The sequence below is a fragment of the Lissotriton helveticus genome, chromosome 7 (assembly GCF_964261635.1).
Source record: "Lissotriton helveticus chromosome 7, aLisHel1.1, whole genome shotgun sequence".
NCBI lineage: Eukaryota > Metazoa > Chordata > Amphibia > Caudata > Salamandridae > Lissotriton > Lissotriton helveticus.
Genome location: NC_136068.1, coordinates 25,838,458 through 25,910,546, shown reverse-complemented (window position 1 = coordinate 25,910,546; position 72,089 = coordinate 25,838,458). Strand labels below are relative to the sequence as shown.

The 72,089-nt window shown below is 45.9% G+C and overlaps 1 protein-coding gene across 1 annotated transcript; it reads right to left on the bottom strand.

Moving 5' to 3' along the window:
• Positions 1–13,270: 13,270 nt before the first annotated feature.
• LOC144768898 (cell adhesion molecule CEACAM6-like) lies at positions 13,271–58,971 on the bottom strand. Its single transcript, XM_078652911.1, has 7 exons — positions 58,644–58,971; positions 42,461–42,733; positions 42,110–42,374; positions 18,514–18,650; positions 18,331–18,419; positions 14,909–14,941; positions 13,271–13,318 (listed from the first exon to the last, which is right to left on the bottom strand). The coding sequence occupies exons 1-7, from the start codon at positions 58,969–58,971 to the stop codon at positions 13,271–13,273; spliced, it is 1,173 nt and encodes a 390-aa protein (XP_078509037.1).
• Between the last annotated feature and the right edge of the window lie 13,118 nt (positions 58,972–72,089).

The following is a 72,089-nucleotide window of genomic DNA, read 5'->3' as shown; positions in this document are numbered from 1 at the left end:
TTGTCATCCCAAGTGGGAGGGGTATGCCCCGAAGTGGGTCCCATATGATCCATGCCACTTGAGTTAAGCTATCCTGGCTGATATGGGGCGAAACCCCGAAACCTGTCCCAGGATGCTTTTTTCCGGTTCAGGAAGAAACTGGTCTGGCAGTTCGGGCTGGACTGTTCCCATAGGGAGCAGGGTCAAGACTGATTTGCATATGGCTGGTTTTAAACTGGGATGACACGGGGAGCACAAAATGATGGATGTAGGCCCAGATCTCTGTACTGGGTGAATGACATTGGTCAATATTCTGTCCAACAATTGTTCTTCTTCCTTCTTCATTACAGAGGCCACATGCCGTTAAACTAGTTTTTGTTGTTTTAGGATCATGCCCCTTTTGACCCCCTTTACCTGTTCCATCCCACCTAAAACATTGTTAAGAAGACAAGTGAAGACCACACCTTATTGCCTTCTGTTGGCTCTCCACTGGAGCTACTCCTGCCCCAATTAGAGGTTGCATGATTAATAGAGGATTGGCGGGCCCTGTTTAATTACTCATCCATTGCAGTGGTATGAACTAGCATTTACTAAAATGAGTATACCAGGAGGTAACCACAAGCATTTATTAGGATCTCTCCATGGTATACTGTGGAGAAGTGTGGCTCAATGGTTAGAGTGGCAGACCTTGAAGCAGAGCTCTGGCCCGGGACCAGGGTTCGATTACCGCCTCGGCGGATCTCGGGCTAAAATTCCTCTGACCGGATATTCTCGCCTCAGTGCCTATTCTAATCATGGGTCTCACTCTGCAACTCTGAGCAATAGCTTGCGTAATCTCCACAACGGCCTCAACAGCACGAGGATGCCTGGTTTCACCATGGGGGTGCCCAGGAGTGGACACTTCACAAGGAAAGCCAGGAAGGGTTCCTTAGCGGTATGAGTACAAGCGCCGGGAGACCCGGTCCGGGTAGCTGCGCGATATACAAGTACAAAAACATTTACATTTACATTTACATGCTTAACATAAGACACAAGCATCAAGGTCTCTGTAGGGTGAACTAGGGAGAAATGACCACCCAATGCGATTGTACTATTAGCATGGGTTCCCTTGCACGTTGCTGACATCAGATTTTAACACAGAGGTCATATTAGGTGAAGTCAGTGGGAACCGTCCAACAGCCAGTAGATGTGCAGTACAATCACTCTTTTTGCTTTCCTAATCAAATTGGATAAACAGGGCTCCCAGCATGTATATGGAGCCAAAGCCCCTCTCCTGGCAATTCTCAGATATCTCTCTGTCAAGCCAGACCATAAAAAGCTGGCAGTAAAGACCCCGATGGTCTTGCTGCTGGACATGAGGCTTTTTGAAACTGCCCCAGTGAGTTAAAAGATGGATCCAGGAAGATGGGTCTATTCCTTATCAACAGGACGGTTGTAGGGCGGGATGCAACACTATGGACCAGGTATTATAGTAAGTGGCACTTGGCATGTAATGTAATGTAATATTGCATTTATACCGCGCAGCTGTCGCTCCAAGGAGCATCTAGGCGCCACTGTTGACCAAAAGATCTATACCACGGTCAAATTACTTATGGTAGTTTGTCCGGCTCTCACACTAGTGCTCTAGCGCGGATGTCCTGTAAGTTAAAGATCCAAGTTTTCAAAGCCTTTCGGAATTCTACTTCCCGCTCTAGTGCCCGAAGGTGAGGGGGAAGAGTGTTCCAGGCTTTTGACCCTAGAACTGGTAGTGATTTACCTCCTCTCGTGCTAAGTCTGAAGGCTGGAACAGACAGCTGATTAGCATTTGAGGACCGCAAGGTACGCGTAGCATAATACCTAGATATATTTCCCCTTAGGTACTTCGGCCCTTGGGAGTGGATGGCTCGAAAGGTGATAATCAGGATCTTAAACACGACCCTTTTGATTATCGATAGCCAGTGCAAGGTATTTAATGCGGCAGATGCTGATGATCTCTTAGGCCATTTCAACACCAGCCTAGCTGCTGCGTATTGCACCATCTGAAGTTTGTGAGTGACAAGTTTATTGATCCCTGCATATAGGCTGTTACAGTAGTCTATCCTTGATGTTACAAGGGCGACCGTAACCGATTTCCTAGCCGCCAAAGGAAGTAGATCAAAAAACTTCCTTAGTCCCTTGATGATACAGAAGCAGGTCCCTGCTACTGTCAGTGCCTGTTGCTTGTAAGACAGGGCGGTATCAAAATTGATCCCCAAATTACGGGCCGAATTGGTGGTATGGGGTGGTATCTCTGCCTTCTCTGGCCACCACAGTTTGGGGACAAAATCGTTTTGTGGACCCATTGGCATGATCTCCGTCTTGCCCGTGTTACATTTCAAATGGTTCTTCCCCATCCACTCGAATGTAGCCGTCAGGCAACATTTCAGGTTTTCTTCCCAGTCCTGATTATCTTTATCAAGGACCAGGATCAGTTGAGTATCATCGGCATATGCGACTACGTCAATACCGAATGATGATATCAACCTGATCAGAGGGGTGGTATACACATTGAACAATGTCGGGCTCAGACTAGACCCTTGTGGTACTCAAGTCGTAAGTGATTTTTCCTTTGAACAGAAATCACCCAGGGTGACCACTTGTCTCCTGCCACTCAAAAAGTTCTTGATGCATTCCAGGACCTTACCAGTAATGCCAGATGTTGCTAGCCGGTCAATCAAGATGGCATGTGAGACCGTGTCGAAGGCTGCCGACAGATCTAATAAGATTAGGACAGCCTTCTTACCCTGGTCAAGGGCCATACGAATGGTATCGGTGGTAAACAGGACCGCTGACTCAGTAGAGTGCTGTGCTCTAAAGCCTGATTGATTAGGGTGCCAGGCCTCGCTATCCTCAAGGAACTTGGTAATTTGTTTATTTACGAAAGACTCCGCAATCTTACAAAATACGGGGAGTAGTGAGATTGGTCGGAGATTTGATAAAGTGGTGGGGTCCGACAACTGTTTTTTCTGCAGCGGTTTAACCACTGCTAATTTCCATTCTGAGGGGATTTTGGCTGTAGCCAGTGATGTATTTACAATTTCATTAATCGCAGGGTTGACAACATCAACGATCAAGTGTAGGAGCGCAGGGAGGCATGGATCAAATGGTGACCCTGATTTGGCCGCTAGTATTGCCCGATGAGACTCCTCCAAACTGATTGGCCGAAAAATCGCCAACTGGTTCACAGGACAGTTCTCCATACAGCTACCTCCTCCAGACTCTATGACAGGGATGGCAAAATCCTTCGTGAGGCCCTGTACTTTTTCCTCAAAGAAGTCTGCAATGATGTTACAGTGATTCTCAGGGGGCGGGATTTCTTGCACTAATGTCTTGGGGTATTAAAGCTATTTACAATCTTAAAAATAGCTTTTTGTTTGTTGCTTGCAGTTTCTATAGCTGCAGTATAAAATTTGATTTTTGCTTGTTTGATAAGTGCATGATATGAACTCCTTGCTGTTTTGTAGTTACAGCGCTCCTCTTCTCGGTACTCTTTCCGCCACCTACGTTCGGCTCTCTGTACCTCCCCTTGTTTTACTTTGTGTGACTGATCAAACCAAGGTGCTGATAGTCTCTTATGGCCTGAAGGTCATTAACCGAATGGCTGTTGTTTTCTTGATTTCTGTGCTGTTTTTGATAAGGTGGAGATGGCAACACTTATGTCCAGTATGAAGAGAGGAGGAGGCTGTTGACATTTACTCCACTCAGAGAAGGGGGGTACAGTTGGACATTGAAAGGCACTGCCCGGTAAGCAAACTAATCTAGTTACACTCTGTACAATGTTACTGCTAGCTAATGTCTTTTAAAATACTGTTTCTACTTTCTCCCTCTTCTTATAATGCTTACGTCCCCATTATTTAATATTCTCCTTCCTTTGTACTGGTTTCTTTATAGGATGAATCACCATTTGTTGAAATTATTGCAATTTTAGTTCAATATACCAATATTTTTGTTTGTATATATTTTTACATACTAACTAAACATGTTATTTCCAGTCTTAATAGTTAATAATCAGTTGATGTTTAATTACAAAATATAATTGTTTCTGAACAAAATTCATAAGAGGTGATCTTCTGGTTCTTAATAGCATCAACGTTTCTTCTCCAGCGTATAGAGTCCTCTCAGCCAAAGCATCAGGGCCTAAAATGAGGAAACAATGATAGATTAACATTTTCAAATGGAACTCTTGTTTTCTTCAATCCTGACTCTGTGGTATATGGTTTCTTTCATTTTTTAGGTAGGCATAAAATGCAGTTTTACAGGTCACCTAAATACTGCTGCTACTACTACTTCTAATAATAATAATAATACTCATAACAATTATTTTAATCATGTTCATAAAATACCAAGATAAGGTTGGTTGCCTGAAGGGCCATTCACATTCTGAATCAACTTGTAATTAGCATATATAGAGTGTTCAAGGGGTCGGCCTCCTTCAGCCATTAGCCTTGGTGCCAATGTCATTCACAATTTGCATCAGTCTTTTGGAGTGTAAGAATGCGTGTGTAAATGAACATTTTACTGCTTACGGCAGCACAGAGTTTAACTGTCCTGCAGTTTTGTGAGCTCTCCCAGAGAGTCACCTGAATTACACCTCCTTTGTAAACCATTGATGCCTCCATTGTAAACTATTTTGTAAACCATTCATGCCTCCTTTGTAAACCATTGATGCCTCTTTTGTAAACCATTGATGCCTCCTGTGTAAACCATTGGTGCTTCCCGTGTAAACATTTGATTCCTCCTTTGTAAACCATTGATGCCTCCTTTGTAAACCATTGATGCATCCTTTGTAAACCATTGAAGCCTTCTTTCTAAACCATTGATGCCTCTTGTGTAAACCATTGATGCCTCTTGTGTAAACCATTGATGCCTCCTGTGCAAACCATTGATGCATTTGGTGTAAACAATTGATGCTGTATGTGTAAACTATTGATGCCTCGGGGGCAAACCATTGATGCCTCCTTTGTAATCTAATAGTATACATGGTGGTACAAATACATCATGTCTCATGAGCAATTCTCCTTCAATGGTCAATTCATGAGCAATTAGTTTATAATCTTTTATTTTATTATTCAAATTCCTAATTGGTGTCCAAGCATTAACCACTTATCTGATTCAAAACAATATCCTTTTTTATAGCTTCCATCCATTTATTATTACGGATAAACCCCTCACACCCATCAATGGCATTGACCACACACACAACACACTCCTGGACTGACATATTAATTTTTTCATCCACTTCTTCAATTGGTGATCTAGACAACTAATTACCCCTTCTGTTTAATCCTCCAGATATATGTCTAACAGCAAAATGACCTTCCTGTAATCAAGACATCAACCTGATCAACCTTGAAGTAGCAGTTGTAGTTCCTCTACTACAACCGTCAAACATAAACAAAATTGGTTTATGATCTGTTACTATTTCAAAACTTTTCCCCCATAAATAGCTTTCCAGTTTGTTTTATAGCCCACACACTTACCAAGACTTCTTCCCCAATAGTACTGTACTTTTTCTGCACCTTTTAGCCCCCTTCGAAAGAAAGTCCACAGTGTATTCTTTGCCACCCACTACCTGGCTAAAACCAGCTCCTAAGCCTATGCCACTGGCATCTACTGTGATGATATTCCTATCATTGGATCAAATGATTTAAGAGCAGGTGCGATTAAATGGCCTGTTTGATGCCCTGGTAAGCTTTCTTTTACTCTGGTTCAACAAAAATTATGTAACCTTCAATAAAACGTACATGATATTCACTCATTCTAAGAAATTACTTTAACAAACTTTGTCTTTGAAGGTCCCTTCCTTACAGCCTTTATTAAATAAGGTTTTGTAAATTTACATTTAGATTTAGTGAGAATAATACCTCTATTTTCAATTATCTTCAAAACCTTGTTCGAAATGTTGGTCTGTTCTGGTACACTCTTTGCATGAATCATAATGTCATCTTGGAAGGTGTGAAAAACTTGCATGCCCTCAAAAAAGATATTAACAGTCAATAACCTGAGCAAAAAACACACAAGTAAGAAGCAAAAATACAGACCAAGTCTCAGTCCTCAATCTTTTCTTCTTGCTTTATTGCAAGGTTCTGATACATCCATGTTATAATATTCTTAACACTTGTTGTCCAAGCCACAACCCATGCCAACACGTGTTTCGTCTATACGGCTGTAAGCCATAGACTTCATCAGGGCACTAGAAAAGTTATACAGTCATACAATCAGGATGGAATCATAATAGTCCAAGACAATTCTTAAGTTAATCCAGCGAAGAAGGTCATTTCACGCATTAGATCAATCATTAACAGGACCATAAGTTCAGAGGAAGGTCACGTAAGACCACAAATCCTTAATACGGCATCACGGTTGAGAAGAAAATCCCTCCTGTCTTCAGTGGCGTGTAGCCCGATAAAGGATTTGTGGGTTTACGTGACCTTCGCTGGACTTTAATTTAAGGATTGTATTGGACTATTAGGATTCTATCCTGATTGTATGACTGTATTCGTTTGATTAACTTTTCTAGTGCCCTGATGAAGTCTATGGCTTACAGCCATATTGACGAAACAAGTGTTGGCATGGGTTGTGGCTTTGACAACAAGTGTTAAGAAGATTATAATATGGATGTATGAGAACCTTGGCATAAAGCAAGAAGAAAAGATTGAGGACGGAGACTTGAACTGTATTTCTGCTTCTTACTTTTGTGTTTTTTGCTCAGGTTGTCGACTGTTAATATTTATACTACTTGTGGACCTAGGCCTGCATATTTACAGCGCAGGGTGGTCACTGTACGATAACCTTAGTGCATCTGTATACATAGGAATATTTGAATTGCACAAACGTGTGTACTACTTTGCGCGGACTTCCCCTTCTGCATTTCCTTCTTAAGTTTCCCTCAAAAAAGATAGTCTGTTCATTTTTGGAACACACTGGAGCTAATGCTAGACCAAAAGGTAGAAATACACCTTGATACACTCCAAATGATGTAATAAAAGTGGTTAAATCTTTTAAACTTCCAGCCAACTTCGCTCAATGATCAGTAGATAATAAATCAATAATTGAAAAGTATTTTGTACCACTGACTGAATTACACATCTATTTTTTCGGAAGTGGATGACAATCCACTATGATGTTTTTATTTAATGATCTAAATTTGCACAAACTCTAAATGCACGATTTTTTAGGTTTGGCCTGCACAGCGCATTTGGTGTACTTGAGAAATCTATTGTTTTTATATAAACTTAAAAGGGCCTCCTCTCCTCCCACTCCTAGCTTCTCATTGGTTCCTGTGCATGCCACTTATCTTTCCTCCATTTCTATTGGCTGTAGCATATGTTCCTGCATTTACCAATGCTTGTTCTTGTCTGCTTCTTTTATCAGTTTTCCCATTGCCGAAATAATGTTAATATCCGCTTTGGCGGAACTGTATTTCCATAAACTTTTGCCCCTTTTTGCTTTAATATAACAATTTAATACCCGGGGAGATTAAGTGATTTGCATAGAATCAAAGGATGTTGTGAGGCGCTGCCGAGACTCAGAGCGGGATCCCCAGCTCTCATCGTCGAGTTCCTTCTCCTGGACGATGACTGATAAAAACACTCTTTATTCATTACATAGGTGAAACCGATGCATTACGAATGCTTGTCTTTATAGTAATCACTATTGTCGAAACCCACTCTGATAAGTCATTTGGTTCTATTATACCATCTTTTCACATTGTACTTCATAGTTCTTTCTGACTGAAAGTGGTACTTTATGAGTCACTGGTATGGCACTTTCTTATGACTTGATATGATGGGCAAATGCTTTTACGCAACTAATATGTGTGAAACATACCTTATCATGTTGTTCCAACACCTCTTCAAGTAGCAAATCCTGTTCTTTTTGCTCTACACTGAGAATAAGCATATCTCTTACGGGACACCCCGTTGGGGTAGCCGTGCGCTATATAAAATACACTAAATAAATAAATAAAATAAATAAAAGTATGGGATCCTCAGAGACAGGTTTTAGCAAAATACCTAGTTTACCAATATCCTGCTATCCTATTGTATCTCTTCCCCTTACTGTCCCAAACATTTTTATGGAACGTCCTTTGAATTCAAATGTCAATAAAGTATTCTAGCATTTCAATGTCAAATTCTCCAAATGCTTTTGGATTGTCATCTGACTCTATCAATTTCACATTCTTCCACAATCTATAAAATGTATGATCAGCCAAAACTGAAATTGGAGAACCTGAATCAGCCATTATAGATAATTCTACTTTACCTATATGCACTATTACTAATGGACCTTTACATTTTCTTAATTTTGAGTCAACAGTAAGATCAATGTTGGAACACATTTCATCATCTAAATCATCTACTGAATTCACTTTTACTGTGCGATCTGGCCTGGTATTTCTACAAACAACCCCAAAATACCCCGCTTTTTGGCACTTTATATATATTTTTCCAATAGTTGGACACCCTGAATGATTTCCTAAGTGATTTTTTAAGCCACATCTATAACAATTAAAATACTTTTATTGTTATGGGTTAAGGCATGGTTTATCCTGAGGCTTCTTTGGTGCATGCATGCGTATCAGAGTGCTTGGGTCTATCAAGGATGGCTGACTTCCGCTGGCTGCTTTACGTAAAGAAGTCTTTTGAATACTTAGGCACAAAAGAGTTGTATGACAATCCGTCCCTATTATGGCAACCACAAAAGATATAGTAAAATGTACATTGCACTAATAATGGGATAACAGAAGCACAAAGCATTCTATCAATAGCAAGATATGAGCCACTCTGGGAGACGAACCATGTCCATAGGCGGTATCGATCTCTTTTTAGATTTTACACAATACACTTTCTTGTAGCCTTTCCCTATTAAAAACTGCTAGTCCCAGGAGCTACCAAAGTGTTGGTAGGATCAATCATCTGCACAAAATTACTTGCCATTTGCTCCTGTTTTGTCCTTTATATGAGGCCCCATGGCGAGACTTTTTAATACCTATTTTACGGAAATTTAATTTTGTACTGTATCTAGAAGGTCTATGGTACTTACAGCGCCTGGAAAATGAAGATGTTTGTTCGGAAGTTATTAAAGAAAAGTTTAGCACTTTGAAAGAGATATGAACAGGTTTCATAGGGATAATACCCCAGGTGACCACAGTACTATCTAAGCTACATCCCTGAGATGAAGTAAACTGGGATATTATAAATTAGCCTGTTTTATAAGTCACAGCATCGAGCATGAAATCTTAAAACTACAGATTAGAATGTTTAATATCTCAAACAATGATGTCACTAGTAATTTCTGCATATGCATCTTTGAAAAATTATAGTACATATCCAGCGTTGTTTCAAATGCAATGTGAAATTCTGGTTTGTGATGTAATGTTCTTAAATTTCATGCTTTTATGGATTCATGTAAATCCGAATAAAGATTTTATGACTATGATAATGAATTAGAAGATATTTTTACAAAGAATTTGTCTGACTTTTGTTTCCCCTGTACAGTCGTAAAAGTTCCTCCACTTTTTTTGATTCTGTTTTCTTTTTATGAACAACACAAACCGATTGATGTTGTGTATTTACTAATGATAACATTTTTGTAGATAATAAAGATCTTTCAATGACTTTGGTTATGTCTAAGATGTCAATAAGTATTGGATTTCGACATGCCAAAAGTCTTTCATGTATTTTTTTAGAATTAGAGTGAAATCCATAAGACCTCTCAAATACATATCCATCATGTCTTCAAATTCACATGAAGCTGCTAAAAAAAAATACGCAAACCCCCAATGTACTCTTCAATAAGTGCTTGCTCCTGTTGTCTTCACATATTAATAGCTTGCCTTTCCACCATACCATTTGGTGCTTCAATAAACTGTTTTTCCATTCTTTTTCCTACTTCCTCATATTCATTTAAAGGTACCTGCTTCTATGTTTGGTAGGTTATCAAAAAACCCTTTACCTGCCGTACCTAACAAACCAGACATACATGCTTTTTTCTGTTCAGGATCAAACGTTTTGCCATCAATAGCAATTAAATAATTTTCAAATGAATTGTGCCTGTTTTTCCATCTCATTACTGGTTTCCCTGGTGACTGAAGAAATAGTGGTGGTTGATTGAATATATTGGTATTAGCCATGCTGATTAATAACTTGTAGAGGAATGCTATAATAACAATAATAATAGAACGCCCTCTACTCTATAGATTTCCGCAAAATACACTGTAACAATAGCGTGTAGATCGCTGTTGTTGACTGCACTGAATTAAAGCATGCCAATTGCCGTTTTAATTGGCACTATAAATCATGCAGTACAGTTAAACCTTTGTGACACTTTGTGACACTTTCTTTAAATAAAAGCGTGCCAATTGCTGTTACAATTGACACATTAGTAAATGTAGTTTGAGCAGTAAAGACTGGATGGCAGTGTCTGCTCGAAAGTTGATATTTCAATAACTTTCAGTTTAAAACACCATTAGAAGTATTCACATTAGGTGTGCAAATCACCATTGTAAACATGAAATGGCTAGTAATAAAGTTTGTAAAATGGTGTGCATATCACAGTGAAGGTACCAGCTGCAATGTAAATATTCCGGTATTCTAAGTTGGCCGCCGGTGCTTTCAGCCGTACACATGGATTTCTCGCTTACAGGCCGGTACTAGAATATTTTTACAGTGGCTCCCGCATACGTCAAACGTTAGGTTCTAGACAACAACGGGCTATCTCATGTGCTGTGCCCGCATTTCAAAAGAGCGTGACAGTTTCCGGAAATGCCTGCCAAGAGCCAACCATGCCAATTGCCACACATACAATGCCGATCTCATTGGTAAGTCCGAAACTGCAACAAGCGCCCATCCCTGCGCTTCGGCGCAAATAGAAACAAGCATTGGCATAGCCAATAGGTCTCGCGTTTGGGACCTTCTAAGTATTTAGTTATGCAGCACAATTTCCTTTGTGCAACCACATCAACTGTTGCATGGCTAAACACTTATAAGGTCCCATAGGTGAGACCTATTGGCTATGCCAATGCTTGGTATGGTTGTGTGTGTGGTTGTGTGTGTGTGTGTGTGGTTGTGGTTGTGTTTGTGTGTGTGGTTGTGTGTGTGTGCTTGTGTGTGTGGTTGCGTGTGGTTGTGTGTGTGTGTGGTTGAGTGTGTGTCTGTGGTTATATGTGTGTGGTTGTGTGTGGTTGTGTGTGTGGCTGTGTTTGTGTGTTTGGTTGTGTGTGTGTGGTTGTATATGTGGTTGTGTGTGTGGTTGTATGTGTGGTTGTGTGTGTGGTTGTGGTGGCATGTGTGGTTGTATGTGTGTGTGGTTGTGTGTGTGCTAGTGTGTGTGTGGTTGTGTGTGTGGTTGTGTGTGTGTGTGGTTGTGTGTGGTTGTACGTGTTGTGTGTGTGTGTGGTTGTGTGTGTGGTTGTGTGTGTGGTTCTGTGTGTGTGGTTGTAGTTGTGTGTGTGTGGTTGCGTGTTATTATGTGTGTGTGGTTGTGTGGTTGGTTGTAGTTGTGTGTGGTTGTGAGTTATAACTGCTGCACCCGCCATAGCGCTATGAGATCTAAAGCGCTACATAGGTGCAATCGACGAACCAGTCGCCAACATGCTGTGCTTTTAACGCCTCAACCGCTGTGGTTTTTCTGCTGTGGTGCGGGCGTTCTAAAGGGTGGGTGGGGCTGCGTCGGCAGTTGGTCGTGTGCAGCACTGGTGAGGGAGTGGCCGACGGGAGCATGGAAGGGGTTAAAGAGAATGTGCCAAAGGTTTCTAGCTTCCTCATCATGTCCTCATGAAAGCGTCAACAAAAGGACTCCCTGAATGGTGCAACGGACATGAAGCAGCCGCTGCGATCAGAAATAAACACTGTGAACATTGTCCAGTTTCACGTAACATTTCCTTAATGTTCCTTAAGTCACAAAACAGTAATACTAAAAGCATCTCGAAATAAACTATGTTGAGATGTTTCATAAATCACAGCTTTAAGGTTGCTGAAAACCCTGCCATAACACATAAAGTTCCAAATGGAACTTGTGCCCGTAATAAAAGTCAGCCTTGGCCAAGCTTAAACATAGTTTGCAAACAAATACAGAAAGCTGACAAAGACAAGAAGGGAGTGCAAATAATGAAAGTAAAACGGCTACAAGTTAGCGCGTGCCATACAAAGGCAGGAAGCTGGCAAGGAGGGAGTGATAGAAGGGAGGGGGTAAGGGAGGGCCTTAAAACACTCAATAAAAGAAGCTAAATGGCAGCTGTGCACGTCACACGTGCGCGTGAGAGCAAGCTGGTGGCCGGCAAAGTAGCACTTTTCTAAGCAGCTACTAAATGTCTCGCAAGTCAGCGCATGCGCTGGCTCAGGCGAGACCTAAAAAGTACATACATTTTGTCATTCAAGCACTTTGTAAACGCCAAAAGTTGACCTTGTTAAAATGCTAGAAAATACTTGCTTTTCTGAAAGAAGTGTTTCTTGGTGGGCCTTGGAATCCTTCTTCTCGGTTAGTGCACAGATCATTGCCAAATTGAGGCGTTTAAAAGATACCGCAGCTCCTTTTAATATTTATAAATTATTAATTTATTTATATCACATAATTACAAAAAATCCCACAAGACGAAAGCATCAAGCAGTAGGGGTGAGTCCTCTTGAACAATACTCCTTCTGTCACCACACATTATAAATACCCCCCAACAATATTCCAAACCCCGTATGACATAAAAACATTTTACACTTTACTCACCGATACAACAGCAAATAAAATGTGAAGAGAGGCTCAGAGCGTGGCCCACATCCTGTGGGATATATGCACAATATTGTCTGACACAATGTTGTTCTGACAAATTATCATATTATAATGAATAATCTGATGGACAATATTTTAGCACACAATATGCCTTAAGACTTCTCTGTCAGAGACCCCACTCAGAGGTGTGGCAGAGAAGTGAATAAATTACCAATCGGAAGAGTGAAGGGTCCCTGAATCTTTGTTTTCAAAACAAAATCCTGCTGTGGAAGTTTATCATAGAAAATATAACAAATTTAGCTAGTTAACCCAAAAATGACATTGTCTCTTGTTCAACAAAGCTTCACTACAACCACATCACCGACAGATGCATTGAAGGCCATAAGATCCCCGCTGGCAGGCAGGGTAGGCAGTGATCTTCTAACAGGACAGCAGCTAAACTGTCCGGTCTAAGGGTTTAAATGACCCCCAAAGACCTCCTTCAATATATTAACCAGACCTTGCTTAAGATAAAGAAACAATAATAAATTGAAATGGAATATTTCATCTTTTACCTTTTGATCTGCTCGTAGGTTGCTCGGTCTCCATGTTTCAACTCCTGGAAATCAAAGAATCAAGTATTAGAAATATAAAATATTTTAGTAGATTCCCTTTGCTCTAGGCCAGCATCAGATGTTTATATGCTTCATTTATAATAGAGGGTACAGTCTGGGAATAGTATGGCACAGTTTGGATAGGAATGTATACACCAGCAATTGGTGTATAGCTCGCCCACCTTCTTCATGATTCCCTGTGTCATGCAACGGTGATGGATTAAACCCAGATCTGTTGACTGGGTGTGAGTGTTTGATTGGTTCAGATGCTCCATCCATCACCACCCCCTTTTGTACCGCTTTGGCCGCCATAAGTGTGGCAGGGTATGCTCAGACGTGAGTCACTTGCTCACCTTGCCACTGGATTCAAGCAAGCCGGGCTGAAGACGGCTGTAATGCCAGAAACCGGTCCTCGGATGCTTGTTTCCGGTCCAGGGAAGGCATGGCTTGGCAGATTGGGCTGGACTGTTCCCATGAGGCACCGGGTCAGACTCATTTGCATACGGCCGTGTCTGAACTGGGGTGGCAGAGTGGGCTAAAGAACGGTAATGGGTCAAACCCAGATCTTTTGACTGGGTGTGAGTGTTTGATTGGTTCAGATGCTCCGTCCATCACCACCCCCTTTTGTACCACTGTGTCATGCAGAGGCGTGAATGCAAAAAGGACAATAGGCTCAGCTGTCATAACTCAGAGAGACACAGACTCCATGGATCTGGAACAAACAATGCCCCCTATGCCAGGAGCACAGCTGGGATGCCTGGGGCCCTGGTGCAAGCATGGAAAATGCCTCCTTAGGCTGCTGTTAGGGTTGTAAAACACATCATTGTCAGGGATCAGGATCAATGAACTTCTTTGGGCCTTTGGTCCCTGGTGCCACTGTACCTGATGCATCAATGGTAGCTTCATCTCCTGCCCTATACACTTGTGTGAAACCCCCCAGTGTGTCAGGAACATTCAAGCTTTTGTTTTACAAAACTTAGAAAGAAACACCTGACACGATGACCGGACAGACAACTCCTCATTGAGCGGAGACTAGCGTTCTCACAAGCCTTCTGTTAGGTGAACACACACTCAATCATTGCTCAGTTAATCTGAGGACTATGATTTGTTGGGATTTATTGTTTTATCTGCTGACGTTGCCAGATCATGAGTTGGAATTCAGCCATTTATCCTTCCGACACATAATTAAGAGCAAATACTGGTACTAACATCTGCTATGACATGGAGAAGTGCGCTATTAAGAATTCTATTAACACAAATATTAATAATAGTTAGTATTGTTGTTATTGCATATTGTTTCTCCTGTCGGTTAGTTTGCATCAGTTCTTGATTTATGCTCTGCTGATGTTCTCCTCCCTGAGACTCCTCATCTCCCTCTGTAACCTTCAAAGTTGAGGACCAAGAACATCTGCCCTGCCTCTGTTTCCTGTTTCTCTGTCCCTCAGGCAGACAGACTCCTCCCCACAGTAACGGCACCACCACTTCCTGTGCCAGGGATATGCTTCCTGTCTCCAAGGTGGAATACAATAATGACTGTAATTTAAAAGTCATGTGATGTCAGAAGGTCTGATCCTTGTACTGTTTTATGTACTTACCATGTACGCTGGGTCTGCAGCGGAGCCGGGATTCTGTAGGAGAGAGAAGGAAAAGACTTAGTGCATGTAACAAATATAAAACAGGAAGAGAGCATCTGACATCAATAGAGCATCCTGTCCTAGCGGCCCTATGGCTGGAAGGATAGTACAAGAATAAACTGACTTTCACCTCTATAGCACCAATTATACTTCACAAAGCAAGACCTCTCCCAAGTTCCCTGATGTGGAAGTCAAGCCTATCAATAAGGAATTAAGGACAACACTACATCACAAATCAACCGATAGGAACCCGATCCTACATCAAAAAGATCTACACCCTTGGTCTTTGCGTGATCATCTGCCGTATGGCCAGCTGCTGGGGATCAAAGGGAACTGCTCAAGGAATGAGGACTTCAAAGTCCCAGCAACATCTCTGTGTGAGCAACTAAGGGAAAGAGGTTACCCCAAAGAACTCCTGAAAATGCCAAATTGAGGGCTTGATTTACACCAAGGGAATGCGTCTTATCGAAGAAATTCAAGGAACCCATGACCAAATTGGTGTGTGTCTCTACCTGTGGACAATATACAAACCAATTCCGCCAAATTATCCTGGAAAATTGGCACTTGCTCCAAAATTTGAAATGCCCGTTTGAAAGACAACTCTTTGCCAAGAAAAGAGAGAATTGCGCATTGGCCAAAAACTGGTGAGGGTCGACTGTACCTCAAGACCAAAGAAAAAGGACCTATGAGTCCATTGGAATCTGAAACCTATTGAGGGCCACAACATATGTGGGAACTGTGTATCATGTGAAACAACATGCGAAGGATCTTTGTTTGAGCATAATACCATCAAATAGACTCACAAGATGTTTTCGAATTGCAAAACAGAAAATTTCTTTTATGGGATTACATGCCCTTGTGAAAACTGTATATTGGAAAGACTAACCAAGAGATCCGGTTGAGAATAGTCCAACATCAATCAAGAATTTGCATTAAAGTTGCAAATGCTCCAATGGTGAGCCCCTTCATACAAGCAAACTATAGGAAAAAGGTCATAAAATGGACAGTCCTCTGAGTAGTCAAACAAACACCAAGAGGCGGAGATATTGAAAGAATCTTGCCATACAAAGAAGCTTACCTCATCATGAGATTCAACAGCGCTATGTTTGGCCTTAATGAAATATCAGAAATGTATAGAACCTAAAAGAGACCATTTTGGAATGATCATCACAGGAACGTGTTTGTGCCCCTAATAAGATGTTTCACTGCTTCACTAATAAAGGACAAATCACAGGAAAGCCATGGTCATGCAAGAAACTGAGGAAAAATTCAAAGTGCTCAAAAATTCCAATAAAATATGATGGACGACAATTCAACTGAATATGTGCGCTCATGCTTTCAAAAATTATTTGGAGCAACCTCCATTGTTAAAAGACTTTAGTGTCAAGGAATATGTAATGAGCCCAGATGTCTGGACATCGTTCCTGAATGCTCACTCAGCATGATGAAATAAATCAATTGGTGCACTGATAATATTGATACAAAAGGTGTGCACAAGCTTTTGAGTTGAAACAAAACAAATTAATGTTTTGTAAAATGCTCACACGCTGAAAAAACACAACATGAACCATCATGTGCACATGTTTCCAAAAATGATTATGTTAAAAGACTTTATTGATAAGGAAAATGTAATGACCATAGACCCGTGATTACCCTATGGTAGCTTGGCTCAGAGCTCTCAGGCTTATCTAAAGAGGCAATGTGTAAAGTACTTGTGCAATACATACATACACCCAGCAATACAATGAAAATGCCACAAAAAGACTCCACACAGGATTAGGAAAATATAATTTATTTTTATAAATAAAACAGGCCAAAACGACAAAAATCTGATTAGTGGAGCTGAACTTATGCATTTTCAAAGAATCATTCAAAAAGTAGTGCTTAGAAGCATATGGGCCAAATGGGTTACTTGAGGTTTCTCTGGATCGGGGAAAATCCTAAGTTCAGGTTGACTGCGATGGAGGGCAGGCCAGATACAGGACTCACATAGGTCCCACTCAAAAAATACCTTGGATGGAGCAAGCGTCGACTTCGATGACTTGGTGTGTCTGTTCAGATCCACGAAGGTAATGAAGACTACATTGACAAACCCCTTTATGATGCCGGCACTGCATAGTTGTCAAGGCGCACTGTCTGTTGTCATACAGCCGCATACTCAATCGAAGTGGTGTTGTTGATCGGCTCCTGCGTTGAAGAGCAAAACATCATTTTTTGATCAGCACGAAGTCGTCGCTACATGGTTTTGATGGTTCTGCACATAAGAAGCTCACTTTTAAGGAGCCAGGACTGGATTGGCACCACTGGGCAGAGCCGGACTCACAGATGGCAGAGTTAAGGTACTGTTGCAGATTTGTAGGAAATCTTTGATGGCTCTAACATTTCAAAATAGGAGGCAAACCAGCAATTCTTTGTAGCCATACTGATTTACGTGAGATGGGTCCAGCCCTTGTCCTCAGCAGGAAATGACAGCAAAGCAGAAAATCAGTTATTCCAAAGGAGTAGTCAAGCAGAGTGGAAATTCTTGTACTACAGCAGTCTTTGCTCCAGGCAGAGGTCTTCACAGGTCCAGTAGTATACAGTCATGGTAGAGTCAGAGGCCCAGTACTTCTACCCAGTTTTGCCTTTACAGTAGGAGTAACTTCGAAGAAGGCCTCTGAATGCACTGGTCCCCCTTTTTCCCCAGCCCTGGAAGAGCTATCAGAATTCTGATGAATACAGATGAGTTCTCTGTCACACCCGCCCTTCCTGTCTAGAGAGAAATGCAAAAAAGTGTAGCTGTTATCCACCCCAGACATGCATTGAAGACAGGCTGTAAGGCACACACAGCTTTAAAAGAAGAGAAAGGTCCACTTTCTAAAAGTGGTACAAAAGGGGGTGGTAATGGACGGAGCATCTGAACCAATCAAACACTCACACCCAGTCAACAGATCTGAGTTTAATCAATTACTGTTCTTTAGCCCACTCTGCCACCCCAGTTCAGACATGGCCATATGCAAATCAGTCTGACCCTGTGCCTCATGGGAACAGTCCAGCCGAACTGCCAAGCCCTGCCTTCCCTGGACCGGAAACAAGCTTCCGAGGACCGGTTTCTGGCATTTCAGCCGTCTTCAGCCCGGCTTGCTTGAATCCAGTGGCAAAGTGAGCAAGGGACTCAGACGCGAGTCCCTTGCTCACTTTGCCACTGGATTTAAGCAAGCCCGTGTATCTGCCAGACATAGGCTAAACCAACCTCCCTAATCTATGCTCTTCCTGCACAGAGAGAAAGGCCTATGCACTTTGTTCCATACAGTATCAACATTAAAAACAATAAAAATATGAGTACAATGGATTTGCTATTATGAAGCATTATTTACAGGACTTCATCACTGCCTGCTACTCACCACTGACTGTTCCTCACGATCTTTTCGCTCATTCTCATATTGGGTATCAGCATTTTTGATAATGCTGGGATTCTGGTACACATTTTCATCTGAGACAAAGAAAGATGGAATCATTACTTTTGTGTCACATATGCAGAGTATATAGTATATAATATACAGAAGATAAATTAAGGATAATTTTACCTTTGTTTGTGTCCTTTTGTTTCAGATGTCTCTCATAATGAACCACAATCACTGCCACAATGATTGCAGCACCTAGGAGAACTCCACAGGCCACGCCCAGGGTGGTCTGCCAACAGGTGCAAGGGGCGGGGCAAGGTCTGCCTGTGGGAGGAAGCAGAATGAAAGCAGCCAGTGAGTGTCTTGATTATCTACACTGGATCGGAGCACCTGCAGTGGAGCTGTGGCAATGTTTAGAGTGGGTTGCTGGCCATAACGCCATCTCACTAAAGATTTAGGGATGGTGAAAGAACATTGGCTGTACTAAATGGACATACATGAGCAAGAGCATATGGGCACTGAGAAGAGAAATACATTTTCATAAGTATATGGCTAAATTGTGTGGTAAGGTAATGTCAGTCTTTGTACATCTAAATGATCATCATCAAATTCAACTACTTGGCATGGGAAGCGTTGGGCGTTAATCTCAACCTCATAAATGTTTTGCAACCATCTTGTAGTCAACTTTGTACAAGCTGGTCCATTTCAAATAATCTCAAAAGGGGATTTAACCATGACACTAGTAATTGTAGTATGGTGTTCCCACAACATGTCTCAACTGCCCTCTCAACTGCCTGAGTTAAACTGCCATTTCCATGGTGCCTTACCGAATGAGATTATCCTTCCCACCTACCCTGGGAAATGTACCCAGAGGTGTGCATACATACTTCCAAAACGTTCTTCTTTTCCAAAGTCCAAACAAGACAGAATCCCTTCCTAACTATCAGTTGCCCTCAATGCCCCAATGGTAGAGTGTATGGTCATAGTATTCATGAATAAGAGCTCTTATGACTTAGAATGCAGATCAACAACCCACTGCTACATATCTTGCAAGATCTTCTTAGGACTAGAAGGATTAGAATGCTGCTAATGCCTCTCTTTTAATTACCAAGTAATTCCTAACCCTGCTAGACAAAAGGCAGCTAGCAAAAGTGACGGCTTTCTCTCCTCCTTCACATACCTGCAAGAGAGCATCCCCGTAGGGTCATGTCACTGGCATTCACTGTGACAATGGTTTTTAAACCAACATTGAACATAGGCCCTACACCTGGTCCAGCAATAGCTTCTTTTACATCATCACATACGCTTTGTTCATCTTCACTCCATACATATGGATTGTCCGGCATTGACAGAAGTCTCAAATGTTCAGTTTTTTCTGGGTAATCCAACACAAACCATGACCCATGAAAGCTAATCTTTTCAATTGGATTTGCTGCATTGACAATGATTTACTAACTCAGATATCAGCCTCACCCCTTTTGCTGAAATGATATATTCCAGAGAGTCTATTTCCTGCTCTAATAATTTGGATTTGTTTTTTGAAGAGTTAATACTGAGGTAGCTTACTTGTATAAAACTTGCTCAAAGAGCTCCTTATGCTGTTTACTCACTCTCCAAAAGCTAGCATTCACTGCTTTTTGAAGCCAGATGTAATCTGATCTGTTGGTAATTACTGCTTAAATATAACATTGAGAAGTACTTGCCACCAATCAACATCAAGACCATTTTGTTCAAGCTAAGAAGAGGAACACAGTCTGTTGCAATATCATTGTCAGACTCCCACTGGATTCTCTTGTGATGACTACAGCATCCTCCATAACCAATCCAGACACTTGGATCATTATGATGATGACAATGTGACAAAAAGCAAATCTATAACACGCCTCCTTTAGAAGTGAGCCGATGTGGCGCGTAACGGCTGGTTGGACTACACTTCCCGGCATCTCCCATAGCCAGGCATTAGTGGCCAATCCACATCCATGAATGATAATTACAGGACGCAGATAAAACCCCTAACTCACCCTCAAGCACATCAAGCGGCGTTAATCCTATGGAAAGTATGTTATCTCATGAAATATCAATATCTGTCCCCTCGATTTATAAGTTCTAGATGACAACGAAGAGACACGTATTGAGATCCATTTCAACTTAGTATGAGATATGCTGACAAACTACATATTCCAGCAGTCAATGATGCCATCAGCGAATAATTGAATATTTAAGGAGAGCCAATCACCAATGGTGAATAAGGACAACTGAAGGGAGCAGGGATGCGGCCACCGAATGGAAGAGGGAGACATCGAACATGGACTAAGCAACTTGACCGGTGTCTTTAGACGGCAGGTGGATGTATGAGACCAAGCTTCAAAAAAGCACTCCCCACGCTCTCCAAAAACCCGGTTTCATGGAGAGCGGGTCAAGACCTGAATTCAGCGAGACACTTCTACCTAAGAGTGGACCCTTGAACTAGGAAGATTAAAAACAAAGTCATATTCTAAACAGGCCTTTATATTCAAGGGTGATATCACTTTGTATTAAAAATCAATGATGCGATGAGGGGAATTGCAAGACCATGGCATTCTTCAGGACAGAAACATAGGATTCAGGTGTGGCAGCTGCACATGCTTGTACCACTAATCACAGTAAGGTTGATCTTTGTCAACCCTTAGGGTACCAGGCCTCTAAGTGCTTGTAATAGAACTATAATATATATTTAGGATCTCTCAAATAATCAAACTAGGTAGATCAGGGATATATAGAGTTGACCATCAGCATGCAACACTTGAATGCTTGGTGAGAAAGTGACACTGCACACGTGAAAAAACATTGTTTTCATATACATCAGGTTGTGAGACCAGCTCACAATCTTACCCCTTGTTGGGTCATCCCGGCCCCATGGAGGAAGGGCTCACAAACCCCTGCAGTCACACCCTGAAATAGCACTGCACAGGGGGGAGGGAGGGTGGGGGAGGAGAGAAGAGTTGTTTTGTTTTGAGTAAATCAAATACCTGTCCTCATCATCAATAATACAAAGTGGGATCAATATCCCTATACAAATACTCCCTCTTACTTCATCAAGGTGTGTTCCTGTCTGTAAACCTGACTGTGTCCACTACTTCCTCCCGATGTGCAAGGGAATGGGGGCGAAGTCGGTAATTTATCGCACGGTCCAGTTACCATTTCATCACCATATGCAGCTGTAGCCTCTTTAACTCAAGGATGTTGACCCCTCGAGATTTCTGACACATTGGAAGCCCTCGGCCAAGGGTGATGTCCTCCCTGCATGCCACAGAAGCCTCATGTGACACCATCAAGGCAATCCCTGACTGGCGCCTGTGAATCCGGTTTATTGTGGCTGAGGTCTCCTTTTTAAAGGAGCTTTACTTCCATACATAGCAGAGGAGCATTGGGTGACATCATCAGAGCATCCCATTTGGGAGGTCAGTCCTGTGTGGGTACATGAGTCACAGACCCAATTAAAGCTGTAGTCTACTATTGGCAGCACTTCCCCTACACAAGTTCTGGGTTTAATAATACTAAGTAAGAATGATTATAGAAAGACCAAACGTTTGGGCATGCCTATTTTTCCTTGTAAGTTCTTCACACCCAGGGAAGGGACAGAGAAGAGAAGGGAGGAAAACTGCAGGTCATGGCCCCTATAGCTCTTCAAGGATGGACACAGTCGATGAGCACCATAATCAGATCCTTGAAAAAGGTGAGTGGACTCCCACTAGCCTGGGGGGATAATCAACTCCTACCAGTTGTAACCATGGGATTTCATCATTCAGACCCTTTTCCCCACGTCCTTAGATGTGCACCTTTCATTATTTATGCGTGAACAACTTCTCTGGGATGTCTGGGGGTAGCGGTCAACTTCTCAAGGACCTCCCTGGTCATGTCCACATCTTTATGTATCAGTTCAAGATAGTGGCTTGTTACTACTCGGTCCTAAAACTGTCCTGCACAAGTACTAGATCCATACTTGTCTCCTTTGTGGGAACCATGCACCCTGTTGTAGCACTTGTCCCTCTTAGAGTAGTTAAGCTCCAGAGATGGTTAGGTTGTCGGTACGATAAGCAGGGGTGCAAGTTGTCCTATCCAAACTGTCTCTGCAGATCATGCAGCTAATCTAATCATATTCTATGTTTCGCCCAAGTGAACTCCCTTCCCAAATTAACCATTTCTTATACAAAATAATCGAGTGCAAATATAAAGGCAAAATATGTTGAGGGTATGAGGGTGCAGATCTTGACTTCATATACTTTGGGGCATATTTATCATGGTTTTGCATTGCCCTTGCACCACACAAGGGAACACAAATGTGATGCAAAACCTAAAATGACATTTAGCAAGCCACACAAGGCCACCTTGAGTGGCCCTGTGTGAATTGGTAAATGTGGAGATACGCAAGGCAGCGCAAGTCAGGCAGGCGTTCTATGGGTGAAGATGGGTGTTCCCATGCAGTCACCCATGGGTTTGGGCGCATACCCAGCTTTACCATTAGTGGTAGACATGGGAATGTGTCAAAATGCTACACCTCCCCATGGGAGGGGTAACAAGTATAATTGTGCTTATTTCTCCTTTTGTTCTGCATTCTGGAACAAACATAGAGAGAGGAAAAAGCCTCAGAGGATGTGTTTGAGCAGGAAGGTGTCCCTACCTGCAGAAAACCAATCTAGTCTACAAAGCAGACAATCCTGCAGCATGGTGCAGTGGGACCCGAGTATGGGGCTAGGCAGCAGTTTGTGTACCAGCGCAGGCACGGAACAGAAATGCACTGTATAATGTTCAATACGGTGCCTGCAAGAGGCACAGGTAACTGCTGCTGTGTTACTTTATTAGTCTTTATTTCGTATTTCACTTGCAATTTTTAAAAGCGTTCATTACTTTTTTATGTTTTAAATTGAACTAGCATCTGCACTTTAAAACACTGATTGCTCTTTGTGGAGGGTTTGACTTGGGGACAGTTGTTACTGATTGGGATATTGCTGCTATTGTAACTAAGTTAAACAAGTGCTATCAGGTTAGGCCATGTTTACTGTCTCACCTGATATCCAATAGTGGCCGCCATCTTGGGTGGCGCACTAGTTGTTGCTTCACTTCCACACAAACCTGGCCCAGCTTCCTAATGTGCTCCGGGACGCAGACGCCTTTAGCAAAGACAAGCCCATCTGTGCCCGTCAGCACCCAGCCGGGACCAGGGACCAGGAGCTCTGCCCGATTTAAGCCAAATAGAAGCAGGATCTGCTACTCTGCTGTGGAAATACGAGAACTTACTCTATCAGAAGAGAGGACCTGTATGCACAAATCTAACCCTAAGACTACCAGAATGAAATGTGAAGATTGCAAATTGAGTCTAGCGGGTTCAAACCAGACGGTGACCAGTTACCTACACTTAGGGCCCGATTCCGATCTTGCTCGGAAGGTCCCCGAACACGATCCGGCAGTAAAAAGTTTGAGCCGTACGCATGTTCTCGGCCCGACTCGTACAGCTGTACGAGCAACCAAGTACAATGGGAGGAACGCAAAATTGCCGACCAAATCATTTCCGGGTATGAACCACTCCGTACATCTCGTCCGTAAGCAAACCGTGCCGTGCAATGGAGGTGAATTCCGACCGAGCGAGTATGATACACGCATCGGACAGCCGGATCAAGCCAAAGTTTCCGGCTCACAAAATGTCTGGGTAGATGCCTTTGGGGGTCCGCGTCAGACACCCCATCACCCGCAGCCTTACGACTCAGATACAGGGGGAGACCCATAGGTCTCCAAAACATAGGCATGTACGGTGCTGATGGCACCGACGCATACCCACTGTAAGGGGTGCCCTTGTGCAAGACGTTGACTTCTATGGGAGTCCGACAGCATGCAGCCGCATTGTACTCGATCGGTTGGACTGCAGGAGGCTGGCTTGGTCGGAAAACACTCCGGATCCGGATCCGGCTCGGTCAGAAATCTTTCCGAGCCAGATCGGAAGCAGACCCTTAATGGCGAAATTTAAAAACCTTCACTGGCAGATGTTCTTAATCAACTGCAGATCCCTATCTAAACACAGGGGCAGATTTACAAGCCCCTGCGCCTCTTTTAGGCCGCCGTTGCATCAATTTTGTGACGCAGCGGCGGCGCAAAAGATGCACCATGGTGCGGGGTATTTACAACGTGACGCATCTCCCAGATGCGTCACCTTGTAAAGCCCTGCACCAGAAGGAGGCTTTCCATCGCAGGGGAGGGCGTTCCAGCGCAGGAACGCCTCCCAAAAGTGGCTGAGTGGCATCTACAAGATTTCACTCAGTCACTTTTGGGCCCATGCTGTGTCAAAACCCTGCACCTGCTTAAAGCATTCCTGCATATCAGCAGGGATGCACCAGTTATTGTAAATCTGCCACATAGTTTGGATCTATTTAGATCTATTTATGTTATTAGAGGAAGAAAGTTCAGGTGCCAAGTTTCTTATGGAAAGCTGGCCCCAGCAAGACTCATTGCCCGACATAAAAATGACACTCCTCACGAGATATGTTATTGTGAGAAGAAAAGAGGGATAGGATGGCAAAAGACAGCATTAGATGATGCAAAAGCAAAACTAGATGAAATTCAAAATGATATAACAGGTTATAGTGAGTACCTAATAAAAAAGAAGAGTAACAAACTCAAAAAGGACATAGAGAAATATAACCCAGAGTTCGTGTACCCCTACTTGCAGAAAGATTTCTATGATCGACCCAAAGAACAATATCAACCACGTAGACAGTGGCACAACCAACCTAGAAATTTTCCTAAGAGAAAGGTGAGGTTCTTCGACGACTCATACACTAGTAGTGACTCGGAGGGAGAACAAACAAATGACAAAACTAAAAATGGTGAATACAACAAGCAACAACCACCTGCCAAAGAGGGTCTCGCTTTTTTAGACAAGCGCAACCAAACATTCGGTCCACAACGAGGGAGGGGAAGGGGTCGCAACAGTTACAATCAACAGACACAATACCCACAAGCCCAATACCCTCAACGTCCGCGGACCAGAAGTCAGAAACAATGGGACTAAATACCGGACAGAAAGCAGCTGTAATTAATTTGTCAAACCACCAGCCCACTCCCATAGAAATAAAACTACTAGAAAAAGGTCTGGGTTATGCAATCTGCTCTGCAGTTGACAGATACACATTAGAAAGGGATGTACAAAACTTTTTTAGAAAAGTTAGACTGCGCATATTCTTTGATGGTAAGGACACACAACCCAGACACAATAAATCAGGACTCAAAAACAAATCTACCTGGACCCCATCTCTTAATTTAGTACATAAAGATATAGAGGCCTTTGAGAGATCTATTGACAAAAGCATTGATAATCTTCTCAAACAAAAAATTTGGACACCATTCAATTTGAGTAAAGAAGAGAAAAGGGCACTAGAACTCCTCGAAAAAAACGATACCCTGACAATCAAACCCGCAGACAAGGGGGGTAGTATTGTTTTGATGGATAACAAAGACTATAACAATAGAATGTACAAACTTTTAAACAATAGCGAGCATTATAGAAAATCAAATAGGGATGAATGGCAGACTCTAAAAGAAGAAATAGAAAGATTGCTCAGGTTTGCCAAAGATGATAATATAATATGTGATGATGAATTTGCATTTCTTATGAACACAGACCCGTTAATACCGGCACTATATGGTCTACCGAAGGTACACAAAGACCTTAAAGATCCACCCATGAGACCAATAGTATCATGCATTGGATCACTCACAGAACCCTTGAGCAAATATGTGGAGGTTATCTTACAACCATTAGTCCAACAACAGAAAGCATATATCAAAGATACATCCCACATGATTAAAAAAGTAGAAGGTTTGTCCTTCAATCCGGATACACAAGTGTTAGTGACTTTGGACATCGAAGCACTGTATACAAATATTCCGCAAGATAGTACTATTGAGATTATGGAAGAAATCTTGAGTAATAACCAACAGGACCTATCAGATCACAAATTTTTTATTCTACAATGCATTACCATAATCCTAAAAAACAATATTTTCCTATTTCAAGAGGATCTATATAGGCAGATCAAGGGGACCAGCATGCGGGCTACATGTGCCCCCAGTCTGGCCTGTCTATATGTCTCCAAATTTGAGGACAATCACATCTATAATCCTGACGCCCCATTCTATGAAAACATCTCAGAGTGGGGACGTTATATAGACGATATATTTTTTATATGGTCAGGAGAGTTGGAAACATTGGGAGAATTTTTACTCTGGTTAAACTTGGGGGACCCCAACCTTAAATTTACATCTCACATAAGCAAACAATATGTAGAGTTCCTAGACATTATAATTAAGCATACAGATGGCCACCTAACTGTTGAGCTGTACACAAAGCCCACAGATAGGAATACTATGCTGCACTTTGAGAGTAACCATCCTGCCTCACAGAAAAACAACATTCCTTTCGGGCAATTCCTTAGGTTGAAAAGAAATTGTACCTCCAGGGAAGACTTCGAAAAACATGCAGCAATTCTAAGAGGTAAATTTTTAGAGAGGGGTTACCCTAAAAGAATGATCATACATGCCTATAAACGGGCTAAATATTTTAACAGAGATAATCTATTTCTACCCAAAGATAAAACTATGGAGAACCAACAGTCCATTATGTTCGTAACCAATTTCTCACAAATCAGCCATAGAGTAAAGAACATTATAAACAGGAATTGGCACCTAGTGAAAGATAAAACCCAGATTCCTATCCCAAAGCCCATTTTCTCATACAGGAGAAATAAAACCATCAGAAATTCTCTCGTACATACATACAGAGAAACTATCAAAAATTCCCAATCTACTATTAATGATGCCCCTCTACCAACAGGGACATTCCCATGTCTGGGTTGTAGCAATTGCGCAAGTATCATTAAAGGGAATACCATAACAGTAAATGAGAGAACTATGAATATAAAAAGCTTTATGAACTGCAGGACAAAAAATGTTGTTTACTTGATTCAATGTCCCTGTAAGAAATCTTATATAGGCGAGACATCTAGAGAGATGAGGTTGCGCCTTAATGAACACAGATCAGCCCTAAGAAATAATAAACCTGGGGCACCCCTTACTGAACACTGGCGCAGTGCCGGACACCACATTGATGATCTTAAGTGGTGCGGACTGGAAAAAATCACAGGAAACAAGAGAGGAGGTAACATAGATAATAAGAGGAAAAGAAGAGAACAATTCTACATGTCTTCCTTTAACAGTGTAAGATGTGGGTTGAACTCCAGAGAGGATTGGGAGAAACTAATTAAGGATTAAAGATATACATAATAGAATATCAGGACACAAAATAAGGGATATCCTAAGAACAATAGAGCCAAATTCAACATAGTACCACATAGGTAACTCTGTAGGACTATAAATATGATAGAATTCATGTGTAATACATCATATAAAAATATTAACATTATGGTAATATTTTGGGGTATTCATAAATTGAAAATAATAGTGCATATTTATGACAGTACGAAGGTACTAAGCAGAAACAGAAAATAAGCTGATGTGTCTTAAACATACAGAATCTTGGAGTGTTCCACTGTAGTATCTTTTTAATCGCAAGGCTATTAGGAATCGGATAGGGAATATAGCGCCTAAGAACGTGATAAGACACGCTTGTATATATATTCAAAACGCGGCACGCAGACAACACCTTCCCATGGTAATGCGTTCCCTGTTTAACCAATAGGCTAAGGTTAGGATTATGTATTAACCAATAGGAGTGTTCCACTGTGGTATCTTTTTAATCGCAAGTCTATTAGGAATCGGATAGGGAATATAGCGCCTAAGAACGTGATAAGACACGCTTGTATATATATTCAAAACGCGGCACGCAGACAACACCTTCCCATGGTAATGCGTTCCCTGTTTAACCAATAGGCTAAGGTTAGGATTATGTATTAACCAATAGGAGCAAACCCCAAAAAATCGCAAGTGGCAATAACAACAAAAGAGAACGTTCCCATGGAAACGCGTTCGTGGTTTTGACCAATAGGCGTAGGTGGGTAATGAATATCAGCCAATAGGAGCAAAACCCCAAGAATCGGCAGTAACAACAGCGCGATAGCAATCACGAATATATTGCATGCAGTAATAACACACGAGCGAAACAAGTATGTGCTATTTTTGTCAATATCCTGGGCACAGATATAATAAATTAACTCATGGCTTTAATTTACATAGCCAAGAACAGAACATGTCCTTCCGGGAATACGTGAAATTGACGTAACCAATAAGTTTAGCCCTGATAACCAGGTCAGGCCAATTGGAGCCAGCCTTGAAAAGCGGCAATATCCATAGTAACCGAACAAACACACACAATAGGCCCAATCACACGAGAGGAAAAAGGTGACCAATTATCCGGCGTCTACTATTTAGGTAGCAAACACCGCTCGGTGGGCATTTCCAGTGAATGCCGTGCGGAGGAAACAAGAACTAGCTGCCAGAAAGAAAGGAGCAGGGAGGCCGTAAGCAGTAATTTTGGTGAGTAAAATAGATAGATACTGTGACACTTTTATTAAAACGAGGGTATTTCGGCCTCCTTAGAAACTATGACGAAGACAGGGTCTTGAGAATTCAAAGCAATTTAGGAGTGAACGTAGTGCTTTATAATTATTAAGAGAAACGAGTTAAAGGGAACATACAATATTTCATACAAATACCAAGGATAGCTCATTGGCAAAATCTAAGACTGGGTGGTGTAAAATAGTCCAACTGTAAAAAGTGAAGATTAAATACCAAAGATAGGGCATTGGGTAATGATAAGAACAAGTGAAATTAGTCTAAGTCTAAAAAATAAAAAATAGAAGGGTAATTATGGCACTAATAAACCCTTAGTAGAGAATCAAGAATTAAATTACCCTTAAAGAACCAGTCAAATTGTTTTTTTATATAAAAAATGTAAAATAATTGGCAATAAATTAATGGTACTAACACCCTTACAGGGAACAACAACCTGATGAGGCCATTCCCAAACACAGGGATCGTGTTTCTTACAGATGCCGACCTAATTGATAAAGGGTTTGGATTTCTGTAACCGTGCACCCGGCACCCATGGTGAGTTTAACCCAAAATATATTTTCACGTACAATGTAGACCGTGACCAAAGCATCAGTTTTCTATATTCAACGAATTAAAAGGGACATTAATTTTAATTTCGCAGAAAGAATAGTGCCGAATACCTATATATAAAACGGTGGCTCCTTCTGGCAGCGAAAAAGCGGTAACTCCACAGCCTATACAAAGGTAACTTACTTATCATAAAAGAATTAATCCAGAACCAAATAACAGGGCGAAAAACGACTGAAAACAACCCTGTGCATTATCTCTTTATACTAACAGGTACATAAAGTGAAAACATGTTCCTTATGACATAGGAATAGGGTAATCAAAACCTAGAGAAAATTGATGGTACCCCTCTTCCATAAGGTATGTACCAATGAGATTGATCGCCTAATGAAGCTTGAGCGGGACTAGCAAAATGAATCAGCTACTGATATGAACTTATATCCCCATTTTAGAGACAACGCAATTTTGCATATAATTTCTAGCAATTTGCGACCTACTAACGTCCATATTCATAGAGGACTCTCCGCTAATCAGCGATTTCCTTCCACATGGGCAATAACTCCATCTGGAATAAAAAGGTACGCATGCAAGCTAAGAGAGAGCGTATTCTTTTGGTGTTGGTAGTATGGGAACTGGTCTAGTATCAGATATATCCCCAGTGGAAAGGCAAATAAAGTGTGCAATAATTAATAAAAGTATGTCCTTGAACATTAAAGAAAATGTAAACAGAAAATGTAGACATATACACATGTTGAGTTAAAAGATGAGTAATGATGTAAAGAATAGGGCAAGTGAAATGTGATAATATACAGATGTACAAAAATTGTTTGGTAATTTTGTGTTTTTAAAATTTTAATTGTCTAGAATCAGTCCTGAAGAAGGTGTAGAAAAGAAAGCCGAAATGCCGCGTCGACATTTTGATTCTTTGTTTGCACATATATATATATATTTTAACATCATAGTGATGATCATGTTTATTTGCTAAATGTTTTTAATTTATTGTTTTTAGCAGAAATTGTGAACTGAATGAAGTGTAATAAAATTTAAATATCGTTACCAAACAATTGTGTTGATAAGCATTAATTTATATAATGTGTTGAATAATTGTATTCGCAATACTTGCTAATAGGTATCTAAAGCAACTGCGTAGAATCTGCCATTTTCTGTGTCTATACTAGAGACCATAGTGCATAACTTTTGTATGGAATTGACAACTAATCACACATCTTTGTACATTTGCCTTTCCCGCGAAATTTACATCCGTTCTAGTTGAACCGAAATAAAAAATCTTTAAATCGTTGACCTTTTTAGAAAATTGTTCTAATCACAAATGTAACATCATGAGGGTTTAAGACCATGCCCATAAGACCAACATCAAAATAGGACATATCTTTCCTTGTCCACCGACTTGGGACCTTCGATAATTTTTGAACCTTTCCCCATTTGTGCCATTCTAATGATCTCCAGCATGATATTTTTCAATTGTTCAAAAAAGAACTTATATACTTCACCAGGAATAAAATCTGGGCCTGCCGCCTTTCCATTCGGTATATTTTTTACTGCCACCTCCAGTTCTTCCATGGAAAAGGGACTGTCTAAAAATTCTTTCTCACTTACTGTTAATTTATTAACAATACCATCTTCCCATGCAGAGCCAGCTTCTATATTTGGCTGGTGAGTATATAGTTCCGCGTAGAACTGCTGAAAAATATCAAGTATTTTCCCTGGTTCCTCTTGAACCATACCGTTCTGATCTTGTAGCTTGGGAATTAAATGGGAGGTCTCGTTCATTTTTAATCTCAATGCTAGAGATCGACCGATAGACTCCCCATACTCATGAGTGTGTCTTCTATTTACTAAATATTTCCGCGCTATTTCCTCACTCCATACCGCAGTAATATTAGTCCGGCATCGTGCAACTTTTCCCTCAGAAACATTCAATAAGTTATCCCTCTTACCGATTTCCTTAATCAAATCTTCTTCCGCAATCCTTAAAGAGTTATAAAGATCTCGCATTTGAGAACGTAATTTATTTTGATAATATAGCCCATAACTCAGCATCTCCCCTCTAAAACAGTCCTTGAATGTATCCCATATTATCTCAATGCTGGCCAAATTCGCGTTATCATTAATAAATTCTGGTATCCATTTAAGCATATAAGCTCTATACTGTTCATCTAAACACAGCTTTCTATGGTACGGGAAAAATCAGAGATCGATTTGTCTCTTTTACTATTGGACATTCAATTAAAATTGGGGAGTGGTCCGATGATACCCTAGGGAATAACTGTATCTTTGTCCCAGAATGGATAGATGTAGAAATTAAAAAATAATCCAAACGAACAAATTTCTTGTGTGGAGATGAGTAATAAGTATATCCTGGAAGTGTCGGGTGATTTTTACTCCAGATATCTATCAAGCCATGATCTGTAACCAAGTTATATAAGGCTTTAAAAACACGTGGTTTACGACCGTTATAATTCTCCAGACCAGCAGCTAGCTCCCTAGTGCTTAAATTGATATTAAAATCCCCACACAAGATTACAGGAGATCTCTAATTCGCAAGTTCACCATTCAACCATTCTAAGACTTCCCCCTCATCCATATTAGATCCATAAATTGAACATATTGTGAATTGACCACCCACAGACTTTAATTCCGATATTGCCCATCTGCCCCACTTGTCCGTCAAGCTGCGAACTAGAGTACAGAAGCGTGGTTTAGCGAGAATCATTGCCCCTCTAGTCAATTTGGTTTGTTGAGAAGCGGCAATTAATATATATCCTAAGTCTGCTATAAGCATCCGTTTATCCCACGGTAAATGTGTCTCTTGTAGACAAAGGATATCTGGTTGAATAAAGCGTATTTCAGTGGCTATTCACTTCCTTTTATTAATATTATTAAGGCCAGATAAGTTGAAAGAGCAAATTTTAATATTTCGGGACATAAGATATTGATTTCCACCTCCTTCGACCAACGTTAATTCTAATGAAAAAAATGTGTCCTAACTTAATTACAGACCTGGAATTACTAGCTCTGTACCAAAAATATATCTTCTTTTCGTTTTTGTCACCTGATACAAGCGTGGTTTTCCCCCCTTTAACCCATGTGCCCACCACCTACCCCCCACTTACCCCCCACACCCCCTCCAGGATCCCCCCCACCCCTCCACACCCACACCCCTTTACCGAGGCTGTTGGACTCGCGGTCCTGTTGATGGTAGCGAGCTTCCTGCTCCCTCTGTCGTTTTCCCACAGGTCTAAACACAAGATCATTCTACATATTCATCTTAGCTTTCGTTTTTTTTTTGTTTTTTTTTCCCCATCAACCTTCAATACTCAGACAGCATAAAAAAATCATAATAAGCTAAGAGGAAAAAAAAAATATAAATACTAAAGTGGCCATAGTGTCATTCACTTAGCAAATTTTCATACAAGTAGGTGATCCAGTTTAACCCGATTTGACAAGTCTAAAAGTCCAACAGTCCTTTATAAACTGCAAATATTCCTTTGCGGCCACAACAATAGTGAAGAACCGAGTATTCTCTTTATAAGTCACTTTGAGTTTAGCCGGGTTCATAATATAGGCTTGTGCACCCTTTGTTTGAAATTGATTCACCAGCTGTCGCAGCTGCCAGCGAGTATCCATTGTATATTTACTGTAGTCTGGTATTGCAAAAAAAGTAAACCCTTCACCCATGCTTTTACTGTTTGGTCGAGTATGCATATATATATATCTTCTCTGGCACGAAAACTGTTGAAGGTCACAAGAAAAGGTCTGGGTTTGGTGGCATTTTTCCCAGATCGAAGTTGGATATTGAACGGATATCTATGGGCGCGCTCAATCTCTCACGCCCAGTCCCATTTATTCAAATCCGGGAATGCCTTCTGGAACAGTTCCACTATAAACTTACGTGAATCCTGCCCTTCTTTACCTTCAGGGATTTGCATTAGTCTTAAATTATTGCGCCGAGCGCGATTTTCAAAATTGGCCATTTTCCATAGTAAGTCCTCTTTATTAGCACTTAAAGTTTCAGTGACTACTTTCTGTTTTACCAGTTCGTCCTCAATGTTAGATACTCTGGTTTCAACCTCAGTAAATCTTTCCCCAAAGTCAGACTGTGACTTTGCCAGTCTCCGGATAGAACTTTGAAGTTTTCGACAAGAATTTTGAATTTTATGACTTTCTTGCTCAGTTTTGTCCATATGGCTCAAAATTGTCTGATATATCGTGGCTAAAGTAATGTTATCCGTCAGGCCTTCTTGATACCCTCCGACGGCCCCCTCTGTCATAGACATATCCCCTTCACCCCTCACGGTAATCGGGCTATCTTCTGTGTATTCACCAACTTCATCATCATCAGCCTTACTCTCAACTTCCTCCATACGCATTTGCTTAGAGTACTGTGTGACCAAGTCTTCACATGATGAGGTTGAGTTTTCTGATACCGAGTAAAAATCCACTGATTCTTCCTCATTAGCAGAAACTGTATCCAACTTTGCAGCCAAGCCTTTTTCTACTGTGATTAAGCCATCAGGAGGATCTATAGCGTTATTCTCCAATAATCCGGAGCTAAACTCACCATCTGTCATGGTGGGACCAATGCTTTCATTTACGGCTGAAACACCAAGTGGTAAGGTACCATTTTGTGGCGCAAATATTGATACTTGCTCTTGTGACTTATCGTTCAGCATTGCCTCCTTTAATACCGACGTGGTGGGTTCTCCCGTATAGTTTTTCAATTGTGATACTGATTGTGAACTGCGCGCCGCTTCCTTTTGTTTTTTTTTCCTCTGCCGCCAAAAACAGGGTAGAAATTGTTTGTTTAACTGTGCCAGGAATTTCAGAAACTGCCCCTGCCCCCGTTTTTTTTTGCAAGAGCCCCACTCGAGTCTTTCTCACCTCCACATGCAGTCACGGTAGTATTTTCCTCCTGGTCTCGTTTTTTGCGTGTGCCTTTCGGGGCCATAACGCCAGAAACTCCTGTGACTCCTCTCTCAACACAATCTCCAGTGAAGCGGCGTTCACAGCGTTCACAGCGAAGCCAAGCTGCAGCACCTGTGTGAGTTACCGCCCACCAGGCTCGGCGGAGTCTCGCCAATGCTGTAACCACTTTCAGCATCAACGTTCTCCTCCTCGTCGCACTTTACAATATTCTCCAAAATCCACTGGAAAGGTAAAAAGCTACTTGCGTTCCTTTCCGTTCCAAGTTCCAAGTTTATATCACTACGTCAAAAAAACAGCGTTCTCAAAATTTATCTCGCACCGCCGATAGCTATCCCGGGCCATAGACCTGTGGGTCAGCGAGAGAGATCAGCTCACACGTCCGACACGTCCAGCCGTGCGGGCGCCATCTTGCCTCCTAGTAACTTCCTAATGATCCCTGTGGCAGTTCAACTAACAGTGCGAGTCAATGGTCCTACTCATTATCAAGGGCATTTACTCAATCCCATCTTTTACCTGATTTAATCATTGATAAACCCCTTAGACATTATATGCTCTGACCATAGAAGGATTCTGTTTCAGCAGGCTAAACTCAGCCTCACACCAGAGGTGCATACCACTCCTAGAGTTTGTCACAACTGGGCATCATTGATTATAAAAGAATGGGAAAATACGCTATCCAAGTCGATTCCTGTAATGGCCGGAGACATAACTAAAAGATGCAATAGTTTTAAAGCATGGATCCTGAATGCCGCTAATCTCCAGGTGCCTGTGAAACAACACATATCTATATGCACAGGAGGGAAAGCAAATGAGCTTTAAGAACAAAAAGAAAGAAAAGAAAGAGTATGGAGTACGGAGAAAAAACTATGAATGCTCAAGCAAAAATAACTATAAAAAAGCTATTAAGATGTACTACTATGCTATCAGGGAAGCAGGAGTCAATTACTTTGCTAACAAAATACAAAATGCGTCAAACTCTGCAAAAGAGCTATACAATCTTGGTGAATAGTTTAATGCATTCCACAGACACAAATTCTGACACCCCCCTCAGAACCACACTGCAACTAATTGGCCAATTTCTTCCTAGAAAAGAATGATAAATACTATTCTCCATACTCTAGGAGAACATGAAGAAACTATCATACCCCTAGAACAGGGGGATGAAAAGATGAACACATCCCTGAGATGACCATTGAAGATACTCAAGCCATTCTGTCATCTCTCAAATCAGGCTCCCTTCAGGATCCGCCCCCCCTGGCACAAGGTCCAAGGGAGGATAGCCAGTTATCACCATGTTGACTAATATGTTCAATCAGTCATTAAAAACCGGTGAAGTCCCACCAATGTGGAAGCACGCCACAGTGAGAACCCTTTTGAAAAAAAACAATGGCTGACTCATTATTATGTGAGAGCTAAACTCACTTTTACCAGGTCTAGGTAAAATCCTGGAGATATTTATAAACAAACTTCTTTCTTTATTCCTAGAGTCCAACGGAATACCTCACTCCAACCAAACAGTCTTTAGAACAGGGAGCATTATCGAAGACCGCCCTCCCAGCTGCTACCGGAGAAATTAGGGCAATTTTAGACATGGGTGGCACCGCCAAATAATCTTATTTAATCTAAGTGCCACATTTTACATGGTACTGCACCCGACACTGATCAGAAGGCTAGTTGAAGATGGCATTGGGAGCACAGCTCTGAAATGGCTTACCTCTATTCTTCACAATTACACCTTTCAAATACAGGTTAAAGATAGGCAATCTAACAATTTTTCCCTCAAGTGCGGTGTTATACAGGGCTCATTCCTGATTTCCACCCTATTCAATTTATGTGTCGCCCCTCTAGAAGAGATTATAAAATCCTATGATATTACATCAATCTCCTTTGAGAATGACACGTAAATTATTATTAGCCTTTCTGATCAAACAGAATAGACCTCTTTTCTTCTTAACTACTGTTTCAAACACGTAGTAGACTGAATTGTAGCTAGCAGCTTGAAAACAGAGGTGATGTTAGTGGGTCACATCCCACTAGGTGGATGGAAATGAACTAGCCAGCTGCCCTGGGTAGACATCCTACCCCCAAAACATAGGTTGAAAACTGACAATGAAAACCCAGGTAAAAAAAAAGCTTGTTTCGGTTAACTTCGTACTCTAGGAAGACTTCAGAGATGGCTACCAGCCCCAACTCGCAGAGTGGTCGTACGAGGCCTGGTGATTTCTCGGCTGGACTATAGAAACTCCTTATACCTTGGAAGCCCTAAGTCAATCTTGAAAAGAATGCAGGTTGTCCAAATGCTGCAGCATGTATCGTCTTAAAAATACCCAAGTACCTATCTGCAAGGTCAGCACTGGTGGCCATGCACTGGCTCCCCGTGGACAAGATAACTCATTTTAAGACTTTATGCCTTGTACATAAAGGTATCCACAAAAGAAATTCTATTTTGATCCAGGACTTAATTACCCTTTACAGCCCAGTGAGGTTGCTATATTCCACTAATCAGCTGGTAGTCACGGGTTGTTCTTTTCCATACATCTCCCCAAAGCTTTGTAACTCTTACCCGCTACAAATGAGACAAAAGCAATCATAGTGAATCAACATAAACTAAATTTCCATAAATATGTAACAACTATAGTTTAACACTATAATGTATATACATCTTTAAAACCTAAAAACACAAACCCTGCAGCCCCGGAGCCCTGAAGCCCTGAAGCCCTGGAGCCCCGGAGCCCTGAAGCCCTGAAGCCCTGGAGCCCTGGAGCCCTGCAGCCCCCGAGCCCTGCAGCCCCTGAGCTCTGCAGCCCCGAGCCCTGGAGCCCCGGAGCCCTGCAGCCCCGGAGTCCTTAAGCCCTGCAGCCCTGCAGCCCTGGAGCCCTGCAGCCCCCGAGCCCTGCAGCCTCCGAGCCCTGCAGCCCCTGAGCCCTGCAGCCCCGGAGCCCTGGAGCCCTGGAGCCCTGGAGCCCTGCAGCCCCCGGAGCCCGGAAGCCCTGCAGCCCTGCAGCCCCTGAGCCCGGACGCCCCGGAGCCCTGGAGCCCCGGATCCCTGCAGCCCCGGAGCCCTGAAGCCCTGCAGCCCCGGAGCCCTGAAGCCCTGCAGCCCTGCAGCCCTGGAGCCCTGCAGCCCCTGAGCCCTGCAGCCTCCGAGCCCTGCAGCCCCGGAGCCCTACAAGGGCAGGCGGGGCGGGAGCCCTCCCGTGAAGGCTCGGGTGGGCAGCTGGGAGTTCTTTTGGTCCCAGCCTTCTGGTCGCACCTTTCCCCTCGGGCATCTGGTCGCACCCAATGCTTACCTATGGCCGGTCTTCCCTGGAAGTCCCGATGAGGTGACATTTGCCTCCCCGATCCCAGCGAGGGCTCCAGGAGGTCCGGCGCCTCCGCACCCTGGGTCACCTCTGTCACTCAGTGCGCGCGGGTTCCAAGAAAGAGGGATAGCCTCCTCCGGATTACTAGGGACAGGGTATGCCCGGACACTCCTCCCGGGCTGGCTGTTCTCTTCCGGGGACCAGATGGGATATGCCCCGGGCATCCAGGGCTCCTATCCCCAGGTCAACGGCATGGCAAAGTGCCCCGGGACAGGCTCCACGGGTCCCGGGCAGTCCTCCCCCGGGTGTGCGGGCCCAAGCGCTCTGGTGGTCCTCCCCGTGCCTGAGGCCCAGCCGGGTTTCCCGAGCCCCCGAGTCCTGCGTGGGCAGGCAGGAGCCCTACCGCAAAGGCTCGGGTGGGAAGCTGGGAGTCCTTTCGATCCCGGCCATCTGGTCGCACCTTTCCCCTTGGCCATCTGGTCGCACGCAATGCTTTTCAATAAGGGCGACCTATGGCCGAGCTTCCCTGGAAGTCCCGATGAGGTGCCATTTGCCTCCCCGACCCCAGCGAGGGGTCCAGGAGGTCGAGCGCCTCCGCACCCTGGATCCCCTCCGTCACTCGGTGCGCTTGGGTTCCAAGAAAGAGGGGTAGCCTCCTCCGGATTACTAGGGAGAGGGTATGCCCGGACACTCCTCCCGGGCTGGCTGTTCTCTTCCGGGGACCAGATGGGATATGCCCCCAGGCGGCCAGGGCTCCCATCTCCAGGCCAACGGCATGGCAAAGTGCCCTGAAATGGGCTCCACGGGTCCTGGGCAATCCTCCCACGGGCGTCCGGGGGCTCCCATCTCCAGGCCAACGGCACGGCAAAGTGCCCCTGGACGTGCTCCACGGGTCCCGGGCAGTCCTCCCCCGGATGTCCGGGGCTCCCATCTCCAGGCCAACGGCAATGGCAAAGTGCCCCGGGACGGGCCCCATGGGTCCCGGGCAGTCCTCCCCCAGGCGTCCGGGCTCCCATCTCCAGGCCAACGGCATTGCAAAGTGCCCCCGGACAGGCTCCATCGGTCCCGGGCAGTCTTCCCCGGGCCCAAGAGCTCCGGTGGTCCTCTTCGTGCCTGAGGCCCAGCCAGGGTCCCCGAGCCCTGCGTGGGCAGGCAGAAGCCCTACCGCGAAGGCTCGGGGTGGTAAGCTGGGAGTCCTTTCGGTCTGGGCCATCTGGTCGCACCTTTCCCCTCGGCCATCTGGACGCACGCAATGCTTTCCAATGGAGTGACCAGATGGCCGGTCTTCCCTGGAAGTCCCAATGAGGTGCCATTTGCCTCCTTGATCTCAGCCAGGGCTCCAGGAGGTCGGGCACGTTCGTGCCCTGGGTACCCTCTGTCACTTGGTGCGTGTGGTTTCCCAGAAAGAGGGGTAGCCTTCCTCCGGATTACTATGGGCAGGGTATGCCTGGACACCCCTCCCTGGGCTGGCAGTTCCCTGCCGGGGACCAGATAAGCTATGCCCGGCCAACACCTCCCAGGCATCCGGGGCTCCCTCCTCCGGCCCGCGGCATAGCAAAGTACCCGGGATGGGCTCCATGGGTCCCTGTCAGTCCTCACCGGGTATCCGGGTCCGAGAGCCCCGGCAGTCCCACCTGTGCCTGAGGCCCAGCAGCCGGGGTCTCCGAGCCCCCGGGAAGCCGAGCCCCCGAGCCCCCGAGCCCCCGAGCCCCCGAGCCCTGCGTGGGCAGGTGGGAGCCCTACCGGAAAGGCCTTGTGCAGGCAGATGGGAGTCCTTTTGGTCCCGGCCATCTAGTCGCACCTCTCCCCTCGGCCATCTGGTCGCACGCAATGCTTTCCAATGGGGCGACCTTCCCTGGAAGTCCCGATGAGGTGCCATTCGCCTCCCCGATCCCAGCCAGGGCTCCAGGAGGTCAGGCACGTTCGCTCCCTCGGTCCCCTCTATCACTCTGTGCGCGTGGGTTCCCAGAAAAAGGGGTAGCCTTCCTCCGGATTACTAGGGGCAGGGTACTCTGGGACCCCTCTCGGCCTAGCCTCAGCCGGCAGCTGGATGGGCCAGGATGCCGCCCCAGCCCTGGGTCCGTCCCTGGGGCTGCCGCGTGGCAGGCTGCCCTGGATGGGTTCCGGCGGGCTCGGGGGAGACTCCCACTGATGGGCAGGGTCCCGGGGCCCCTGCGCCTGGGAGCCCTGGTGTCCGGCAGGCCCGGGTGGCTTCCCCTGCGCCTCCGGACCTGGGAGCCCCGGCTGGGTCCAGGGGCCACGCCGGGCCCCGGGTCGGGTGCTCCGGCCCTGGGCCCTGTCCCCCTGGGCTGCCACGCCGCCAAAGGCCCAGGACGGGGTCCATCGGTCCCGGGCAGGCCTCCCCGGCTTTTCCGGATGTCCACAGGCCCTGGGTCGGAGGGCCTGTCGGGTCCCCCTCGCAGCCTCCAGGGCTGGGGCCCTGGGCCTCCGGTCACCCAAGCCCCGGTGCCCGCTCGCGCTATCTGCGCACAGAGCGACCAGTTGGCTTCCCTTTCGTGCCCGGCCATCTGGTCGCACCTATCCCCTCAGCCATCTGGTCGCACCTATCCCTTCGGCCATCTGGTCTCACCCAATGCTTTCCTATGGAGCGACCAGATGGCCGAGCTTCCCTGGAAGTTCCGATGAGTTGCCATTTGGTCGGATACTTTCGCGCCTTGTGTCCCCTCTGTCACCTCTAGTGCACGGATTACAAGAAAGGGGGTAATTCTCGTCCGGATTACTAGGGAGAGGCTCAGTCAGACCTCCGTGAGGCGATTCTGAAACAGGGGAAGGCAGCACCTGGGCCTGCCCGCCGAGGCTCCCAGGGGCCTGGGTACGCACCTGCCTCTCATCCCCTTGCTGATGGTCCTTTTTCTCCGAGTTTGCTCAGGCAGACCTCTGTGAGATCCGGCCCTGCTGAGAGGGGGAAGCCAGTACCGGGGCCCGCCCACCCGGGCTCCCAGGGGCCCGGGTACGCACCTGCCTCAGAGCCCCTTGCCGATGGTCCTTTTTCTCCGAGTTTGCTCAGGCAGACCTCCGTGAGGTCCAGCCATGCTGAGAGGGGGAAGGCAGTACCAGGACTCGCCCTCCGGGGCCCCCAGGGGCCCGGGTACGCACCTGCCTCTCAGCCCCTTGCCGATGGTCCTTTTTCTCCGAGTTTGCTCAGGCAGACCTCCGTGAGGTCCGGCCATGCTGAGAGGGGGAAGGCAGTACCAGGGCCCACCTGCGGGGCCCCCAGGGGCCCGGGTATGCCCCTGTCTCTCAGCCCCTTGCCGATGGTCCTTTTTCTATGGGTTTGCTCAGGCAGACCTCCGTGAGGTCTGACCATGCTGAGAGGGGGAAGCCAGTACTGGGGCCGGCCCACCGGGGCCCCCATGGGCCCGGGTACACACCTGCCTCTTAGCCCCTTGCCGATGGTCCATTTTCTCAGAGTTTGCTCATTCAGACTTCCGTGAGGTCGGGCCATGCTGAGAGGGGGAAGGCAGTACCGGGGCCCGCCCGCTGGGGCCCCAAGGGGCCCGGGTACGCACCTGCCTCTCAGCCCCTTGCCGATGGTCCTTTTTCTCTGAGTCTGCTTGCCCCGGCAGCAGGCAGGCAGGGGATGCTAAGACAGCATACCCCTGCACAGGGTGGCCTGCCAGGGGATGCCCGGCGGTACTCTGATCGATTGGGCACTCTCGGTCCGTTTAGGGATGGACTGCTTGGCCAGCCTCGGGTGTTGTTTCAAGCAAAGAGCTTCCACCCCGCATGGACCGTCCGACTCGAGGGAGGGCCTGCCGCATGGTGGTGGTCATTCACCCTACCCAGCAGAGCGAAGGCCGAGCTGCCATGGCAGCTCATGCCCCCCAGTGGTCTGACCCGAACGGAAGAGGTCGGGTGGCACCAGGCCCTTGGATGCTGCCTTGCCGGCAGGTCTGTGGGCCCTGTGCGTCACGCCGTCACCCCTCTCCACCCAGCACATTTCCACAGCAGCTCGGAACAATCGTTCCAAGGGGTTCCGCTGCCACCAGGCCCCAGCACCCCTCGCTCAGGCTACGCCTCAGCCTGCCTCTCCCTCCCGGGGAGAGAGCTCGGCCCGCCGGTGCCCATGCGACCGCATCGCTCCACACCCCTATGACACAAATGACAGATACATTGAGATCTTAACCAGATGTCCTGTTTTGAAGAACTGGGATGGAGCTATCCTTCTCAGAGCATTGTGTGAATCAGGGCAAAGTAACAACTGAAGAAGGAATGAAGTAAAGTGAGAAGGGAGAGAAGAAGGGCACTTAGAGGAACGAGACATTGCAGTAAATCAGAAAATGGAGAAGACATAGACTATGAAGGAGGAAGGAAGTTGAAAGATGCTAAATTCATATCTCCAATTTCAGAAATGGTTTAAACCTGGAATAAGGAGGCTTGGAGTCTATTAATTCATTGCGTACTTACCATTTACAGTTACAGCGACAGAAGCCTGTGCAGAGAGGCCGGTGACTGTGTTGTCAGCCATACATGTGTAGTTCCCATTATCTTGACAAGACACCTTTTCAATGATGTATGTGTTACCAGGTCTCTTTAGATCAGTATCATAGAGACGCCACTGGTACTGCGGTGATGGGAAGGACTCTGCAGTGCAGAATAAAGAGAGTTTATCCCCCACCTGTAACCAGTGAGAGCCAGTTGGACCAATCTTCACGTCCTCCGGCCCATCTGTCAGGGAACACAGAGAGGGTATGTGAGTGTCTTTACCAAAGAAAGGGATGGTAGATGGTAGAGAGGACTCTCAGATTACTTACAGGCAACTATCAGAGTCTGGGGGTCACTGGCACTGCTGCTGACGGGGTTCATGGCCACGCACTGGTAGATCCCAGAATCCTTTCGGGACACGTTGGCGATGCTCAGGGTACTGTTATCTGGAGACGGAATGATATTTCCAGGTACAGCCGAAGTGCTATTAAAGGACCAGACGATTGTGACAGCCACGCTCGAGGTGTTGCAGGTTATCACCGCAGGACCCGTCTTCACCAGCTGTGCGGGCTCAGAAGTAACTGTGGGTTTAGTCACCGGCTCTGCAACCAAAAAAAAGAGACAGGATTATATTGTCAGCAGTGGACTGGTAAAGAACAAGGGGAGGACAAAACTCTGCCAGTGTATTTCCCACAATTTCAAATAGGTTTTAAGTTTATATTAATGGTGACATGATCTCCAAAATAGGGTAACCACGATTCGTAATTCGAATGGCCCATTCGTAATTGAAACACAAAATCCCTTGTCCACAGTGATACGACTAAACTGAGATAAAATCATGAACTTACTACTTTTGGTATTCACAGGAGGCATTTAGTAGTAGAAAAGTTAGGACTCCTAACTTTACTACTACTCAATGCCTTTTATGAATACCGGAAGTCGTAAAGTTAGGATTTTGTCTCAGTTTAGTAGTAGTAAAACTCACCGCCCAGCCCAGAGCTGCTCGCGACCACCTGAGGCGCCTGAGGGAGCTGAAACCCGCGACCGCGGCGCCAGCGCCATTGACTGTGTCCCCGCGGCGGCCCTCGGTGACAGGAGAGGGCCGCCAGAATCCCTGACAGACTGTACTGGGTCCGACTAGGCCTGGAAGCCGTGAGCCACATCCCGTGACAGGGGCCGACGGCTGGGTCCCGGGCCACGGCCCTGCCACACACTGATTGGTCAAGCCCCCGTCAAGCGTGCCTCGGATTGGCTCGGGGGCTCAGAGTCCGCCAGTTCTGCCCGCCATTGGCCAGGAAATCGAGCCTCTAGCCGGCCGCGCTGTCATTGGCGGCCAGCTCCACACCCCCACAGGGCCACGACCTGATTCGCCCAGGGCCCGCGAGGCGCACTGAGGAAGCCCAGAACCACGTTGGGGCTGTGGGGAGGCCTCGGAAGAGCGCCGGAGCCGGGCAGGCCTCCCCGCATCATCCTGATCCCTGGTGAGACCGATAATACCTGTGAGAGGGGCTCGGGAGTCAGAGCGAGCCCTTCCCCCTCTGCCAGCCCGCCGGACACCGATGCAAGGGCTCCTGTCGGAGTCGAAGAAAACAGGTAAACCCCCCCTGGGGAGGAGGACGTTAGGCCCGGAGGAGGCCCCGAGTTAGCCCCTCACCTGGGGATGACTGTCTTGAGCCCCGTTGGAGACTGGATAGCCCCCAGGGAGGCTCTAGTGACTACCCCACCAGAAGAGTTAACCCCTTATTGGGGTGTAGTGGTTGCTACTGTGGCCTGGTTAAGTGAAGGGGTATTAGTGGCCACAAGGAAATGTTCTATAAGCCTGAGCCCAGCTTCTATGTTTAATGAAATGCACATGTTTGTACCTGATGCTGGGTTCCCTTTGCCTAATGGAAAGTTTTTTCCTCTGCTAAGTAACTGTTCTAAGCTTAAAGAAAGGTCTTTCCTACCTAAGGAGATATTGCCTGGCCAGTGATGAGATGTTTAGCCTTGAAAAAGGTGGTGTTCAGTTTTATGCAAAGTAGTTGCTGCAAGGGTTCACCCTGATTAATGAAATGTTTTTTATCTCATGTAATGTCCTGCTGATTCCTGCAGCCAGGAAATGTTCATTGCTAAGTGATGCCCAGCCTACAGTTATTTACTATTTAATATTTATGTATTTATGTATTTATGGCTGAGCAATGAAGAATATGCGCTCTTAAGGAAAGGTAATGAGTTACTACTACTGTGATGCTTGATTGCTCTGATCTTGATCTTAGATAAAACTATTTATTTGAATCAAACATACTGGTGTGGCCTCAGTCTTTGCGTGCACTTATTGTCTCAGTGGATGTGTGTGCTGTGTAGTCGCTTAACACCTAAGCTTCGGGTGCCTACCCGCTCGAGCCAGGCTACCCCCGGAAACCTGGTGAACCCAGTTCCTACATTTGGTGCTGAGCGGTGGGATCAGGACCTGTGACTATACAGCACCCTCCAGTGGGACAGAGTGCGCTGCAATTAGACTAGACACCTATCATGCGTGCAAGCCTACACAATTGACCCCCACTGTCTAACCTGAGTGTGTAGAGACCTGTTGTGACCTAAACCTGTTACCTACGTTCTAGTGCTTTTCCTTTAATTTGTCTGGGTCCCCACCTGTCAAAATGGAGTTCCAGCTGGCCAACCTTGAAGAGTATACAGTGGTGCAGTTAAGGGAATTTTGTCAGGGGATGGGGGTGCCGGTTGGGCGGAGAGCCGCAAAGGAGGAGCTCCGTACTGCTTTGAGGGCATGGGTAAGGGCCCATCCAGAGGGGAGAGGGGATGGGGAACAGGAGGGGCAGGTCACACAAGAGGAGGCGGATGCTTCAGGAGAACTAGACCTACTAAACATTGATGTGTCTGAAAATGTGTTGCCAGGAAGACGTTCCAGGACAAGTAGTAGTGGGTCTAGAAGGAGTACGTCGTCACAGGAATATGAGGACAGGAGGGAGGAGAGGCAATTGAAGTGGGAGCATGCCAAGTTAGAGCACGAGAGGGAGAGAGAAAGATTAGGTTTGGAAGAGAGGAAGTTGTCGCACGAGCTTCAGCTTAAGGAGTTGGAGCTGAGAGCTTTGCAATTGAGTGCGCCAGCAAGTCCCAATGGTGGCAGCGTACCAGGATCTCAACACGAGCCTAGATTTTGGTTACCCAAGGAGGTGATAGCGACCTCTACTCAGGGCGATGACATCGCCAAGTGGTTGGAGGCGTATGAAGTGGCCTTGACAGCCCATGGAGTGCCCGAGAAACACTGGGTAGGTGGCCTGTATCGGTACATACCTCCCAATGTCAGGGACACCCTCCTGTATCTCGATAAGGCAGATCAGTTCAGATATTCCCCCATGAAGGAGGCGCTCCTTAAAAAGTTTGGTCTCAACCCCGAAAGGTACCGCCAAAAGTTCTGTGACAGCCATAAGCTGTCCACGCAGAATTGGGTGGATTTCTTTGATTATGCCTGTAAAGCTCTTGATGGTTGGGTGCGTGGCAGAAAGTTGCATGACTATGAGGGCCTGTATAATTTATTTTTGAGAGAGCACCTCTTGGATAAGTGTTTTCCGGAGCTGCGCCAACATCTGGTGGACCGCAAGCTGAATGATCCCCGGGAGATTGCGGAGGAGGCGGATACTTAGGTTAGCACCCGGGTGTCACACAAGGGCCTCGGGGGAGATGGTCCGAAAGGCGGACAGGGCGTCCCCCAGAAGAAAGAGGGGGGAGATAAAAAGAAGGAGTTCTCACGAGGCCCAAAAACTAGACAGTTTGGGAGAGGAGTAGGTACCCCACCTCATTCCAGTTCCCCAAAGCCCACTTACCCTGACAAGAGTCAGCAGCCAAACATTGTCCGGTGCTATGAATGCAGGGAGGTTGGACACTACAAGGGAGATGCCCAGTGTCGCAAACGAACCCCAGCCCCCACAGGTGGCAAGAGTCCCGGGGTGGCTAGTGTAGCGCTTGGGGTACAGCTGCCCCTAGATAGGGAAGGGGAGTGGACAGGCCTGACCCTGGTTTCACTTGGGGATAGAGAGATGGTCCCAGTGACGCCCTTACCATCTAAAACTGCTAAGTACCAGCAGAGGGTGAAGGTCAATGGGGAGGAGGTGGACGCTTAGGTGTTAAGCGACTACACAGCACACACATCCGCTGAGACAATAAGTGCACGCAAAGACTGAGGCCACACCAGTATGTTTGATTCATATAAATAGTTTTATCTAAGATCAAGATCAGAGCAATCAAGCATCACAGTAGTAGTAACTCATTACCTTACCTTAAGAGCGCATATTCTTCATTGCTCGGCCATAAATACATAAATACATAAATATTAAATTGTAAATAACTGTAGGCCTGGTATCACTTAGCAATGAACATTTCATGGCTGCCTGAATCAGCAGGACATTACTTGAGAGAAAAACATTTAATTAATCAGGGTGAACCCTTGCAGCAACTACTTTGCATAAAACTGAACACCACCTTTTTCAAAGGTAAACATCTCATCACTGGCCGGGCAATATCTCCTTAGGTAGGAAAGAGGAACAAATCCGGTGTGCACGGGAGACACAGTCTTTGGAGTTGAAGGCAGGCAGGTCCTCCGTGGTTTTCGAGGTTGCTGGCAGCAGGACATACCGGGGTTCGTAATAGCAGGTTCGAGGTGAAGACAGCCCAGTAGGGCTGGGGCCAAGTCAGTGGGCTTCATCCTCTTGTTAGCTGTAGCATGGCTGTTCAGTCCTTCTTCTTGTCTTGTTTGGATCTGAGGAAGCACAGTTTGAGGTGCCCCCTAAATACTAGATTTAGGGGCGTTAGTGTTTAGGTTAAAGGTAGGGACCAATGGGTTCCTTCCTTGAGGTGAATACACCCCCCATTATGCAACTGTCCAGTGGTAGGGGGGCATATGCCTCACTCTGGTTGGCTGGGTCTCCCCATCTGCAAGATGGTGGAGACTGAGAGTTGTTCTTCACCCCGCCTCACCCACCTGAGGGGTGGAGTTGGCAGAGGTGGACACACGTCTCTTCCTCACTTGGTTTTCCCACCCAAAGTGGGAGTCAGAACTAGTGGGGACCAGTTTTCTGGGAGCAGCAAGAAGCCCGGAGAAGCTCACAAAGGCAGCAGGCCTATGAAGATTCCCCTTTGTGGACTCTGCCCATCCTGGGGGAGAAGGCTTAGCACCTCATCCCAGGATGTGCATTGTTTCACACCCCTGAGAGCAGCAGGCTCTCGACCCTGGGGTCCAGAAACATGTCTGGTGGTAGCAGCTGAAAGCAGCCACTCAGTATGGACACTAGTAGTTAGTCGTTTTTCAAGGGGCATCTTACAGTAGGTGTGCATTTTACATTACCCCTTGCTTGCTCATGATGGCCTCCGGCCGTCATGTGTCACGGTGGGCGTGTGCGGAGGATGGTCAGGGGCCCTCCGAATTCTATCCACTATTCAAATCGCCTGCACAGCACGAAAATGTGCACCGCATGCAAGGGGTTAAATCCCACACTGGCATCGGAGTGGGTTTAATGTGCTCAGAAGTTTGAAACCAAGCTTCCCAGTTTTCTGTGTAGCCTTTATGGTGCTGTGGAGTTCGTAATGACAAACTTCCAGCACCATTTACTCTTAATGGCAGCACTGCACTTACAATGTCTAAGAATGGACTTAGACACTGTAGGGGTACAGGGTTCATGCACCTGTACCCTCACCACTGGCATAGTTTACCCAGCTAGAGGGGTGACCGATCTATGCCAGGGCAGTGTGTTGTAGGCATTGCAAATAGGGATGTGTGCCATGTCGACTCTTCACTTTGTTCTGCACAAAGACACTCAGCCTGCAAAGACAGTATGTGAGTGAAAAGGTGCAGGGTCTCTAAGGTGGCACAATAAGTGATGCAGCCCTTGGTGGCCTTCTCTGGTCACAGTGCCCTGGGTACCTGGGGTACCATTTACCAGGAGCTGACCTCTGGCCAGAGATGACAGTTGGGTTTAGGCTTTAATGCAGTTTTAGGGAAAGGACATAGGCCCTGGGTACCTGATTAGCAGGAGCCCAGGACACACTCAGTCCAAGAACATCAGCAATTCAGCAAAAAGTGTGGGCAAACATGCAGAAAGAGGGCACCTTCTCACAAGGTGTTACATGGGTGATGAGGTTGGTGTTCTCATGCAATTCCCATGGTTTTTGATGCATTCCCAGACTTACAGGGACTTGTAAACCGGGAAATGCTCCAAAATCTTACACCAGCCCAGGGGAGGCATAATGAGGAGAAATACATTTATTTCTCCTCGGTTTTTCTGCAGCACACATAGAAAGGGGAAAACACCTCTGAGGATATTTTTGTGAAGGAAGGTGCCCCTTCGTGCTCCAATGGAGAAATGACATGAATGGGCTGTATTAGATACATACACTGCTAACTTGCTGCGCTGCCACGTGATACAATCTTCATAAATAAGGCCAGAATGTCTGTCCTGTAGGTTCACCTAAATGGGAATTACTTTATCAACTGTCCCAATGGGTGAAAGAGGCTGCAGCATTGTCCATTCTACATTTGCTGTGAAGTGGGCTATTCCAGATTGTGAGGGACAACTCAATAGAGAAATGGTTAAAGTTGGTTGCCACAAAGCCCCTTTCTCTGCATGCTTTGTTTTGTATTTTTTGCATTGATATCGTAAGTGTGTGGAGACAGCTAAAGCTGTCTCTAACAAGATCTACAAAGGGAACATTCTTTGAAGAGTTCAAAGTATTGCTACAAACTGCGGGAGGCACTTGGAGAGACCGGAGGAAGCGGGGTAAGCGGCACCTGAGACCGCCAGCACACCGGGGACTACAACTCCCAGCTCCAGCACCGCGGAGGTCGTGCTGATAAGCGAGGCGCTGACCCACGGCGTATTGCTACAAACTGCGGGAGGCACTTGGACAGACCCAAGGAATCGGGGGAACCGGCACCTGAGACTGCAAGCACACAGGGGACTACAGCTCCAGCGCTGCGGAGGTCGGGCTGAAAAGCAAGGCGCTGACCCGCAGCTCAGGACGCGCACGGAGGCGCGCACAGGTGAAGCCCAGGCCAAGGGCGGGTCTGTCCAAGCCATCCGAGGCCAGACAAGGCCGGGCCGGGCCCCCTCTCTAACTACTGCATCTATGTAAGATAACAGGCTTACTCCCAGGCCAGCGTGGGGCACCTAACATTCGATGTGACCGGTGAGTCTGGGGTAGTAACCGGTGTAATAACCCATAAATATCATATCCATCTGGCCCCTTCTGACTAACACCTTAAAAGTGAGAGCACCAGGCATCAAACAAATTTTGAGAGTGGGGCTCCCAGCTAATTGATGTTGAAAACCCCACAATGAGTATTAGAAGTGTTAAGGAGGGATCAAGCTGAATCCACCCCACAGTTGGTATCGAAAGCCCTTCATTGGATACATCAAACCCTAAGTAAAACAGGAGCTCAGGGAGGGATGGGAGCAAATCAAATATTGATGGCAAGAAGGGTTTCATGGGTGGGGCCCACAAGTAAGCACTGGGAGGGGGATTTTGTGGTTGTGAATTTTAGTAGTAGGCACGTAGCAGGTTCTATTTTAACACATTTAGGCCAGATGTCCCCAAGTATCTCCAATATTGTTCCTTTGCCTCTGGGTTATTTTAATAGGCCGCCCAGAACACAGAGAATGCAGCCACAGATTCAGCATACTGCTGAACAGGGTATGAACCTGCACCAGAGAGATAGTACTAGGGGCATATAAGATATGAACCACCAGAACCGTTTTGCACCTCTATCTGACGTAGAGGACTGTGATTGACTTCAAGCCAACCGCCCTTATGCTGAAGGTAAACTAGAGGGCCAGGCACTCCCAATTGATAACAACTTTAATGCTATATCGTCTCATTCCCCACTGGGACCGAGGGCACATAGGGACAATCTAAAAATTGCCCCATGGAATGCTGCAGGACTATTTCTTAAGCTGAGTGACAATGGATGGTTGAAAGAGTGGCAGGATCACCGGGTAGTGTGCTTTCAAGAAACTTGGGCTACAGACTTGGTTTATGTAAATGGTTACAGCTCCTTTCAAACCAAAGCAATTCCAGCTTCCTCAGGGAGGGCAAAAGGGGACTTATTAACCTTAATCTAGACAATGTGGAGTAATCATAACCCAAACTTTTATATATTACTGTTGGAAATACCGCAAGAAGGGATATGGCTGCTAGTCAACTACTACAATAATAGATTTGGACCATTGATGCATCTGCTGGTGGGGGAGGTTGAGAAAGAGATCACTGCACTACAGCACAAGACCAAAAGGGTAATCAATAACATAATATGGCAGTGAGATTTTAATATACAACCCTGTAAAAATAAAGTACTCCCTACATGCGGCAGGGTGGATGCAAGGGGTAATCCTCCAATCCATCATTTTGCACATGATGAGTATGGGGATAGATTAAACCAGGCGGTCACAGAGTTAAACATGGACATGGTATGTCAGGATATTGAAGGGACTGGAAGCATCCCGAAAACATTTCGGAGGAAAAGGGTGGAGATTCTGTTAACCCCTTCGTTAAGCCGTAGGGTGTGTAAGGTCAGCTGTGCTTTTAACCTCTATAGTGACCATGCCATAGTTTCTTTAGAGCTGAACTCGGTCCGCAAAGTGAGACAGAATATTAGAAATGCTGGTAACACTGCAGCAGTAAGAAGAAACGGGGTCCAGTGAAAATGGGTAAGATAAACAAATTCAAGGTTACCCATGAGATAGTCTCTTAATATGTGCTTGAACTCGGAAGCGATCCCTTCTGATGTAGCTCGGGCTTTTAGTGGAATCTTGGGAAACATTAAAAGAGCATTATCACTAAGGGAAAAAAATAGCGCCAAAGACGAAAAAAAAGGGTGGGTTGACACTGCCTGTATAAAGGCAAGGGTTGCTCTCCATAGAGAGCTTAAGGTTAAGCCTAGAAACCCGGTCCATATTAATAGTCTGCGCGCCTCGTATAAATTATGAAAAACAACACAGGGTCGTGGATCAGACCCAGTAAGGCTAAGCCCAATGTAACAAAAGAACAACACAACTGCCAATACTGGACATCACTTCCTAATATTTATGTTGACCTTTATGAGTGAAACATACCGGTCCGTTTTTTTGTTTGCGTCACTAGTTTATTGTTTAATTTTTTCACTAGTGGAACATTATTTCTTCATAAACAGATCATTATTGTGCATGTACAAATATAAAACATTACACTTCAATACAGCAACATTTCAATATACAATACAAATACAGATTTACAGCACATCCAACTCACAATCTGGCCAATCAATTCATCCTTCCCTCTTACAACAAAACAAACACTTTGGTCCTATTGTCAGCAATAGATTATCTGTCCACATAAATGGTTTTACATTTCTTAATTCACGATTTTATTTGGTCAGAAAACTCATTCGGAAGCAAAAACCCTGATATCCAAACAAAATTCTCTATGTTTTCCAATTGGCAATATGAACCAAACCAGGTCGACGCGTTTCCAACCCCCAATTGCGGGGTTCTCCTCAGGACCAACAGTCTCTTATTAGTATGGAACGTAGTCCCTTAATAAAGGTGATGTTGAGTTGACACAGGTCACAAGACACTCAATTTAATTATGTAGCGGCATTTCACGTCTGGGTGCAGAAAGAGTCACCGCCCAGTGGTAAAATATACCTTGCAGCGTGGGTTTTTCGAGTCACGCGCTTCGCTGCATTCGTTCGCTCCTCTCACCGTGTTGGGGGAGTGTAATTGGAAGAAGGTACACTTCTACCTCAATATACCTCGCGAACCCGTGTCTGCACTAGAACTAAGAAAAACAAAACAGGGACCCAGTAAGGCTAAGCCCAATGTAACAAAAGAACAACACAACTGCCAATACTGGACGTCACTTTCTAATATTTATGTTGACCTTTATGAGTGAAACATACCGGTCCATTTTTTTGCTTGCGTCACTAGTTTATTGTTTCATTTCACAATCTGGACATCAGGGTTTTTGCTTCTGAATGAGTTTTCTGAACAAATAAAATCACACAAAGTCATTTTATAATTGTGGCAGTGTGGGCAAAAGAGAAATAAAAACAAGTTATCATGCGGAGGGGAATAAAATCGAAGTGGTAGAATCCTTCTCGTACCTGGGTATACTCTTCGATAGAGACCTCTCTTGGAAAAAACTAGTGGAAGGCAGGAAGCGGGTCATGGAGAGGGGCATCACCACACTGACATCCTTCGCTGAAAAACTCGTGGCCAAACTGCTCTCCACGATTAAGACTATTTATCCTGCCTGTGTAAAAGCATCTGTATCTTATGGAGCCCACCAGATAGGTCGCTCCCCTCCGCACAGCACCGCCTGGGCCTCCCTGCCCCAGCTGCCGCTGCTGAGGAAGTACGAGGCCCTCCACCACCCGCAGGCTACCACCTGCGCCTCATCCCTGGTGGCCAGTGGTAGGCCGTAGGTAGGTTTGTTCATTCTCCGCTTTATTGCTTTTCTTTTATTGCCTGTATTTTCATTGTTGTGTCTGTGACTGCTGTTGTCTGCCTTCCCGAGCTACCTGTACGTGGTCTGTGCCACTTTTTCTTCCCTCTGTTTCCCTCGCTGTCCCCATGCTCTCTCTGCCCGGTCTTTCCTTCTGTACCCCTCGCTGCTCCATGTGTCTCTGCCCGGTTTTCCCTACTGTTCCCCTTGCTGCCCCGTGCTTTTCTGCCCGTTCTGCCTTCTATTCTTAGCTGCCCCTGTATTTCTGTATTCTGTATTTTGTCTCTGTGCTACTCGTTTTTCCGGTATTTATGTGCCCTTTTTGCCTTCTGTTCCACTCATTTTTTGTGCCCTCCTGCCCTCTGTGCCACTCGTTTTTCCCTAGTTTTTGTGCCCCTTTTGCCTTCTGTTCCATTCGTTTTTTTGGGTATACAACCTTTACAACGCAACTGCTCCTCCCTCCCACCTCCCCATATAGGCCAGGAGAGCAACCCTTGACCCCACCAGGTAGGTCGCTCCCCCTCCGCACAGCACCACCTGTGCCTCCCTGCCACAGCTGCCGCTACTGAGGAAGTTCGAGGCCCTCCACCACCCCCTGGCTACCACCTGTGCCTCATCCCTGGTGGCCAGTGGTAGGCCGTAGGTAGGTTTGTTCATCCTCCGCTTTATTGCTTTTATTGTATTGCCTGTATTTTCATTGTTGTGTCTGTGACTGCTGTTGTCAGTCTTCCCCCGCAGCCTCTATGTGGTCTGTTCCCCTTTTTCTTCCACCTGTTCCCCTTGCTGTCCCCGTGCTCTCTCTGCCCGGTCTTTCCTTCTGTACCCCTCGCTGCCCCCGTGTCTCTGCCCGGTTTTCTCTTCTGTTCCCCTCGCTGCCCCCGTGCCTCTCTGCCCATTCTGCCTTCTGTTCTTAGCTGTCCCTGTATTTCTTTATTCTGTATTTTGCCTCTGTGCCACTCGTTTTTCCGGTATTTCTCTGCACCTTTTGCCTTCTGTTCCACTTGTTTTTTGTGCCCTTCTGCCCTCTGTTGCACTCGTTTGTTGTGCCCTCCTGCCGTCTGTGCCACTCGTTTTTCTCTCATTTTTGTGCCCCTTTTGCCTTTTGTTCCACTTGTTTTTTGTGCCCTTCTGCCCTCTGTTCCTCTAGTTTTTTGTGCCCTTCTGCCCTCTGTACCACTCGTTTCCCCCTCGTTTCTGTGCCCCTTTTGCCTTCTGTTCCACTCATTTTTTGTGCCCTTTTGACTTCTGTGCCACCCATTTTCCCCTTCATTTTGTGCCCCTTTTTCCTTCTGTTACCTTTGTTGTCCCTCACCACCCTCGCTGCTGCGTCCCCTGCGGCCCCGCCCCCCTGACTGTCCATTCGCTGCCCCACCTCCCGCCTCCCAGATGCTCCTCCTCCCACCTCCCCATATATGCCGACCGCTGCACGGCCGCGCCACTGGCACTCTGAAGGTGCGCCTAAGGCAAGCCCGTCTGCTCCCGCCCACGCCTGGACCACACCCAGCACCAGAACCCCTGGACTCCGCACCCACCACGACGACTGCAGCCACTACAACGCCAGCACTCTGCATTCTCTCAACTCCGGATGGAGCCACACCTGCTTCAAGGCCACCCCGAAACGCACACATGGCCCCTTCACCTGCCCGTACTGCAGCTACACCAGCCTCAGAGCTGACAAACCACCTGCCAAGAAAGAACCCAACCACCTCCGATGCATACTACTGAACACCCGCTCCGCACGCAAGCATGCCGTCGAGCTCTGGAACCTGCTCGACACAACATCCCCGGATATCGCCGTCCTGACAGAGACCTGGTTTACCGACTCCTCCGCACCCGACATCGCCATAGCCATCCCAGACAGCTACAAGATCACCTGCAGAGAACGCACCAACGGAGTCGGAGAAGGAATGGCCATCGTCCACAAGAACAGCATCAGGGTCTCGACTAGCACCAATGACGTGCTCAGCACCGCCGAACACATGCATTTCCAGATCCAAACAGATGCTAACTCCACCCTCAGAGGCACCCTTGTCTACCAACCCCCCGGACCCACGCCCCCAGTTCAGCAACTCCATCGCCGACTTGATCAGCACGCACGCCCTGACCTCCACCGACTACATCCTCCTCTGAGACCTGAACTTTCACCTTAGGAACAACAATGACAACAACTCCACAATCCTGATCGATAACCTCACCAACCTCTGACTGAAGCAACTCGTCACAATGCCCACCCACTCCGCCGGACACACGCTCGACCCCGTGTTCTCCTCAAGCCCGCACGTCTCCGTCAGCCACACCACCGAACTCCTCTGGAGTGACCACCGCTGCATCCACTTCGCCTTCCAGAAACCCACCACACACCACCGCACCCAACAGATCCCCGGCAGCTACTGGAGCAAAATCACCGAAGACCAACTACACGCAAACCTCGCTCTCAGCCCACCCACCGAACCCTCCAACACAGACGACGCTGCCCACAGCCTCAGACGCTGGATCAAGGACTGCGCCAACACCCTCACCCCGCTGAAGAAGCCCCCCACAGAGACACCAGCAAGAGGGCCAGCTGGTTCAACCCAGAACTCCTAGCCTCCAAGCAAGCCTGCCGGAAACTAGAGAAGAAATAGCGCAGTGAACGAACTCCGGACAGCTAACGCAGCACACAAGGACGCCACCTCATCAGGGCGGACAAGAGGACCTCCTTCGAAGACTGCCTCGACAACAACGCACACAATAGCAAGGAGCTCTTCAACATCGTGAAGGAACTCTCCAACCCCAGCTCCAACACCAACCACATCCCGCCATTGAAAGCCCTGTGCGACAACCTCGCCACCTTCTTCCACCGCAAGATAGCAGACATCCACGACAGCTTCAACAGCCAGACAGCCCCAACAGACAGCAACACAACAGACCCTCCGTACACCATTGAACACAACGCCCTGCTAGCCTGGGCCAGCGTGAGCATTGATGACACCATCAAGACCATGCGCACAATCCACTCCGGCTCTCTGTCAGACCCATTCACGCACTACATCTTCAACAGAGCAAGCAGCTCCATCGCACCCCACCTGCGCAACGTCATCAATCTCTCCCTGGAGACCGCGACCTTCCCAGAGATCTGGAAACACGCCAAGATCAACACCCTACTCAAAAAAACTAAGGCAGACCCAAGAGACCTCAAGAACTTCCGGCCCATCTCTCTGCTCCCCTTCCCAGCCAAGGTCATTGAGAAAACCGTCAACAGACAGCTAACCAGATACCTCAAAGAAAACAGAATACTGGACCCTTCCCAGTCAGGGTTAAGCAGCAACCACAGCATCGAGACTGCCCTCATCGCCGCCACCGATGACATCAGTACCCTGCTGGACAACGGCGAGACCGCAGCACTCATCCTCCTAGACCTCTCTACTGCCTTTGACAACGTCTGCCACTGAACACTACACGCACGCCTCCACACCGCTGGGATCCGAGACAAGGCTCTGGACTGGACCACCTTCTTCCTCTCCGGCAGAACCCAGAGCGTCCGCCTCCCCCATTCCGTTCCAAAGCCTCCGAGATCATCTGCGGCGTACCCCAAGGATCCTCCTTCAGCCCGACACTGTTTAACATTTACATGGCCCCGCTTGCACACGTAGCCCGACAGCACGACCTCAACATAATCTCCTACGCCGACACTCAGCTGATCCTCTCCCTCACCAAGGACCCCATCACCGCCAAAGCCAACCTCCATAAAGGAATGAAGGCCGTCGCCCACTGGATGAAGACCAGCCATCCAAAGCTGAACTCGGACAAGACGGAGGTCCTCATCCTCGGTTCCAACCCTTCAGCCTGGGATGACTCCTGGTGGCCGACAGCACGGGGGGCAGCCCCGACACCCACCGACCATGCACGCAACCTGGGAATCATCTTCGACTCAACGCTCTCAATGACCAAGCAAGTCAACTCCGTCTCCTCCGTCCTGCTTCAACACCCTCTGCATGCTCCGCAAGATCTACAGATGGATCCCGACAGATACAAGAAAGACAGTCAACCAGGCACTCGTCAGCAGCAGACTCGACTACGGAAACGCCCTCTACGCAGGAGCCCTGACCAAGCTCATCAAACGACTACAACGTATCCAAAACGCCTCGGCACGACTGATCCTCGACTTACCACGCCACGGCCACATCACCCCCCACCTGAGAAACCTGCACTGGCTCCCCGTCAACAAGAGGATATCCTTCAAGCTCTTCACCCATGCACACAAGGCACTCCACAAGACCGGCCCAGCCTACCTCAACAGACGGCTCTCCTTCTACATCCCCAACCACCAGCTACGCTACGCTGACCTCTAACTCGCCACCGTCCCGCGCATCTGAAGAACAACCACCAGTGAGAGTTCCTTCTCCCACCTTGCCACCAAGACATGGAACACCCTCCCCCTGAGCCTCCCACAGACCCAAGACCTGCTGACCTTCAGGAGGATACTCAAGACCTGGCTGTTCGATCAGTAGCGCCCCCCCCATCACCTTGAGACCCTCGCGGGTATGTAGTGCGCTTTACAAATGATTGATTGATTGATTGATGGAGCAGGAGTATGGGGGGTGGCAAACCCCACTGCATTGCAGACAGTTGAGAATAAATATTTTAAATCCATAGTAGGTCTCCCCTCATCCTTCGCAAATTGTATACTACACATGGAGCTAGATATTCCTTACATTGCTGAAAAGATTACGGTGGCTCCATTACTCTTGTGGTATTCAATATGGAGGAGGGAATCTGTACCGCTCATGCAGCTAAAAAATAAAGAGCTGCCTCGACATGGACCACTGGAAGAGATCTAGGTGGCTGAGTTATGTGGAGCACACTTTTAAAGAAATTGGGCTTCCGTAAATTTTTAATGATCGGCTTCCATGTAAGGGATTATCCAAACAGAAGGTAATTGATGGCTTTTTCCGGATGGCAGAATATAAGAGCTCTAAATCTGAGGTGGGGAAATACGCTTTGCGGTCATACCAAGGCAATACACCTGTGATAGAGGGAGGATTCTCGTACCTAGCAATAGCAAATATCCCACAGCATAGATACATTTTGTTACGGTTTAGAACAAACGTGATAGTGTGTATGCTAGGCAATCCGGAAAATTATTTTAGCATTAATGATTTGAGCGTTTTCCCGTGTGACAATGTATCAACTCAATCTAAGATACATCTAGTCCTTTTCTGTACACTATATAAAAAGGAAAAGGAAAACCTACCTGATGCTGATTTTAAATAAGATGAGGTTTACACAATGTCGGGTGGCCTTATACTTTTTAAAATCTTTACCAGACCCGTTTGTCTGTTTCTCAATGGCCTCTTTCTTATAGGCGTGTTTGAAGAAGAGAAAGGGGTCGGATATGAGTTCTGTGAGATGTATTCTGAACAGTAATTGATCTTGTGTCTTTTCTCTTTGTTTTGTGCTAATTTGATATGACTGGATTTTAATGATGGTATTTTATGAAATTGTGATGTGTATGTATTTATTCTTTTATGATCATTTTAAATTTTGATTGAATAAAGAGTTTTGATGATGATGATGATGAGTTCAAAATAAATTAACCAGCAAAATAGCCACATTATGTGAATGTTCATCTCCTCCATTATAAGTTTAGATAAAATAGCGCCCCGCCCAGTAAGCTACTGGTATAACACATATATGAGTAAACATGGTCTGCATGTTCTCAGTTACACAATACTGGTGCAGTGTGTTTAAAGTTCTTCTTTGGGTCTAGACTGGTATGTGTTCTTCTTCATGAGGTATTCTTAACATTAAACGGTGTTGTATACATATCTATGTGAGCTGCTGTGCATTTTATCGCACTGAACGTTAACCTTGTTCCCTAGAGGATGGCAGCCACGTACAGAATTACTTCATGTGAGAGGGTCAAGTAGCATGTCAATGGTCAAACGGAACAGTTCAACCTAACCACATATGTTACAGAAAGTCCTTAGATAAACCAGGGTAAAATGCCACATGAAGAAGAGGAAGAGGAAACATTGACTCCCATGGCAGTGATCGAGCACTTACCGTAGACCCTCAGCTGTCTGGTGGTTGTTACAGGGGCTGCACCACTTAGTGTCACACTCACGGTGTAGTTTCCGGTGTCATTCGTCAGCAGGTCTCTGATCTCCAAAGATCCGTCTGGGCGACCAGTCTCCCGACCTGTGTATTGGGGGCCATGGAGCTGTGATGGTGGTGAAACAAAGTGAGTATAGATCATTTGTCGATTATCCGCGACTGTCCCTCTGTACCAGACAAACCTCAGTAGATTCACATTGACCGGGGCAGTGAGGGTGGCCATCTCCCCCACTTCGGCATTAATCACTTCTGCAGCTGCCCCCTGAGTTGAGGCCATCTGAGTCCAGACAGCGAGACAGACTGAAAGAAAGAGGAAGGCTTGAATCTACAGTTCAAAATCATCATTTTAATCTTGTAAAATTACTCAACTACAGACATTAGTCTTGTCGTTTGTACTCATACAAAAAGATCCCATTTGTGCAGCAATGTGATTTGTGCAGAGGTATGTAGAAATAGTGGGAAGCTAGAGGCCATGGCAGTAGGAAACACTAATGGACAGTTTTATGAAAAAGTCAGCAGCAAGGTATCTTGCTGGGCTGTGCTGTGCTGTATGACAGGGAGAGTTACTTATAAAGGAACAAGAGGTCCCTTCCCAGAGAAACGGACACAACGTCCTCTATAGAAAACAACATAATTTCTATAGCAGCCTAGAATAGGGTCATATTCATAATGATTTTTAATAAATGTTTTGAAAAAAGCACAAAGCCAGAGGTCAGCTGAAGAAAAGTTCAGGAAGAACTAAACAAATTGTATACATATAAATAACTCAGACATTTTCAGGAAGGTGCCATGAATATTAAATTAGAGCCACATCATGCTGTATCATGCCCATGCTATTTATATCTCAGTAAAACATTTGTAATAGTCTTGGTGCTTTAAAGTCAACAATGTTTAGATCCCTCATTGAAATATGGGGATCATCATCAGCGCTTATAATGTATGCCTGAGGAAAGAAATGCCTGTCACAAGAAAAAAAGAAAAACAAGGGCAGAGGGGGAAGGAAAAAGAAAGAGAGTGAAGGAAATAAGGAGAGAGAAGAAATGTAAAAGAGGGAAGGGTGTGGGAAAAAGGTGATGAAACAAAAAATAATTCAATAATTTGCTGACTGAAAGAATAAGAATGTCTTGCAATCCATGTATATGCCTGGAAAGCCATCGTGCAACATTGTTTGTGAAAGTGGGGTACACCCAAAGAGTAATTACTTCCAATGCACTGCCCTGGACAGAATTAATGGCGTGAGCCTGGCACAATGGCCCAGCCAGCTGCAAAAAAATGGAAAGACAGAGGTCATGGTAAACCAGCTCCTACGTGTCTTCCCAGTGAGGTGGATGGGGTACCTGTCATGACCGCCTCGGAGCCCACAGAGAGAGGGCCTTGCTTCTCTTAGTGACCGGCCTATACTTGCTGAATGGCATGTAGAAGGAGGAACCACCAAGAAGGAGTTATGTAGGGCACAAAGGGAGTGTACAACCCTTGAGGGCATGAGGAAATAGGGTGAAGCCCAAGCAGCGGGTGATGTCTGTGGGAGTTATCACATTTACTGGGAAGACAACCTCCTTTACAGTTAGCCTAAGTCTCCTGTGCATGAGACAAGAAGGGCCTGGGGGCCCCCAATGCCACAGGGCCTTCTTACTTGAGCTGGCCCACAAAATTCTCCTGGCTGGACACCTAGGCCAAGACAAAACCTTTGCAAGGCTTGTCCCACAATTTTATTGGCCCAGAATCAAGAATTCTCATATGTATTCTATAGGACTTTTGTAACCTGCCAGGCCAGTGGGAAGACAGGACAGAGCTTGAAAGCCCCCCTCAATCCCTTTTCTGTCGTTGTTACATCCTTTGAGTGGGTGGGTATCAACATTGTTTGAGCTATGGAGCCTCAGACTGCAACAGGCAACAGTTATTTCCTGGTGGATCATGCCACTAGGTATCCAAAGGCAATCACTCTGAGGACCCTGACTATACCTGCAGTGGCAAAGACTCTGCTGGAGATTTTTACCCTAGTAGGTTTCCCCAAGGTAGTTGTGGCTGACAGAGGCACACACTTAAACCCTAAATACACACAGTTAATGTGGTAGAAGTGTTGGGTAACCTACAAGATCTCAATTCCTTACCATCAACAAACAAATGGGTTTGTTGAGAGATTCAACAAGACCCTGAAGGGAATGACTAGAGGCCTACTGTGGCCCTGGGGAATAATTGGGGCATCTTCCTGCCATGCCTGGTGTTAGCCTACAGGGAGGTACCACAGAAAGGAGTGAGCTACAGCCCCTTTGAGCTTCTTTCCAGGCACCCTAGTAAAGGACCTCTGAGTTTGGTCAAGGAAGGGTGGGAGAAAACTTCCAGGAAGATTACCCAGAATGTAGTGAGTTACATGCTGTCCTTCAGTGTGAGAAGTTGGCCTGGCATATGATGTCCACTATTCTAGTGGACACCTTACACCAGTCCAAACGACCCCTTATTGATGGCAGGTTCTGCAGCATTGTTATCCTGATTGGACCCAAAGAGCCTTGGCAACAGCAACCCACGCAGAAAGCAAAGGTTGGCTTTGATGCAGACCAGCAAGGTTTGAGGGACTCACCTTTTGGAGGGGGGTCAGGGGATGCCTGGAGAAACCAGGAAAGCCCACAGGAAAGAAGAATTACCTGCAGGGGGACCCACCAGTCAACAGACCAGGGTTTGTGAAGGGGCCTGAGCAGAACTGCTAGGAGTGGGCCCACGGAACAGTCGTGGAGTGTAGGCCCACAACCTTCACTGCAGATGATGCTCAGGGCTTGGACTACAAGTAGCCCTATGCATAACTTTGGAAAAGCTTGAGAAGTGGATGCACTTTCAAATGTGCACGGTGTCCAGGCGTTCCGGTTCCACATCATTCGTGAGGGCTACAGGTCTCAGCTTTGCTGGGATCTCGTGTAGGCCTCTGAGAAGTTTTGAAGTCTGTGTCCTGGGTCACAGATGCTTTGGGGACCGGCGGGAGCTTTGGAAATGCAGACCGGTAAGATGCTTGTTTGAACAGGGGAGTCACTCCTTGACCCCAAGGGAGATTCTTCCGTCTTCTAGTCAAAATAGAATGCCGAAGTTCCAGGATATATGTAGCAGAGTTTCGTCCAGGTGTAATCTAAAGTCTTAAGGACAAGGCTCCTATACTTATGCTAAGTTTAGGGGTTGTACTTACTCTAGGGTCCCACCTATGGCAGGACCAAGGGAGGGGGTGATTACACCCCTTTCCCTTTGTCCAGTTGTCCAGTTTTACCCCAGAGCAGGGACTGCTTGCCCTTGCAACCGGTTTGAACTGGGGTATGCACAGGGACACCAAGTGTGCCCCCATCACTGTCTGAAGAGCATTTTATAAATGCAACCATGAATGCACCCACCTAGCCCCAATACAGTAAAGCCTGTCTGGGAGGTGGTTACACCTCCCTGTGACAGGAAACCTATTGACCAGGCCTCTCCTGCCGGAGTTTCGTCCAGCAGCAGGAGGTCAGACCTGTGGCTGCAGCATCCGTTTTGTGATGCTGGGGCTCTTCTAAACTATTACCGGTCAGGTAAGTGTGTACATGTCTTCTCCCTCTAGGGTGGAATTCTACCCCCGCAGCCAGGACTGGCAGGGGGGGAGTAGGATTCCACAGTGTTTGACACCAAACACAACATGTTTCGATGCAGCCATTCCAAAGTTAGCATTTACTGCAATAGTATATGGTCTGGCTGCATCACAGAACAGCATAAGAGAATAGATTCCGAAAGCTGCGGAGGGGTCCTGCTCCTGCATGGGCAACCTCTCACACAAAACCAAGCACTCTGCTTCCGGGATTGTTAAGGCCTGCCATGGGAGTGTCTTATGGGTTTATATGTGTCTGTTATTAAGGTAGATATAGGTAATCTATACCTTAGTAAGGGGGCTTATTCCACCTTACCCAGGTTGCAATAGCAGACCTGTGGTGCCATTTTGGAAGGCTTCCCAGGGGGTGGCATAATACATGCTTCTGCCCCTGGTAGGCCTCTGGGGTGCCTATGACCTTGGTAACTAAGGTACCATATACTAGGGACTCACAGGGGAAACCCAGTAACCAATCTGGAGTGTACCTAAAGTACATGCAATCAATTTAGAGAGGAAGCAGCTAGGCTGGGGTCCTGAATAGTAGGGCCCCAGCTAGACTAAAGTCTGTTGGATAAAATTTGGGCCAGCATTATGATTGAAATCTCTAAAAAGCTAGAGTTGGAGGTGATAGAACCCTCCAGTAGCCCCTGTTCAAGTCCTGTGGTTCTGGTACCAAAAACAACCCCACCACGCACCACACCAGAACTGAGGTTCTGTGTGTATTATAGAGGGCTAAACTCTTTTACAAAGACTGATGCTCATCTCAGTCCCTGAGTTGACTAGCTTATTGACAGGTTAGTGTCTGTCCAATACCTAAGTACCTTTGATGTCACATCAGGGCACTGGCAGATCGCAGAAGGTTCAAGGAGGGTTCAGCCTTTCCCACTCCAGACGTCCACTAACAATTTTGTGTGATACCCTTTGGACTCTAGAATGCCCATGCCACCTTCCACAGGTAGCTGAACAAAGTACTTGCTGGTATGGAGGCCTACTCAGTTGCCTAACTGGATCGCATTGCATTTGAAAGGACCACCTCTTTCACCTCCATGAAGTGCTTCGGGCTCTGCAACAGGCAGGTCTGAACATCAAGGCCAGTAAGTGCCAGATACAGCAGGTGTCTGTGGTGTACTTGGGACAACTAGTTGGCAGGGGTAAGGCGCGCCCCCCCCAGGCGAAGATATAGACTATCATGTCCTGAGAGTCCCCCAAAACCCAGACTGAGGTCAGAGAATTCTTGGGCCGCACTGGTACCACAGGAGGCTCATCAAGCAATATGGCACTATTGTTGCCCCCTTGACAGAGCTGACTTCTAGGAAGCAGCCCAGAAATGCAATTTGGACAAAATCATGCCAAACTGCATTTGACTCCCTGAAGCGGGACATGTGCACAGCTCCTGTGCTCAGGGCCCCTGACTTCTCCAATGAGTGTATCATTCAAACAGATACCTCACAACGTGGCATTAGTGAAGTTTTGTCAAAGCTCAATGAGGAGTCCCTGGACCAACCAGTAGCCTTCATCTCCAGGAAGAAACATCTCAGAGAACAGTAGTGGAGTGCTATACGGATAGAGCTCTTACTGTGGTCTGGGGCATGAAGAAATTGAGGCCATGGCTGTTTGGCACTGCCTTCCTGAATTAGACTGAGCACAGACCCCTCAGGAGGCTCATGCAAATGAGGAGTGAGAATATAAAATTGTTAAGGAGGTTCATTTCCCCACAGGATATGGGCTTCATGGTGGAACATTGACTACTGAACAAAGCTGGCAGTCTATCAAGGTGTTTCTGCCTTAGTGATGAGAACTCCATAGAGGTTTGGTATATCTCCCCACTTTCAGCTGGGGCAGATACTTGTTAGTCCTGTCATCCTTAATGTGGTCTCTCTCCACACTTTTTCCTGCTTATCTCCACTTTGTGCTGTATCATTTTGTTGGCCTTAGGACTCTGGTCACTTTACTATTGCTGACCAGTGCTAAAGTGCATGTTTTTTACCATGGTGACATTGGTGTATACATGATTGGCAAATTAAGTTTACTTATAAGTACTTTGTAAAGTGGTAGACCATATACTTAAGGCCTGCAAATTAAATGCTTCTAGTGGGCCTGCAGCACTGGTTGTGCCACTCACACAAGTAGCCTTTCAAACCTGTGTCAGGCCTGCTATTGTACAAACTGTGTGTGCAGTATACTGCCACTTTGACTTGGCATTTAAAAACACTTGCCAAGTGTTAAACACCCATTGTATTACACATTGGTGGCCGTATGTTAGACCCTAGGTAGCCCTAAGGGCAGGGTGATGGTTAACTAAAAGGTGGGACATGTACTTTTAAGTTGTTCATGTCCTGGAAGTGAATAACAACTAAACTTTGTGTTTCACTACTGTGAAGCCTACTCTTCTCATAGGTTAGCATTCTGAATTCCTTAAAACAAATTTAAGCTATAATTCTTGATTAGAAAGAATTAGCTAGGTCATGTTTCATATCTTTGGAATAATAATGAGAAATCCTTGTTAGTGATTGTTAGACCTGACATCATTGGCGTGAGTCTCCCTTCCATTTTGGATGGATTGCCTCCTCTGTTTTGATATGTTTTTGCTGGATTTATGCTTTGGGCACTGTGCCACTGCTAATCAGTGCCACAGTGCAAGTGCTCCCTATGTTAAATTGATATATTAATTGGATTCCATGATTGGGTTATTTGCTTTATCTGTTAGCCCCTAGTACAGTGCACCATGTGTGCCCAGGGCTTGTAAATCATATGCTGCTGGTGGGCTTGCAGCACTGGTTGTGCCACCCACAGGATCAGCTTGTAAAGTGTGTCTCAGGCCTGCTATTGCAAGGCCTGTGTGCAGTCTAGCACTGCCATGTCGACTTGACCAAGTGCACCCACTTTCCAGTCCCTAAACCTTCCTTATGCTTCATATTAGACACCCCTGTGGTAGGCCCAAGGGCAGGGTGCATTGTAAGTATGAGGTAGGACATGCTCTGATGCGTGTAGCATGTTCTAATATTGAATTACAGCCATTTTCGTTTTTCACTATTGAAGGCTACCTGTTCAGCTAGGCCAGAATGGGCAGTTAGATTATTACATTCTTATAATCGTAACTGACTCAGGGAAGACGGTAGAAATTCGGTTTTAGTATGCCTGAACTCAGAATAATAAAATACATCTTTTAGTGAAGTTTATTTTAATATTCTGTGTTTGCAAATACCACTTTTAGAAAGCAGGTGATTGCTTGCCTAACCATTTGGGCCTACCTCTGCTGGGTTGTGTATTCCTTGTCTGGGTTTGTGAGCGACAGGGCTGGGGGATTCCAGGAGACAGGCTGGGGCAGCCCAGTGGTGAATAAAGAGATCTGCATCTAGGTGGGAAGAGGAGTTGCACCTGGGACCTGAATAGGGCTGGGCCTTCCCTCTACACTGCTGGCTCCACCCTCTGTGGCTTGTCTGATGTCTCTGCCCTGCACTGTGAAAGGAGAGGAGGAATCATGTCTGGAGCACTCTGCTCCAGAGCTGTCTCTTCCCTCCCTGTGCTGGCTCCACCTCCTGTGGGGCGGCTGATGTCTCTGCCCTGCACAGTGAAAGGAAGAAGAGAGTAATGTAAACAAAGTGCTCAGGAACTGGGTTGAACTAGGCAGAGGCCTCTCTGCCTTCAGAGAACAAAGGATTTTGGGGTATAAATATTGGGACCCGGAGCCCAAGAAATTAGATCACTTCTGGAATAAGAAACCTTTCTGCCAAGGAAAAGAACCAAGGAAGCTGCAGGAGTTTGGACTGACTCTCTGCCAGCGTGCTGTTTGCTGGGTTGGCCTGCAGTGTTTGCTTTATTGCCAAGGGAAAGGAGAAGGAACTTTGTAAGCACTTTCATCTACAGAATATTCTCCAAGGGCTTGAACTGTGCTTGCCTCCTGCTGAAGTTTCAGGGACAAAAGATTTCACTTCTGGCTCCCTCCTGAATTTCCTTGCTGGGAATTCTGACTCCAGACACGTGCTGCTGGGAGCTGGAAGCGTGATGCATCGAGGAGAAGCTTGTCGCCGCCGCAGCTGAAATCATCACAACGCTGGAGAAGCGAGCCTTCGTCGCATCTCCCTGGAAGCGTGTGTTCATCGAATCTGTCTGCTGTCGCATCCACGGAGAAGCGTGACGCCATCGAGAGAGTCGCCATTGCATCACCGGAGAAGCAAGTCACAGGGCCAGTCGCGGCTCCAAAGTACAGAGTCGTCGCAAGGCTGCCAGGGCATCATCGCATCGTCATCGCATCGCTGCATCAAGGGCGCCATCTTCTCGCATCGCAACCGGATCATCGCATCGCATCAAGGCACCATCTTGCGCACCGCAATGGGCCCGCAGGCCGAGAATCTACGCATCACCTCCGCACCGGGAAGGCTCACGACGAGGTCCCTACTCTGCGTAAGCATTGAGGAAGGATGCAACCGTTCCCCCGGGTTACGAAACCAATGCATCTCCCCTTTTGCGAGCCTTTTTTTCACTCTGCGTTACGCATCCAGGTACTTTGTTGAGAACTTTGTCGTATTTACCAACAACTTGACCTAAGAGACTTTAATCATCTTTTAAGTAATCTTAAGTGTAGTATTGTGGATTTTTGTCATTTGTGATCTTGTGTTTAAGTCTATATAAAGAATACTTATTTTTATAAACCCTGTGTTATGTCCATCTGTAGTGTTATCACTGTATTACTGTGTATATTCACAAATGCTTAACACACTGCCTCTGAGATAAGCCTGTCTGCTCGTGCCAAGCTACCAAGGGGGTGAGCCGGGGATATTAAGGAGTGTAATCCCCTTATCCTGACTTAGAAGTAAGGGTCCCTATTTGGACAAAGGTGAATACCATTGCCAACTAGAGACCCCCAGATCTAACAGTGATAAAGTTGGATTTAGCATTATTATTTTAAAAATGCCACTTTGAGGAAGTGGACACTTCTCTGTTCTTAACTTTGCTCTGTGTGCCTGCAGGTTGTCTTCAATACACGTCAGCATTGGGTGACATCTACACTTTGTGCATTCCCTCTTGGCAGTCACAAACACAGGAAGGGTGGGTGTGACAGAGTACTCATCTGCATTCTGATAGCTCTTCCTGGGTAGGAAGAGGGAGCTGACACTTACATCTGAATAGACAGTTTCTGTGTCTCCACAAAGGGCTGAATACTACCCACAGAGAGCCTGGCAGACAAGGCTGGCATGAAAGGGGTCCTGCACACTTCCAGGGTCTGCTTTGACGTCACCTTCACTTCAAGGGCACATTTGGTTATAAGTACTGGGGCTCTGACCCTACCAAGACAGTACACTACTGAACCTGTGAAGAACTCTGCCAGGAGTAAAGACTGCTGTGCTATAAAGAATGCCACTCTGCTTGATTGACTGTTCTGCTCTGCCATCTATTATGTCCTGCCCTGCTTAGTGGTGCCAATCCCATTGTGGGCCCTTGAAGATTATTTCTGCTGTCCAGAAAAATAAACGTAAACTCAGTAATGACTTTGTGCCAATCGGAACCGGCACATTGCCCTTCGACGCCAACCAGGGAGCTGATCAATGACATCGCCTCGACGGGCTGTGCAGGATAGTGCAGCTCGACGACGACGCAGCACCTGGTCGTAAAGGGTTTTGGAGCTGAAGCCTTCATCAACAGAGCAAATTGGCACTGATGCTTCACCCCCATCCACTGGATCGGCGATGATGTGGCGCGCCCTCGACTCCTTTCAGCGAGACTTCCACATCAACACTTGCTCCATCCAGGGTACTTTATTAGCAGGACCTGTCCACAGCCTGCCCTCCATCGCTGTCCACCTGAACTTTGGTTTTACATCAGTCTAGAGCAACCTAAAGTAACCTTTTAGTGCTGTTGACGTCTAACCACTATTTTTGGTTTATTCTTTAACAGTCATCACTCCGGTTCGACGTATTGAATTTTTCCCATTTTGTTCTTGATTTTCTCATAAAATTATTCTCTAGTTTTCTAAACCTGTGTGGAGTATTTTTCTAGCGTTACCATTGTGTTACTTTGTTTGTGTGTTACATTAATACTTTACACATTGCCTCTTGAGATAAGCCTGCCTGTTGTGTGCCAAACTATCAGAGGGTGAGCACAGGTTATCTTTTAATGTGTATCTAGCTTACCCAGACTAGGATTGTGGTCCCTACTTTGAGAGGGTACATATCTCTGCCAACTAGAGACCCAATTTCTAACAATCAGCATAACTGTTGCCAAGTGTCACCAAATCCTTTCTAGATTTGTGGGCAGTACATCTCATTACATCAGTTCCTTTTGGGTTTGTTATTGCTTTTAACAAATCCAAAATATAAGCAATGTTCTTAATAGGCACTCCAGAAGATGCCGTAAAACTCCTATGTGACCAAAGAAGGCGAAAGTCACGCATAACTCCAAATCCACATCGGTTATCTGTATCAATTGTCACACCCAAATTCTCTAACAAACAAAAAGATCCTATCAATGCAACACACTTCTCCACTTGTGCTGAAGTTACATTCAGCAATGAAGAAGCTTTCAAGGTCCAAGAAACAGTGCACAATATTGATCTCTCAAACAAGAACCATCAACAATTAATTTCAGAATAACCATTTCCAAAGGAGTTTCTTTTTATGTCTAGTCTTGGTGTTGTGCACCTCTCATTCACCTGAAGACAATCATGCTCCGGTTCAGTTTCCTTTAAAAAAAACATTTGTAATTTTGTTATTGAGGTATTTTTTAGCAAGGCACATACATAAATCCATATACAAATGATTATTCAGAGATTTCATAGTGATAAAATAAGCATTGGGGTAAAAACCTATACATTAGTAGCAGCATTTTTTTCATGTACAAGATTTCAGTTAATTATTGCTTCAGATGCCCCAACCTCTGCCTTCCACCGATAGGCCGTCGTTTCTCCGTAAAGGCAGCCTCTCGTTGGAACTTGCTTCCCCGCAGCCTGCGATTGGAACCCTGCTACCTTCGCTTTCGCAAACAACTTAAAACGCTGCTTTTCCCCAAATAAAGAGTTCCGCTCCTCCTCTCTCCCCTCTTAGCCAACTTACAGTTTATAGCGCGGGGATGCCCTCGGGTCACCAGGCGCTCTATAAATCCTTAAATAAATAAATAAATAAATAGATTGGAGCCCATACTGTTTTCCCCAGTTTTTGGGGCTTTCGGCCCATTCTTTCATAGATTCCTTTCTCCAAATTAAAAGTGGAAAGAAGTCAGGCAAGCTATTGTGAAAAGGACGGGTCTAACCAGTCTGTGGCAATGCTGATTGTGGCCACTGCCATTGCCAGGAACTTAAAGTATGGTTGGGTACCATCTGATCCTGAGCTACTAAACCCCAGTAGCATTACATCTGGGGTTTAGACCACGTTCACCATCAGGGTTAGCTCTAGGTACTGTTTTATATCTTTCTAAGGGCATCCAGCCATGGGCAGGTCGAGAACATGTGCACCACATCTGTCCTGGAGGCTTAGCAACGGGGGGAACTGATACCCGCAGATGCCCCCCCACTTTGCTATTTTGTCTGGCGTGTAGTACAAATCAAAAATCGTTTTAAAATGCTGCGTCTGTAGTTTTGATGAGCAGAGTATATTGTGCCCCATATATATAGAGTCGAGGAAGCTGGAACTTTTTATCTCAAGCCTTTGGTCTGGATTATCGGCCTGTCTCTCTAGGTTATCTGGCTGCATGACGATCAGCTAGCTATAGATTTCCTGATTGTACACTCTTCTTCGTCCCTTAGCAGTCCATCATCTGGTGTTCCTGGCTAACCCTTTTGTGCCCCCTGTTAACTACGTACCTGTAGGTACCTGTATGAAAAAAATCTTTCATGTCTACCCCATTTCTATCTTGTATCTCTGAAAATGACCTGAATCCAGTTACATCAACTAAGTCTCCAATCGTGTCTACCCCTTCCACTGTCTCATTGTATTATTGTGAAAGACTATTGGTACTGCTGGATTCATGTATAGGGGTGTGTAGTAACGTATTCTCCCTCTCCCCATATTTCTTTTTATCATCTTACAAAACCTGATCAGCTGCTAAAAAAGTCTTGAACCTCACTTTCTTGTAGTAACTAGGCTTGGTAAACCTTATATAGAGATTTTTTGGCATCTTTCCCTAACGGCAACTCATAGATATCCGATACCCTTCACTGATTCCGGGGATCAAAGGGATTTCCCCCTGCTAACCCACACATATATTGCTGGGATGATGCTAGGTGATAAAGTCTAAAATCTGGGATAGACACTCTTGCTCTCTCCCTTGGGAGAAACATGAACTTCAGGGTCCGCTTGTCTTCCCGTGTGGCCATTTAAATCTATTTACCATCCGCTCTAGCTTCTTAAACCACACTGTCTCGAATATCAGGGGTATTGATCTGAAAAAGCATAAAACTTTAGCCCAAAAATATTTTTCACCACATTACAGCGGCCTATCAATGATAAGTGGAGATTATTCAGCCGGGCAAAATCGTGTGTTCCATTCTGAATGACAGGGGCTAGATTCAACTAAACGATTTGCCCTATATTGGGTGAAATATTTACCCCTAAATACGTTGCCGACTGGGCAACCCAACGGTCACTCAGCCCAAGATATTCATTAATTAAAATGTGTGTTTTATGTTGATTAAGTGAGTACCCTGATATTTTTCCAAAGGACAGTGTTTCTTTCATTATTTCAGCCAGTGCTGACTCCAGTAGGGATGTAGTGACCGCAAAATCATCTACATAACCTAAGATCTTGGTTTCAAACCCACAAAAGCTTATTGGTTTTATCCCGGGGTTGGCATCAATCCTGTGAATTAGAGGGTTGATATAGCAGCCAAACAATAATGGAGAACAAGGGCAGCCCAGCCTGGTCCCCCTATTTATCTGACATTCGTCAGTTTGTCCTCCCGCCAATATGAGTCTAGCTGTAGGAGAGGCATACAATATGCTTAAGGCTTTAATAAAACCCATTCCAACCCCCAGCTGTTCAAGAGCAGCCAACAGAAAGTCCCAGGCAACCCTATAAAATGCCTTCTTCGCATTTAATAATATGAGTGCCATAGGGTCTCCCTGCGACTGACTCAGCATCAAAAAGCATGATGAATCTTCTGACATGGTCTGTGGTCTTCCTCCCAGGTATGAATCCCTGCTGCCTCAGCGAGATGACTTATCCACTGACTGGGCTCAAACGATTCACCAAAAACTTAGAATATACTTTGGCATCTATATTCTGCAACGTAATTGGTAGGTATGACCCTGGGTCTATGGCTGACTTCCCCTTCTGCAAGAATACTACTATTCTAGCTTGTGCACAGGATTCTGGGGAAGACTCCCCCATCTGTACCTGACAGAGCATGTTTGAGAAAACCCAACTGGAATTCGGTCCGGCCCTGCTGCTTTTCCTGCTAAAAGCTCACTAAACACTCAATGAGTGGGAAGACAGCTACCAGAACTTCCTGATCCTTTGAGGAGAATTTCTCACAACCGTCAGAAGCTAGATATTCACTAATTGCATTCTCCTTGCTGTCCCTCTCAGAATCATATAATTTCATAAAAAACCTTAGAAATTCCTCTCGAGTTCCCGGAGCTGTGGCGACCAGAGTCCCATTCTCATTGTGAATTGCTGTTATCTCGCTCCGCACATTTTTCTGTCTGGTACGCATTGGTGACTTTGAATTTCTCGTAATCAATAAAAATAATCAAGAATCAACATTAGTAACCTGGACAACATCTTCTGCTGCTAGTCTTATTATACAATAACATAATCTGTTTTTGGATTAAGGAATACAAATATCAACCCCCTTCCAACCCTTCTAT

Coding starts and splice junctions, on each gene's coding strand:
- LOC144768898 (XM_078652911.1), bottom strand. CDS start 58,971: ATGGCCTCAACTCAGGGGGCAGCTGCAGAAGTGATTAATGCCGAAGTG. Junction 18,651..42,109: donor GCTGTAACTGTAAATGGTAA/GTACGCAATGAA, acceptor TCCCACAGGCAG/ACCTTGCCCCGCCCCTTGCA. Junction 14,942..18,330: donor ATCGTGAGGAACAGTCAGTG/GTGAGTAGCAGG, acceptor TCTCTCCTACAG/AATCCCGGCTCCGCTGCAGA.